Source organism: Tinamus guttatus, unplaced genomic scaffold (assembly GCF_059628265.1).
Source record: "Tinamus guttatus ecotype Peru unplaced genomic scaffold, ASM5962826v1 Tinamus_guttatus_pri_ptg000566l, whole genome shotgun sequence".
Classification (NCBI taxonomy): Eukaryota; Metazoa; Chordata; class Aves; order Tinamiformes; family Tinamidae; genus Tinamus; species Tinamus guttatus.
In genome coordinates, this window is record NW_028289100.1 from 653,460 (window position 1) to 723,319 (window position 69,860).

The following is a 69,860-nucleotide window of genomic DNA, read 5'->3' on the forward strand; positions in this document are numbered from 1 at the left end:
AGGCTGAAAAAAAAAAAAAAAAGGACACAGCAAAACAGCAATCAGCACAACTGTAATGTCTGCATTTATTAATTACACTGTCTTTAATTAGCAGGCAAAGGGGCACCCAGCAGTCTTCCACTCAGCCCTCCTTTTCCCCCACGCTTTTCCTCCCTTCTCCCGCTATCCCACATCATCATCATCCCTTTCCTGTCAATTTTTTCAGCACTACCTCGTTCTGTTCTTCCGAAAGATTTCCCAGCGGGCAGTGGTTTATTTCTGTCATCAAATCTCTGCTGAGATCTTGGGAAACGAAATATTTAGCCGGATAGCAGCACCCCACGCCTCGCGTTAGCGGCTCGCGGGCTGCCTGGAGGTGGCATGAGGCTGTGATTTGAAAGCGAGTGAAGTGCTGAGGCCACGCGCGCTCCTTTGTGCGCCCGCGCTAATGCAGCGTCTGCCAGGGCTGCCCCTTGACAGCAAATCGACTCGCGCTAATAGTGTGCGGGAGGGTGGCGAAATTGGGGGTGATGCAGCAAATAAAGCATATTGACCGGGCGACTGCAGCGCCTCCGTGGCCTTTAATCTATTATTGCCCTCGATGGGGATGTTTTAATGCAACTTTGCTGTCGATCGCATTTATAGTCACACACTCTGCCTGCTGGGCAGCGCTGTGAAAATGGCAGACCCTGGAACATGCTGTTGCTTGGAGCTCATAGTTATCGATCGCGCCTGGCTCGGGAGCCTGAGTTATAATTATTTCATTAAACCGTTTAATGGTTATCAAATATGAACCCTTCTTCCATTCCACTTAGGAAGTGCGGCAGGCTCTGGACTTTATTGTTAATCCATGTTGATCGCATCTTTCTCAAGTTGTCTGGTGCTTCCAAGTGGTCGCGTCCAAGGTGCTCTGTGCATCGATGCTCTGGATGGTCACGGGGAGGCGGGAGCATACGTGAGTGACTGCAGAAACGAGGGGATTTGGGGAACCTGCTCTTGGCCACTGAATCTGAAGGTGCGCGAGCAGCTCCGGGCACTGCCAGGCACCATCCCCGTGGGCTTTGGGCTCGTTTTTCCGTTAAGGTGGGTTAAGTCTACTTAACTCCATTTCAGTTGCCCTCCTGAGAAGTTGGAGAGTAAGCCAAGGTGTAATTCCTACTCAAGCTCCTCCCTTGGAAAGCTCCATAGCAGCCCAAGAAGCCACAAAATCCCAGGGATGCTCACTGGCTACCCGGACTGCTCTTCTCTGTCCCCTCACATCTCTCAGAAATGCCACCGAGCTCCCAGTTGCAAGAGGAAAGGAGAGCACAATCTGCTCCAGGGGGGCAGGAGGCTGTGAGGCAGCTTTTCTGCACGCATTTGTATTCCAGGGCCACTGAAAGCGTGTAGTTGTTGGCACCTTTTCATCAAAACCCTGGATGCTCGGGAAAAGCTGTATCTTAATTTGAGCAGGCTGATTCCCCCTTTCCCCGGGCAGGCGATACAGTTCCTGCAGAGTCCTCTATCAGTATTCCGCGCTGCCTCCTGGCAGCTGCTCATTTTATGTTGCCTCAACCTGTGCTGACCTCATTTTCTATCACAGAGCAGTGAAGGATTTGGTAAAAATTAGTTATATTAGTAGCTCCCGATACAGTGAGTTTATTTGTGATATGACAAATATTTCAGCCATTAGGATCTTTCCATCTCTTAGCAGCTTAAATGCACTCACTTATATTCCAAATCACTGCTTAATTTAAAAGCCTATTTGTCTAGATTGCAGGCGTGGAAAGCCCTGCCGAGCGCTCGCCCTCCCCGGCAGAGCCGGAGCCGCGCGTGCCGTGCGCGCCAATCGCGCCGTGCCCGCCGCGAGCACCCCCGGCCCACGGCCCCCGTGTCCCCAGCCCGTCCCGCCGGGACACGGCCCTGCTCGTGGGCAGGGAGGGCCCCGAGAGGCGCGCGGGGGTTTCGGATCCTGCGCCGGCCTCAGAGGGGAGGATGATGCTCGTGGCCGCGGTCCCTGGGGCCGGCACAGAAGCAATTGCTTCTCCGCCGGTAATTTTCCCGAACAGCCTTTGTGACTGTGGAGAAGTAAGAGAAGGAATTTAAAAGTGAAATGCTGTCCGCACGCAATTATTGCTTTTGCCGGCGTTGGCTGGGATGTCTGGCATCTTCTCTGGAGGCAATTTATCTCTAAGAAATGTATGCTGTTTTTATAGTAGGCTTTGGCCAAGATTCGGACTAACAACACTTGTCCTGAAGTGTCTTTTGAAAGACAACACAGCTCGGCCTTGACACATTCTCCTGCATCTTTCACAATTAAGGAATTGCAATGGAGACATATTTAATTGCTAGGACAAGCCTTGTGAACAGAGCAAACTGTAATTCTTGCTTAGTTTAACTATCCAGCTTGCAAGACTCTAGGAGCTCAAATGCTGATGGAAGTGTATCGATTTTCCCCTATATAGAAGCTTCCAAAAAAAATCTCCACAAAAAAACCCAGCCCGCCTCCTGCGATGCGAGTCCCATGGTTCCAATTAAAATCACCTGTTAACGTAAAAAGGTCTCTTTTCAAAAAGGGTTTAAAAGATTTTCATTTAATTGATTCAATGTAAAATGCTCTTTACAATTACCACTATAAACTATACGTTTCCCACTGAGTAAGACCCAATTTGAGATGTTTATCAAGACTTTGCACTCTTTCTACTCTCCATACTGAGTTCTTAAATTCCTTATTGACAGCTTGCATCTGTCAGCAATGGATATTTTTAGTTTGTTGCAAGAAAGCTTTTAAAAGGTTATAATGGCTTGATTTTGTCTCTGAGGTCTCAAGCGATAAATCAGCTCTGAATGGTCTCATAAGCGTGGACAGTGCTGGGCGCCCTTTATTTTCGAGCAGCAGAAGGGCACAACTTAAAAAATTATTTTTTCCTCCCTCTAGGTATCCCCAAGAAGGTAGGTTGTTTAGTGCAAAGATCACACTTCTGAGATTTCCTTTTTTTTTACAATAAACTTCCTCAAAACTGGTAAGTCACCCCTGCGGCCCGCTCGCTGGCTGTGTCTCACCACGCGTGCACATGGGGGACATTTATGCACTTGATTTTTTTGCAGAGTTTCTCCCTGCTCCTTCGTGGGTCTCCTGGAAGGGGGAAAAGCCTCATCCTCGGGGTTTGGACCTGGCGCTTTGTAGCACCGGGTGCTGCGAACTGGCTCGGATCCCGACGCTCGTATTTTATTGTAAAAACCCGAAGCCATCGCCTCCCACGGGGAAACTGAGGCACAGTGGGGCATAGGAGGACCTTGCCAAGCCAGGTCGGCCAAAACCCCGGGATCAAAGCGGACTGATATTTCTGCTGCTTCTGCAGAAACAAAAAGCCGTGTTTGTTTGCGCTGCTTGGCAGCAAGGCTGCGGTTTCTCCTTAATGAATCTGCTCGGAGCCGCTCGGCGAAACGCGCTGAGACGCGGCCGCTCCGCAGCCCGCATCTGCCGCTAATAGGAACGCCTCGGAAATTACCCCAATTAGAGTTCCGCGGCACAGAGTTTGTTTCCACACTTGCAATCTCGCGGCGAGGTGAGCGCGCCGGAGACGCGCTAATTACAGACCAGGACAGGTTAAAGTGTCCAACACAAAGGTGATAAATATGGGTGTAATTATGGGTTATTGTAGGAGCTTAATTAGGAGAGAGGTAATTAGCCTATTTTTCCCTATCTTCATTTAGCGGCTAACAATCAAATGGAAAATATTTTAATTTAAAAGGCCTTCTTGGTATAGGGTTACTAGAAGAGACTTAATTGCTCATTGATAAATATGAGGTGGAGAAATCACATCTATTGTGTCAGAAGTAATAAAAAACGAGGATGTTAGCCAAAAAAATAACACCTGGCAGGTTTAACCCTGGAGTTCAGGGTCCAGCCTGCAGAAGAGCCTGGGAGTCCTGAGGCTGCAATTCCCCCTTCTGGGAGACCTCTGAGGGAGCAGGGGAAAAACTTTGCAGGTCCCTGTGCTCCCAGTGGGCCACGGAGGGACACGGGAGCAGCACTTGTTAATTAAGGTGTCCAAAGTCCAATTAAGTCCTTTTTTTGGTTGCATGTGAAACTCCGATGCAGCCAGAGCCTCCTTACTGGCCATGGTGGATTAGGCTGCTCATTTGCTGGGTTTGAAAAAAGCCCTTTTCCCGTGCACAAGCTAGACAGATGAGACTCTAAGATTCCTCTCTTTCTTGTTCACTTAGGGGTGAAAAATTGCCAGCAAGAATTCAATTAGCATCATATCTGCTTAACCCGGCCGGCTCCGAGGGCCTTCCCCTGCCCGTGCTTCCACTGCAGCGTCTTCACAATAGCAGCATCTGCTTTATTAGGAGCTGCCTAATTGCTTGTGCCGCGCGGTTATTGTGTGCAGACAGGGTCTGCCAGGGCAAGGGGACGGCGGAGGGGCAGGGGCTGCCACAAGGGCCGTTTGCTCTGCAGGCTTCGCTGCAGAACAAGGGGCCGGGGCTGACCTATTGCACTGACTGCTGCGCAGGAAGGTCCCTAACTTCTGGGCCGCACTTTCTAGCAGGCACTGATGGAAAAGTGGCCTCTGGAGGAAGTTTTTGCACTGGAAAATGGGACATTCGGCAATATTGGGAAGGCCTTTGGATGGTGTGGGCTGGGTTTGTGTGTGATATGAAAAAAAAGTATTCTCATATATTTTACTTAGCCTTCACCAGCTTTGCCAAACGGACCTCACCCCGTAATTTCTCTCTTCCTTTCTAACCACCACAGAGCCGCCCTGGGTTGGCACCGCAGAGCTCCCGTCGTGCTGGGCCGGGGGAGAGCAGGCGCCTCCGCACCGACCCGATCCAGGTCACGTCTGTCCGTGCGCCGTGTTATTCCATACGGCGCAAAGCTCGCTCCGGACTGTGGAATAACACGTTGCCCTCCTCGTTCTTGTCACTGCCGCAAAAGGGAGACGCGGTCCTGGCCCTCCTGCCCCCGTGGTCACCGCTGTCACCATGCGAGGCTGCGAGGGCCTCCAGCCTTCGTAAGTGTCGCTCTGGAAAAACCCAGTGTCAGGTTGGGAAGGAATTTGCAGCAGCACAAAGGCAAAGCGGCTCCGGCTGAGAAATAATGTGTGTTTCTTATGGAAGCCCGTGGCTCCAGGAAGCCCAGTTCCTTACAGATTTATATCCGTAAGATTTACATCCGTCTCCCTTAGTCCTCTTCGTGGCAACAGCCTCACTGCTTTCCTGCATCCTTCGTGACCCGGCAATATCTCCTCCTCCTCCATGTGCGAGGAGCTAAATCGTGCGGCTCCGCGAAGCACCGAGCACCCTCCAGAGCCCTCGCTCAGGGTCCTGCAGCTCTGCCCCCGTGTCTGAGCCCGGGTGCTCATTGCGCCGACTGCGCCGCTCGCCGACCTGTCACCTAAAGGGTCTGGGATTTGGCCGGAGCAACTTATTAGGGAGCATCAATAAAACTTGTTACCCTAATTGGAACAAATACTTCAGCAAAAATCAAGGCTTCGGGCATTAGCGCACGCAGGAGAGGAAGGGCACCCAAGTAACTCAGCTTCCAGTGCTTTAGGTAAGGTTTAGCAACAACCTTACCACGATGACAGCTAAATTAGAGAAGATGGCTTTCCGTAATTTCTCCAAACAATCACTTAATGGGAGCGGTATAATTCCACGAAATAGGTGAATGGAGTACTGATCCATTTTATGGAGCCATCAATAAACTAAACCTTGCCTGCTTTTAAGATTTAACTGGGAAAAAAAAGAAAAAAAAAGGAAAAAAAAAGCCCACAGCCAGGGAAGAGAGGAAGAAAGAGTATTTATCTTTACACATAAAATTTGTGTGCTAGTAAAGTGCAGGCAGTGACAGGAATTTCAATTATTTAATCAAAAAGAAAATGAAAGTGGCTTTAAGTGTTGTGATTTGAGCCAGTGAAATCTAATGTGGGCTCACATTGAATATGAGGAAAATGGGAAGAAAATTAAAGCTGCTCCTACTTAAATCATGTGGTTACAAATGGTAAATTAGTTTCTCGATGTTTTCATTTAAGTGTTTAAGTGGAAGGTTTTATTCTTAATGTAGTGTTGTGACACAGAATAAAAACCTTATCTGTCTCTATAGCTTTTTTTTTTCTCTTTCCCCCTCCATGCTGCTGCCTTCCAAGGCGAAAGGGGAAAAAGCTGCAGCAATATTAGGCTGCTTTTGTTGAAATTGGGAGGCAATATGCTTTCACCACAAGCTCATTAAGGTAATAGATGAATAATGTCTATTAAAAATGCACTAGGCTAAATGAATTTAATGTGTGTTGGGAGGGAAATTGCATTTGCCAGAGGATGCAAACTGGAAAATTCTCCTTTTTATATTTATTTTGAAACCCAAGTATTGATCTCAGTTGGACAGAGCTGTGCACACAGGCACACACATCTCTCTCTTATATGGGACTCTATAGAAAAGATGCAAAAGCTTAAAATATTCTAGAATATTCCCTTTTCTTTCAGGACTTTTTTTTAACGATATGTTGTTTCCCATAATTGCACTGATGTTTTCCTCCCTTGAAGATGATGGCTCTTGACCTGTTGGACTTCTAGGATTAATTTTCTATGTAAAATAACAAATGGGAAACTAATTTGCCAAGGCGGCTGCAGGCTGCTGGATGCCCCCTAAAATCCCCGGAAAACAGGAGTGCATTTGGGAGAGAAAACCTGTTTTCCTTGCATTGGAGCATCTCGTGATTACAGGGCATCCATCACACCAACCTCAGCCTTGCAGAACCTGCTGCATGAGTGTGGAATAAGACCCACCATAGCTAAAATACAAAAAATACCAAGTAAATCAGGAACACAAGCATCAAGTTCCTGTCTCTCATACCTGTGGAATCATGACACGTTTCTAAAGCAGTACAATTTTTGCTGTGCCATGCTGAGGACTGGCACAGAGCAGCTCATGACAGCAATGTGGGGAGCTCAGAATGAGCTGATAGAAAGACCCAAAGTTCGTCGGCTAAGGCTAAATTAAGAGAATACATTACATTTTTTAAGTAGGGGAAAACCATGCAAATCTCTGCTACCTTATTAAGAGGCACTCACCTGCACCACTGCTTATTTCGGGTGATCTAGAGCATTTTATTATTTCTGGTTAAAAGTCATATCGACAAAAGTGAAAAATTGGTTTTAACATTAGACAATATTAAGTTGCATCAAATATTGCCATTGAATGGCTTGTCCTAGGAAATGCACAAAATACCATTTCAAATGTAATCCCCAGTTTGAAGGCTTTATTTGAAGATGCATTTGCTAGATGCTGACTAGAGTCTACCTTTTTTTTCCTCCGGACCTGTCATCCACTTCTGGAGTGCTTAAAATAAAGTGCACAGATACCGAGTAAGCTGAAACAGTCAAGAAGCAATATAACACAAAAATGTTTTGAGTAAAGTGTGTTACTCAGATCTTTCTAAAGTACATTTCTGCCTTTATTCTGAAGGCCACAGCACAGGCAACTCGGACTAATGCAAGTAATGGAACCAATCTCTCCCTTTGATCATCAAAAAGGTTATCGTTTTTGTAAACTAGGTCCAACTAGTTTTGCGCTGTGGTTGGAGCAAACATGAAAGAAAAAGGTTTAATTATCTTTAAATAAAGAATCATTCCTTTTCTTTTAAGAAAAGGCTCAGTTGATACAGCCTCAGCTTGTGGCCATCATGTTGCCTGCAAAACATATAGCATGAGATATGTGTAATGTGTGGCATTTGTATACGTCCCATATTTCTAGGTTATACATGTAACCTAGAAGGCAAAACAGAGTGGATACATTAAAGCTTGTCCTCTGTGATGTACAAATTCAGTTGCTCAGTGGAGCTCAGTCTTTTAAATGAAAGTGGAGATGAACTGACAGGAGTTTGGTGCAAAGTTTGCAAACGTTCAGATACTTTCAAGGGAGCTAGTGAAAATGGAAATACAGAATGGTACAAGTGCTTGTCAGAGACGAAAGCATCAAAGAAAACTGCTAATTCACCCTCATATAATAGACATCCTACAATGGATAAGACATGAGGTTAGAAAACTGGTGTATTTATTGCACATTTAAAATGTTGGTCATTTTTAGTTTGATATGGGACTTATTGGATGAGAGTTGGGCTTTGTGATACAGGAGGTCAGGCTGGGTGCCCTTGAAGTGCATCATTTGTGAGCTTTTTATTTATAAGGCTTCAAAATGAGACACTTTAAAGTTGAAAAGTCAAGATGGGAACTGAGAGAATTGAAGTATTTGCGTCATTTAGCTTTATATGCTCTATTAGTTTAATGTAAGTTACTGCTGCCTTACGCCGATACGAGAGCAGAATCAGGGTTATGTATTCAAAGTATTTCTTGAGGCAGAAAAGGCATGTGAGGTTTTCAGAAGGAACACGGGGCTAGAGAAAGCACATTGAAACGAATCGGAAGAAAGACACAGCAAATATTAGGAATACGACGAGAGCAAAACAAAGGTTGAATGGAGGAGAAAGGGAAAACGAGGTTTATCCCACCCAGAAGGTTAAAAGTGAAGGCACACCAGGTTTACACATCGCAAATTTTGAGGAATAAGTTGCAAAACACTGAGTCAGAACACTGGTTCGCGCAGATGATTTTTGCACAGCTGGAATGAACGAAATGAATGGGCATTAATGTGCTAAAGGCAACGGCAAAGCAGTGGCTAGGGCATCACGAATGGATTTTTTGAGAGCAAAGGATTAGCCGAGATCCCAAAGTACAGATGGTCTTGGATGAAATAATCACCTAGGCCTCAAGGGAGGAAGCGGGGCCCGTAGTTGGCCGCATTGTAGAAGCAGAAGCAAGATATAACCAAGTGAAGACTAATTGATCAGCAGGTCCCAAGGAAACAGCTCAGCTGCTCAGAGTCCAGGTTGTTAAAAAAAGAAAAAGAAAAAGTGAATAATCTTGCTGTGTTTTGGAGCAGCAAAAATTACCCTGCTGAAAAATCCAATGTTGAATACAAAGTTTAGATAATTAACAAGATTCTAGGTCTTTGTTAATGGGAATTACTTTGGGTTGGGGGAATTCTCTTTATAAATGCATCTGCCTTCAGAAACTGGCCAGGAGTATCAGAAAATGTGGCTAAATTTTAGACAAATTTCTGGATTTAGATCTCTGAGGCGGTGCAGACACAGGAACTGTTCAAGTTATAGACTAAGCTGTTACTCTTTAAAAGGTTTCTCCCCTCTACGGATGCCACCTGCCCCCTCCTCCCCCAAGCTCTCCCAGCCGGTGGCAGTGGTAGGAGCCTCCCAAGTGCCACCCTTTCTGTGCTGCCTCTTAATGAGTTTGTCCTGCAGCAGCCAACATTAACATGTCCCCTGTGGCATACTAGGACACTTGGAGATGCCTCCAGTGCAGAGCTAGGTGGCACTGAATGGGGTTCCCACCACTGCCCTCAGCTCTTGCCTCTGCACTGCTGCTCGGGGACCTCCTCAGCCGTCCTGAACATCAGCAAAGCTGCAAGAAGGCAGCGGAGCCGGTGCTCAAAGAGCTGCAGAGAGGTGACCTGGACAAAGACAAAGGGATGGGGAAAGTATCCGCTCCCAGGCTGCTGCAGGGAAAGGCAGGAGCGTCTTCCACCCTTGTGCAGGCAGCAGCACCCCAAGCTCCGGGGTTCGTGCGCCCTTTTACCTGAAGCATCACACATGGAGCCGTCTCCATTAAGCCATGCTTTGTGTTCAAAAGACCTCTCTGTATGTTATGTGTGTGGCTACTCAAACAGAGCTCTTCAGACCTCTTCCCTGCAGCCAGGCTCCCATTTTGATCATATTAAGGCTGTCTGGTTTTAATTTAACCCTTCCTTTTTGAGTGGATTTGTCTTGAAAAGCATGAAAAGGCTGGGCTCCCAGGCTACCTTACCTCTTCAAGAGCCAAGGGAAGGTAAGTGCCTGTGTTTTTAAGCTGCACCAAATTTGTCCCTAATGCAACACACTGAAATAAAGCTCCCGGCATCAATGTAGCTGCACCGACATCTCAAGCAGCCTCCTAGGTTTTGTCATAAATAAATTTTTGCTTTCCCGTGAAAAAAGTTCCCTGCAATACCTTCGAATAATCTCAAGTGTACAGGCAATGGCAACTGGAGTTTATGCAAGTGAAGCACATGGGTATTGCCACTGGCTGAACCAAATCACCCACGTATTTGACAGCAAACAGGACAGGGTTTGGGCATGAAAAGCGCACTGGCATCGCCAGTTTTGCTTCTCTGGATGGCCAGCCAGGCCCGAGACAAAATAAGGAGCTAATGTGTGATGGTGACACTGCTGTGATAGCTCAAAAAGGGGAAAACAGCAAGCGGGGGGTTGGTGGGGCAGAAAGCCCTGGAAGGGCTAATTCCCCAGTCCCTGGGAAGGTGGAGGGCAGCACGGGGTCCTGGCTTATATATATATATATACACATGTATTTCTTGATATATAGTGTACTATGTACCCCAGGGGTGGGTGAAGCCGCAGCCCCTGGAGAAGCAATCCCGGCTGAGGACATGGCCAGGAAAGCGCCCGCCCTGCAACGCGGGGCGCTGCGGGCTCCTCTGCTCCGAGGAGGAAGTTTTGGGGCAGGAAGGGCCATTTCAGGAGGGGCCGCTGGAAAATACGATTTGTTATTATTAATATTGTTTTTATTCCCCCCCTCCGCCGGCAAAAAGCGCCGCTGGCTGCGCATACGTGCGCGCTTCGCACACGCGCTTAATTACGCGCTAACGAGAGGAGCAGGTAACAGCAGCAAACTCGGGCGCCTCCACTTCCACATTCATTAAAACGGGACGATTGCCATTTCTATTCTTTTCGAGTTTTTTTTTCCCCCCATCTATTTACCATTTACCAGCTCATCCATATGGAAGGCATGGCTTACACTTCCTGGAGAACTGTACTTTTAGGACTAATTGATTCTGGTAATTAATTTGTTCTACCTGCTGGATCAGATGGAAACGCTGTCCGTGCGCCCAAGGATTAGCACTTGCCTTTCTAACATCTTTCCTAATTATCTAATAGCATGGGTTGCGAGATTTCTGGCTCTATTAGAACACTTTTACTATTAACGGTAGTGATTGGAATTGTGATGACAACTCGATTTCAACAAATTAGAGCTTAAAATCAGGAGATGAAGGAGAAGAGCCTTCTTTTAATTTCCCCGAGTTTAACATCAATAATTAGAGCAATTTTCCGAGATGCGAACCGAAATTATCTCGGCTATGATGTGGTATATCACCCTCATTTTAGCAAATTGACTCCGGGGAAATGAATGTTACGGATTAGGAGGAAAAAAAAAAAGACAAATTGAAAAAAAGAAAAGATCCCCCCCCACACCAAAAAGAAAAAAAAAAAAAAAAAAAGGTGTTTGAGCAAAAGTGAGCGGGGCACGGACGGAGCAAGACCCCGGCGGGGCAGTACCCGGAGCCGAGGGGCCGAGCTGCCTGCGGGACTGCTGCAGGGGTGCGAGTGTGTGAAGTGCGACAGGTCGGGAAAGCGCGCGGTCATTATTTGTACATAAATCGAGGGCTATTTTAAACACGTATGTTTACATATATGTTATGTTTACGTATATACACGCGTGTTCGGGGCGATGCCAGGAGGACGAGACCCCGCGGGGGCCGCGGCCCGGGGCGCTGCGGGCCCGGGGCGGCAGCGCGGAGCCCCCGCGCCCCCTCCGCGGGTTTGGGTGGCCCGCGGGGCCGGCGCCCCCGCCCGCCCGGCGGCGATTGGCTCGCTGGAGAGCCCCTTTCCCGCGGCGCCTCAAAGGCGCGCAGCGCCCGCGCAGCGCCCGGCTCTTCCCGGCGGCGGGGAAGGCGCTCGCCCCGCGCCCGGGGGCAGCGGCAGCACCACTTTTATTAACAACACATTTTTTTTTCATTTTTTGTTTATTTTTATTTATTTCATTTTTGTTTAATTTTATTTATTTCATTTATTTAGTTTTTATTTATTGCATTTATTCTATTTTTTCATTATTTATTTTATTTATTTTTATTTTATTTTATTTACTTATTTCATTTTTTGTCGTCTCTTTCATTCTTTTTTTTTTTTTTTTTTGCTTTCTTTCTGCGGGAGGCGCCGCCGGCCGCAGCCCCCTCGCCCACCGCGGCGGCCGGCGGCGAGGGCGGGGGGTCCGCGCTCGCCATGAACCTCAACTTCGCGCCGCCCGTGCACCCGGCGCCGCGTCCCACCTCCTTCTTCATCGAGGACATCCTGCTGCACAAGCCCAAGCCCCTGCGGGAGGTGCCCGCCGAGCCCTTCGGCGCCTCGCTGGCCTCCCGGGTGCCGCTGCTGGACTATGGGTACCCCCTGGTGCCCGCGCCCACCCTCCTGGCTCCGCACCCGCACCCCGCGCTGCACAAGCCGGAGCACCCGCACCCCTATTTCCTCACGGCCTCGGGTAAGAGCGCGCCCTCGCCGCGGCCCCCTCGGGGAAAAGCGAATTTCGGGTTTGTTTTGCTACCGCTTTTATTTTTATTTGCATTTTCGTTTTTGTTTTTATTACGGAGACCAGGGTAACTTTTCTTCTTTTCTCTCGCGCCGCTTTCCGACCCCCGGCGCTTCCTCCGCGCTGGTGCCCGAGCGCGCAAGGAAAGCGGCTCTGCGCGGTGTCCCGCCGGGCAGCCAAAGTTGCGCGCGGAGGAGGAGGAGGGTGGCGGGGCTGCCCGCGCCCTGCCCGCTCCCCTCGCGGCCTCTTCCGCGGCTCCCCCGTTTTTTTCCGCGTTTATTTCGTTTTCGTGGAATCGCGGTCCGGGCGGCTGCGGCGGCCCCGCGCACAGAGATGCCCGAAGCGGACGGGCAAACGGCTGTAACGCAACCTCCGCCGCAGGGGTGCCCGTGCCGGCGCTGTTCCCGCACCCCGCGCACGCCGAGCTGCCCGGCAAGCACTGCCGCCGCCGCAAGGCCCGCACCGTCTTCTCCGACTCGCAGCTCTCCGGCCTCGAGAAGCGCTTCGAGATGCAGCGCTACCTCTCCACGCCCGAGCGGGTGGAGCTGGCCACGGCGCTCAGCCTCTCCGAGACGCAGGTACCGGCCCGCGGCCGGCCCGGCGCCGCAGCCCCCGCGCCCCCGGCTTCTGCTCTGTCCTGTCCTGTCCTGTCCTATCCTATGCCATCCCGTTCCATTCCACTCCATTCCATTGTATCCCAGTCTATGCTATCCTAGTCTATCCCATTCCGTTCCATTCTATCGTATCCAAGTTTATCCTATCCTATTTTATTCCATTCTATTATGACCTATTTTATTCCATTCTATTATGTCCTATTTTATTTTATTCTATCCTATTCAAGTCTATCCTATCCTATTTTGTTCCATTCCATTCTATCTTATCCTATTTTGCTTCATTCTATCCTATCTTACTCCGTCCTATCCTACGCCGTCTTATTCCATTCCATCCTATTCTCTCCTCTCCTATTCTATTTTATCCTACTCTATTCCATCCCGTTCTTTTCCCCTCGCTTCTCCCAGGTGAAAACCTGGTTCCAGAACCGGCGCATGAAGCACAAAAAGCAGCTGAGGAAGAGCCAGGAGGAGCCGAAGCAGCCGGGCGGCGAGGAGAGCGGCGGGCAGAGCTCCCCGGAGCCCGAGCTGCCCGAGGGGGCGGCCGAGCCCCGGCAGGGCCCCCCCGGCGCCTTCCTGCTGCAGGAGCCCGAGGACGAGGTGGACGTGCTGGACGAGGGGGACCTGGGCAGCGGCCCCCACCGCCTCTAGGAGCGCGGGGGGCGGCAGCCGCGCGCGGCCCCGGACCCACGAGCGGCTCCGGTCCCGCTGCCGCCGCGCGGGCGGGACGCGGGGACACGGTCCGCGCACGATCCTGCGGGCGGGCAGCGGCCTCGGCTCGGCCTGGGGGAGAGCCAGCATTAATTTAATAATAATAATAATACGTTAAAGGGGGTGGTGGTGAAGAGGGCGAACTCCCGCTAAGCCTCCCCTTCGCACTCGGAACAGTTGACTTTTCTCCGCGCCCCGCGCTTCCCGCGGTGCCAATAAACGTGTCCCCGTGCCCGTGTGTTGTGGTTACTGAGCGCGGCAGCGGCCCGGCCCGATGCCACCGCGGGTGGCACCGTGAGCCCTGCAGGGACCGGGGAAGGGACAAGCGGCGTCTCCGCCGCTCGGGAAGCACCCGCAGCTCCGGCGTGGCGCCAGGTGGGAAGCGCCTCCGGGCTGATTCCCTTCCTCATTAAAGACACCCCCCACCCTGGCCCCTTCCACCTTCTTTCGCGCTACCCTCGGCGAGCAGGGCTGCTCCTTCCCCGGGTCACAGCGAGGGACACCCGCTCGTTTCTTCTTCTTCTCCTCCCGCCAGGGAAATGGGTCCCCTTCCCAGGTGAATTCCGCAGGTTTTGTCTATGTGCGGTTTTCTGTTTGTTTTCTTTTATTTATTTTTTCCCTTTCTGGGGAAGCTCCTCAACCCTCAGGCAGCTCTGGCACTTGCAGCAAAAGAAATCCTCGGGGGTTGCGCCTGCTTAAGCGGCACCTTTGCAGTCCTGTGACTTGCCGGAGTCTCGCCAGGTTATTTATTTTATTTTTCCGTTTACTTCTAAAGGGAGGTGGATTTGATTGCTCAGAGTCGTTAGCACTTGTTCTTTCCAAGGCGTTTTGGGCTACTGGGAACGTGGCTTGTGAGGGAAAACGTGTACCTGCTCGCTGTCCACACGCCAGACGATGAAAGTGGGTAACTAGGAGCATTTTGTGGGGCTGTGGTTCTTGTAAAATAATAAAGATCATAAATTAGGGGGGGAAAAATTCCTTTATCCAGAAAAGGACTAGTTGTCTTCTCCATAGTGTTTATGGAAAAGGAAAAAAAAAATGTTTGTCACCAATTTTGGCTGCAACACGACGCTAAAAATTGTAGCTCAGAGGGAAGCGAAATCGATTCCCCCCGAGGCTGTGCTGCGGCTTGGTGCTGCACCGGGAATCTTGCTTTGTGCGTCCCAGGATGGAGATGCTCCCCTGGCCCTGGCTGCTTCCTCCTCCCCTTGCCCACCCCGATTTTTGTTCGTTTTTGCTACATGTTGCTTGTCCGTACATTTAAGTAGGAACTATTAAAGGTGATTGACGAGCAAATTTCTCCAGGACAATTTATTTGTGGCTGGTCTGTGATGCTGCTCTGTGCAGCGAGCGGCGCTGGCTGCAGCGGAGGGGATCACTGCACATGATTCCCCACAGGGCCCCTGCTGCTGTGTGACGGTCCTGGGCAGCAAAGGATGGAGAGGAGAAAATCCCCTCTCTTTGGAGAGGCAGAGTATTGCAAGCAAGAGTGGAGGTGCAATATTAAACAAACAAAATAGACCCGAGGGAAAGGGTTATTAAATATCCAGTTGTTAAATAAATTTATCCATGCTTCCTTTTTCTTGGGGGAAGAACTTTTAATTCTCTTTATTACGATTATTCTCATTTTGGAAAACAGAGGCAAGGAAACATGCTCTGAGGCGCAGGGCATGTGCGGAAGCAAGGCAGAAGGATGCTCCAGGGTGCTGAGGAGGCAGTGCAGGCAGACGTTGCAGGGCACACGCGTGCCCATGCGCCGAGGCAGCTGCGCTGGTCCCCGTTCCCATGTTTGTGCAGCCCCTGTGCCCTGCGGGTGACTGGCAGCCACCGTGCTGGTCCCCCTGCGCTGCTGGGCTTGGCTTTCCGAACGTGCTTGGAGGGCTCGGGGTGGCAGCGCAAGCAAGGGGGTTCCCTTTGCTCTGATAGCCCCCCAAACTAGTGCTTGCTCCGCAATAGCAAAACTGGGGGCATTTACGTGCCTGGTACTTGTGGTCAAGCCCCAAGCTCCCTGGCACCACAGGGGTGAGGGGCCACAGCTCCTCTGGAGCAGCGAGGCACCGGGAGCATCTCGCTTCCCTTTCTGCAGCCAGTGTTACCCCACCAGGAGGGATAACCAAATCCTTAAGGAAGGGCCAGAAAGCAGTTGAAATGACCATCCCATGTAAAAGCAGAGCCGCTGCTGCCAGCAGCCCCCCGCAGAATGCAAAGCTGCTGCCGCGAGGCTCCGCGGCAGCGCGTCCCGCACTGCGGGCTGCTCCCGCGAGCAAGGGCTGAGCGGGACCGAGGAGCAGGAGGCTGCGGCTCCTGCGCCTTTCTGGAGGCAGCTACCCGAGTTTGAGAGTGGAGAGGGTCAGGGAAGGTGCTTGGTTCGTTTGGTTTTCATATTTCTGCCAGAACGAGGCAAATGGCTATTCATTCCATGGCCCTGCCTTACTCCAGGGGATCTGCAGACTCCTGCTCTTCCTTTGCTGGTCTCCCCAAGCTTGAAGAGGGGTTGTGCTCTTTGGAACTGCCCTTTCCCCCCTTTTTTATTATTATTCATGTTTGGTTGGGAAAGGTAGAGTAGAAATGGTAAGAAATAATTAGTTTTGGTGGCTATTCTATTTCTCAGGGTGTCACTGAAGTTTTAGCTTTTATTACAGATTTTTCTCTGTGCTTTCTGAAATGAAATCATGTTTTTTAATTTCCATTTCAGTGGTAAATATTGGTTGTTGTTTTTATTAGAGGAAATAAAAAAAAGTCTGTAACACCTTCCTGTGGATTTTTTTTCTTTTGCTTGGACTATTTTATCCTCTGTCCTCCTTGACATTTCTAAATTATGAGGCAGAAAAGAGGTTCCAGCCCAAGATTTTTCTTTCTATGGCCAGAGCTAGGCAAAAGCAGTTCAGGTGTACAGGCTCACACTGTATGCACAGTGGAAGGGAGGACCATTTGTAAAGTAGAGCCACTGGACAGACATGTGGTATCAGCCTCGAGAGTGTTGTGAACACTTGGTGAAGGTGTAAGACATGGCCAGCCCCAGCAAGTGATGCAGTCACTTGAGCTATGTGAGATGCTTTTGCTACCTCCTCCCGTGGGTTCTTGGCTTTGCTAGCAAGTTAAATGAAGAGTACGGGCTGTGCAGGTGGCACTCGTAGGATCCTGACTACAGTATCACGAGCACTGTAGCCTCCTGAAATGACAATGTTGTTCAACCTCCCTAGTCCCTAGCCAACCTCCCTACACAACAACATCACCCTGATTAACTGCAGGCTCCTGCCTGGGGGCTCTGGCTAGGCTTACCAAGGGGCTTATTTCTGCTTTGGATTAATCTGGTTTCTAAGTGGTTTAAACTAAACCATAATAAGCTTGGGTGAAACCTTATTTCTTCCATTGCCTGTTGAAGTTGTAACAAAGCTTATCTGTTAGCCCTATGTGGGAATGGTGTGACTGGAGGGGCTGGTCAGAGGTCCTAGGGAGGGTTACTTGCCCCTAGTTCTGAGGAACTAGCTCTGAAGTCTCTGTTATGCTATAAAGTGAGAATGAGAATGGACTTAGTTATGGGGGATGCTCTCCAGATTTGGCATCCCTGCAGAAAGGCCAATATGCAAAGATGAGCACGGCACTTAGTGAGAAAGGCTTGACCAGCTGAAGGACAGAGTGGTGCAAGCAGTAGCTACAGAGGGGTCTATACTCATGCAGCCGTAGCAATGTGCTGTATCTAGTGACGAAGGCAAGACGATATAAAGCAAGTGTAAAAGAGATGAGTGATCCCAGTGGACTGCAGTGCTAGTGTTCAGCTAGTTTTTCAAGGAAGATGCTGAGCTTAACTTGTGGTAATGAGTTAACTCATGATGCCACAGGTTCCTGAGATGCTCAGAGCACAGGCAAGCAGCTGAATTCTGTCCTTGCTTTCTTGAGATGTTGTTGCAACTATTCCAATTTCTTCCCTAAGGAAAGGCTCTATTCTCCATGCTATGTGCTGGCTTTGCTGTGGCTGCAGCAGAGGACACAAGCGCTGAAGTGATCCCGGTGACACAAACCCAGCCCGTGGCATCACCTGCAGCTGCCTGCCCTGCACTCGCGATTATGCAAAGCTCTCGCTGAGCTGCTGGGCGCTTCTTGAGCGTCTGCCCTATCCAGGTTTTTGGCTCTGTCACTGCTGTTCAAAGCAGGCTCTTGTGCAAGGCAGGCTGCTTGCTCACCCCTGCAGCTGTCACCAGTGGAAGTTGTTCCCATTTACCCATCACCGCGAATGTGCATCTAGAGCTACTTCTGCCACAGAAGCGGTGGGACTGGAAGCAGCCACCTGCGTTGGTTCTTCTGTCTGAGGCTTATTCTCAAACAGCGTGTACTTAGGTCCGAGCATCAAGGAGGGGCAAAGGCCGTTTTTGTGCCGTTATTACTTACGGCAGATTTGGTGGTTCTTGGCTCTGGCACTTGCCTGGTGACTGTAGGACAGGAGGCAGTTGTTTGTGCTCAAGGAGATGGTTCCACCTCTTCAGGAGGAAAAGGAATGAGGGAATCGAGCATCACCTTTCATTACAACCTTCCCGTTAGGCTGATGTCTCTCCAAGAGATGCTGAATGCTTCCATGGCGTGGTGTGGCACCATCCTGGAGGGGCAGATGAGCTGGATGAAGGCCTGGCAGTGGGACCTGCGCCCATGGCACCCATTGCTCTGCCCTGCACGTGGCTGTGCAGCAGCAATGGCACTAGAGCAGGCAGGTTCTACTCCAGCTAAATGTCTCCGGAATACTTAATGCAAAACTCAAGGCCTAGTTCTTATTTAAATTCCTTGTCTTCCTAATTTGAAAGACATTAAGTTTTGGCCTTTGCTTTTAAGCAGATGGATGCTCATCATTTACTTGTATGGGCCCTTTTCGTGCCACCCTATCTGTTCGGTGCAGGAAGAATTTGCATTAGTATTGAGGTAGATCAAAAGATTTTCTTGGCACATATGCTGCAAATAATGTCTTTTCCTGGGGGAAAAAACACAGTCTTTTCCAAATGGTTTCTGAGATGATCATGATCAGTGTAATTTTTTTTAATCTGCCTTCTTCCTCTCCCTTCCCAAAGCAGCATCACATAAATGATACACGGCTTGCTAACAGAAGCATAACATGAGCAGAGATGTTTTCAATGTTTTATTTTAAGAAAATGCACTCCCCCCCAAAAGATCATTCTAATTCCTGGGAGCTCTAAAAGGTAGTAGATGACAGACAGGGGAAGGTGATCAATTAAGACATTAAGCATTTGGACCACACGGGCGCATCTGCATGTCAGCCAAATAATAAGGCCATCAGCTCATTTTCAGGGGCTGTTGCCTACTTCAACTCAATCCTCAGATCAAAGGGAAAATGTCTGCTTGCATTTTCTAATCAGAAAAGGGATGCTAATTTAGGTTCCTTAATGTGTGGTGGTAAGAGACTTCTTCAATTAACTGAATTCTATAGCTCTGAAAATAAAAAAAAAAGGGGATACAAAGGGAGTCAGGCTGGAAAGGCAAAAGTTCTCGTTAAATCAAAGGTCCAATATTCAAAACCTCCAGCATCTGGGGCTAAACACTAAACATGGAGATCATCAAAGGGGATTTAATGGGTTAAATTGAGAATATAATCTAATTAAAATATTAGATACGAGTAAATAGCTCTTTGATATTCATCTGAAGGTTTCATTAAAATAGGCACTTGAGGTTTGTATTAAGGGGGGATTATCACTTTTAAGCAGAGATGACAAGTTGAGGTTCCCTAATCAGAAATGCTTCAAAGTGTTACCATTTGGTTTAAAAATAAAGCTGGAAAGGCAGAAACTGGCGGGAAACGTTTCCATGCCACAACTGGGGGCCAAATGTGTAGATCCCACACGGGAGGAGAGAGCAGGCAAAGGCCAAGGACTGTGCTGGGAAGGAAGCAGCCGAGTGAGGAGATCCCTGCTTCTCATGTGGGCCAAGAGGACTTGAAACGAAGATGTGACTTCAATGCACAACTACTGGAACTTGGCACACCCCACCAATGAAAGGTTAACCCAGAAACGGGCTACATCTTAGTATTTTTATCTTTAACGAAAGGTTCTGTGGAGAAAAAAAAAAAAAAAAAAAGCCATTACCAAGATACTAACTTTAATTCCCTACCTTAGCTTCCCACTGTTGGCCTTCTTCAGGGAGACTTGCGCCTGTCTTGCCCAAAGACTAATTGTCTGCCCCTCACTCTAAAGGAGAACTGTTAAATTGGCTAAAGCAATTAAACGTAATAATAGACTATTAAAAGAAAAAAAATGCACATTTTACATGGCCCATTTCCTAAGAGATTTTGGTGGTGGTATCTTCCGATTTCCCTTGCTGTGTTTTCTAATCACATTCCACATGCTGATTTAATTCATAAATTACTAAGTTAAAGAAACAGAACTATCATAAGAAACCCATCTGTTTGTTGTTTTATAGATTTAATCTGTTATAAACTGTTTCCTCTCAAACATGTAGCTCTCAATTACCCTCAGCTACTTAATGTATTTTTTCAACAGCTTCTGGCTAATAACAGATTGTCTCCACGAACAGCCAGTACTTGCTTTGCATTTGCTTGTCCTAGATGAAGTTTCAAAATTTTGTCCTTAGAGTGAAAATGATTCACTAACAGATAACATAGCAACAGTTGAATAATTAGAATTTTATCATTACCAGGTCATATAATTTGCTGCCTGCTTTTCATTCCTTATGAGCAGTGGATTATCTGGGGCTGTGTTTCTGGCTAGTCTGCCAAAGTCTCCTCTGCACTTGAAAGAGAAACATGGTTGGTATTTTATTTTTAATGTTTCATATATATGTTTGCTTGTTTGGCACGGTAAAGAATGATCTGGCTGTGAGAAGCCAATAACTGATTAATCTGAAAGATGCAACTGCTAGGTGAGATTTAAAGAGTAGGGGGGAGGGCAAAAAAGAAACACAGATCATCATATTTAATGTTACACATGCAACTGTTTATTTTTTTAAAAAAATGGTCTTCTAGTTTTGATTCTAAAACCAAAAAATTATGAAAACACAGACCACCTTATATCTCTGTGGGATGATGGATTACCAAGTGGTAGTAACAGCTCATAATTAAACCATTTGGATAATATCTGCCTTGAAGAATTCCCTAATCATTTAAAATTACCTATAAGATATGCAGGGTTCTGAAAGCAGCTACAACTTGCTTTTCCTTCTCATGCCTGTGTTGTAAAGTTTCCAAGGATGCAATCTGAGGTAAATAGTTTCTTCTTAAAATCTGTGACGGAACTTTTTCGTCTTTCACCTCTTCCTCTGGTTGCCTTGTCACAAAAGTTTTTGGTCGAGGAATCTTCTTAGCATATTCCAGAGCCTAAGAATATGAATATGAAGATAACTGCAACCTAAAAGAACAACTGGACTTAAAAGAAGAAATAGACTCTTCTTACCTTCTGCCTTGACACTGAAGTTGTAACCTTGGGTTTTGCAGGCAACCTCTGAACAGAAGTCATGTTTTTCATGTTGTGTTCTTTAATTTGCTTTGCATATTCCTTTTGTTGCCTTAACTTTTCTTTCTGACGAAAGGAAACAAATGTATCATTAATCAAACCTCTCAGTGGATACATCAATGAAACACTCTTTCACAGGAGTCTTCCATTTACACCCCTGTTGCTGTTTAACCTGTCTGTTATTGATCATTCCTCAGAAGAACCCATCAGGAAATGCTGATAAATAGCACATTTTTTAGTTACTCCTCATTTTAAGAGCTCTTTCTTGGACTCTATCTTCGATAGAGATCGATGTAAATGCAACAGATGGCATCTTTTATTCTCGGGGGGCTGCAACTATACAGCTGTCCTTCCTTCTATTTAAATCTTCCTCTAGGAACTCGCGATAGACTGTGAGTCAAGGACACAAGGTCCAAAGGCCTCTCAGCAATGATTTCATGGCCTTACTCCTCCACCTGCAGTCCCTTGGCACGACTGAAAAGCACACCACAGCATGGGGACCACCTACTTTCTCTTTGACTGCTTCATAGTCAGGTCCAAGGCCTCCGAGTCTCACGTTGAGATTGCTGTAGTAGGCTTTGAACGATACAGCTGGAAAACAAACAGCAGTAACAGGTTTTCCTCTCTATATATATGCTTTTCAGAGAGCATAATTAGCACAAGTCTTGTAGTGGACACTCAAAATAAGAGCAGGATTCAAGGAGTAATTTCAACCTTAGGTCTGTCTATGGTTTGAACTCAGGAACAGAAAGGGAAGGAAATCTGCCCTGCAGTTACTATCATAATGCAACTAATTCTTCTTAGAGCTATTCAAGCAGCAATACACAAACTGTCTCCTAGATGAAGCACATGAGTAATTATTCCAGCTTAGCTTGTCTGCCCTGAGACATGGAGCAACTTCTTAAACATTTAATTTGTCATGGACACACAGGGATCTCTCTATGCTCATCCACTGCATCTGTGTTAAGTGGGTACAGTATGAAATCTGGATACATAGAAAAGACGAAGAATCCGGTTTTAATAAGGACCACATTGGGATTGTCAGCAGACTTGTAATAATGTTTATGCTATTAGCTTTATACGTCTTCTAAGTTTGCTGCTGTTCAGTTTGATTCCCTTGGAAACCAAGAGATTTGAGTTGGCTAGCAAATGAGCGTGACCAGGATAATGGTTTGCTCAGGTCTGAGGCCTGGCTACCTGCTGCTTTACACAAACGGCTTTATTTTAAATCACTTTATCGCTGGAATAACTTAAAGGACAAACGCTGCTCTGTGTTGTGAGCTAATCGAGTCTGAAAGTGATGTGGGAATCATCGTGTTGGTTGGTACTCTGCAAAAATAAAATAGTCCTCGGTCACCTTTTTTTCTTTATTTTCTGTGAAGACCTTTGGGTTATAGAAAAACAAACAAACCCCAGCCTAACCAGAGGAGGAAACAAATGTAAAGCTTTGTTCCCATCTATGCCTGTTTTCTTACCTTCCTGTGGACTGGAGGCTGTTTTTGCTTTTCCATTTGCACTAGGTAGCCTTCGGAGTTGCTTCGGCTTATTTTGGCTTGACTTCCTTGGCCCCTCTCCGCACTCGGCTCTGAGCCGCTTCCCGGCTGTGGCATTATCGGTGGGAGCAGGTTGAAGCAGAGCCTGTCAGCTAAGGGAGGATGTGTCCATTGAGTTGATCCTTGGTGGTGGTGCTCCATGGCACGTTGGGAAGCTGGGCAAAAGGCTGCTGGTGAACTGTGAGCAGAAGAGGAGGGAGGCCTCAAAGAAGAAAGAAGGTATAAAACAGTGCTTCATTTCTTAATAGCGGATAGATGATAGACACCTCAGCAAGAAATCTGTACATAGAATCAGTCTTGTTTAGAGAATTTATTAGGAGCATGAAGATGGAAACATGGGAATTTCACAATGTCTGACTTTGTTTGCACCCAAGTGCATGGAGGCTGTCTAAATCAAATAGAAAAAACTGTTGGAATTTTTCAGCTTCATGCAAAGCTAGTTTAAGTCAATGCAAACTGCCTTTAAAAGGCTGTGGGTCCGACTTGGTAAAAGTTGAAAAGATTATTATTTTTTGCCTATTTAATATAAAACTTTCATTTTCATCAGAGCAATCTGATATTAGATGTTCATGCTCTTTTCATGTCAATAGTGCCTAAAGTCTTTTCTGAGAAATTCAGCACAAGAACTTTTGACTTAAATGGGTAATACAATGTGCCCAGAATGACCTTAATGGCAAATGCTGATGACTTTCAAAACCTGAGTTTAACTCTCTGCAGGTAGCACGAGACTTAGCTTATGCCCATGGCTTTTGTTTTTGGGCTGCACTTTTAGCCTTTCGGAGAGAAACTTTAAATCACAGAAAACTGTGCTTGCAAGAGTACATGGCATATGGAAATGTTCTTTTCCAACAATACATTTTAAAAATCAATAGTTATAATGAATCTGTAAGTTAGAAATAATATATAATAATATATAGAATATATAATATTATAATATTCTATAAATTCTATATAATAATATATAGAATAGCTATATCACATAAGACCTTAATATTTTGTACTTAGTGTTTTTGTCCTTCTTTTTTATCTGGGGATCACAGTGTTAAGAAAATATTGTGATTATCCTTAAACTTGAGCTGAACTGATATACTGTAAAAGTGAAGTATATTTAGGAATCATCACTTTGTAACTAATATATCAGGTGTTGCCCCTCTGGAGGAAAGCCATGGCTTTCCTTCTAGGTAATATACAAATCCATTCCCAATCCATTTAATCTTTGTCAGCACTGAAATCCTCTATTTCACCCTCATGTCTCACTAGGGTTCTTTTGTTAGCAACACTTGCAATCACTACCTAGCATACACACTCAGAATAACTGCTTAATGGTAGGTATTAAATCCACATATAGAGAAGAATGTTTTGGTGAAAGCTTTAGCACTGGGTAATCCTGACTCCTGGTGCCAAGAGGATGATTTGTTAGCTCGACCTCTGCAGCAATGATTAGAGTTCTGGCATATTGTGCTACTGGTGGAAAGTAAGAACTGCTGCCAAACTGGGACTAGGCCAAAGTCTCCCCATTTAGATGGAACAACCATGCAAAATATAAAGGAAATCTCTTGCAACGAATAGCAGCATCAAATCTTGTTCACTCTTTTAGCAAGCGCAGCTTCCAGTCTTAAGTGAACTGCAGGTAATTTAAGCAGTTTACCTGAATTATTTCAGGTAAATTTGATACAAAGATAACAATTAGATTTGCTAATTACAGTTCTAGCTGGCTTCAAGTTCTGGTTCCGAAATGCTTTGTTTTTTGCAGTGATGATACCTGGTGTCCTCTATTACTAACCACGGCGTTGGTCTGAAAGGTAAGCATAAACCAGCTCTGTAGGCTGGAGCTCACCACAAATCTTAGTACCTGTAAAATTCTGTTTTATGGTAACCTCCAGGTTACCATACATTATATACATTACCATACATTACAAAATTCCAGGTGCACTGGAATTTTGGGGGACAAGGAATATATAATAAGGCTATAGGAATATAATAAGGCTTATAATACTCATGAATCATTAAAATAGCCATATACTAGTTTGCATTTTAACTTCTTGTAACCAAATCATGTCCTAAATACATGTCATTCTTTAAGATCAGAATTTCTTGGGATTAGGAGATCTACTTTGTTTTAAAAGCATTCAATATGAATAGCAGTGTAGGTTTTAAATTTTTATGGGTTATCTGAGTGATTATCTAAGGATTTGCATTCAGTAACCAATATTTCAAAGATGCCTCACAGACTGAAATATTCAAATTGATATGTTTTTTACATATATATTTCAGCAATTATGTTTTATCAAAAAGGAACCTTGAGCTGCTGTGACTTCAGATACCATTTGTCTTCAGGATCCATTTTCATGTTCTGAAACGGTAGGACATTCTGAACTGGTTCTTCATCAACAGCTTGAGTATCTTCAACCTTTTTTTTTTTTTAAAAAAAAAAGAATATTTATGGCCACAAATTAAGATAGCCTGGACAGATAAAAGTATTTCTAAGTCTTGAGGGAAGAAGAAAAGAATTTGTATCCCAGTAAAGCTGAAATGGTAAAGTTAGGCAATAAATTATGGATAACAGGAAAATGAATTGCTAAATAAAGATCAAATTTAAAGAAAAAAGGTAGAAAAAGTATTAGTATTGTGGCAGTAGGGGGTATTTCTTCTGCGTTTAAAGGGAATAAAGAAAAGAAAATTGCAGGAAGTATGCAGCACAGAAATGCACTCGTAACAGGCACTCTCAAATGCCTGGGCTTCTCCATGTGTATGAGGGTCTGGAGATGCAACCCCTGCCAAAAGGGCAAGCAGGGAATTGCCATTTGTCCAGGAAGTCACCCGTGTACCAAGGCATTGCTGGCTGCCATACACCATAGCAGGGTCTTGAATAACAGTCGTGGGGAAGAAAAAGATGGCAAAATGCAGTAATACTGGTAGAAAAGTATAGGGAGGAGCCACAGAAATTAAACATTGAATGCGTACAGCCGGACAATGGTATAAGTTTGGGTAAAACAGCAATATCACAGAGAAGAACATTTTTATATGGTCACAGTCATGGTGGCAAAATGGCTGGAAATCAAACTTGAGTGATTTTTCAAGGGTGGCTGATGGTGCCACATATTTTGAAGCCAAGAAATACCCTTGTAAATATGATAAAATGAAAATATTCCTTTGAGACTTGAATGTTTCTATTTCTTTAACCTATGCAATTTCTTTATTTTTTTTTTCCTTCCCCATTTGTCAACACAGTAGTATTCACACTGGGAAGGTACTTGTGACCCAAAGAATTATTAACTGAAAATCATCATGGTGAAATGGGCATGAAGGAAGGTTAGTACTTTTGGAGAGCGAGCCTGACATCTCTGGGGGTGACACACCAGAAGAACTAGGATGATGTAGGGAGAGGTTATTGCAGACGTTTCAAGTGAGTCACATTGCCAAATTTCAAATCACTAGATGATGCTGCAGCTTCTGTTGGCCTTCAGAAAACTTAACAATTTTCAAGTTTCTACACAGGTTTCCTGAACTGTAGGTGGACACAGCTTTGCAGTCGGGAGGATGTTTTTGGTGGAACCAACTGGCTCACTGTATTCATGGTTTACTGGGCAGGTAAAGCATACTTCTACATTATCTCTTTGAAAGAGGAACAGGACACAACCTCTGCCAGCATTTTTTGTGAACTATTCTATTAATACCAATCAAATTGAGAAAATGATCAAATGAAATTGCATTTTGAGCATCATAAGCTGTGTAATGCCTATTCTGTTAAATTGAGGCCCATAATTGCTTCTCTACTGAAAAGATACAACAAAGACAGCAATCATGGCATGTCATTATCCCAGACTAGAAAACCGGCCTTTGCAGTGGGGACTTCAAAGGCTCGTGGTTCTCGAATTGCATTTGGCTGCTATTGTGGAAGCGCTGGCAATCTTGATGAGGTGTTTACACTGAGGGAAGGCGCAGTGCACAGAGAGTCTGAGTGCCTTGGTCTAGAGCCATTAAAAAATTGTACATTATGTTCCTTGCTTTGAAGTAAGGGGCTTGTAGGTAGGAAAGCAACTCATATTGAGTACAGCTGAGCTAGATTGGGCTGCTACTTCTCTCTCTCTCACTCATGGGGTTCTTAAAGAATCAGGCAACGCTGCAAAGAAGTTGATGTTTTAAAAATGCTATATATATGTGTGTGTATATATTAGTAAACATGGAGATCAACGTACATTTAAGGTATATTTGGGTACATACAGATTACTATCTTTATGCACAGAGGTAGTTGTAAATCCTGCAAAAACAAACCTTACACAAACATTATACCCAATGTTACGTTAATTAACTGAAGTTATATGTAAAGTGCTTTAAGGTAAAAGCTATTTCATAACCACAACACCTGTCTGCTAACTGTGATCCTATCAATAATGCTCCAATATTCTGCAAAGCTCAAAACAGTCCATTTTAGAGGAGGAAAAAGGCATTCGGAAAGTGTTCCACATGTCTGACTTGCTTTTCTGCTTGCCTGCATTTTTGCTACATTTTTTTCAGGCGAGATAACTGGACTAACACAGAGAACTTAACTGCTGAACTGAGAATCATGAGCAGTGAGTCAAGGGTTGGATTTATATGTGTCTGTTATTGTCTAAAGATAGTTTTTAAAGTGCTTTCTCCCCTGAAGCCCTCGTGTGCCACTATCTTTCACAGAAGCACCATGTTACCCTCACTAGTGCTTGCTGTCTGCGGCTCTGTGAACCTGGTGCATCCTAAGGCTTTGGACACCACTTTGCTTCAGGTGAAAAGGGGGAATAACTGAACTCACTGTGATAAGGGAGCTATATATGATGCCAGAGGCCTTTTATAAAATTCCCCCATCCGTTATATCCACAGCAGAGATACTTGTTGCTATTAGACACTTGGCAGAGGGTCTACACAATGAAGTTCTGATCCCTGGCTTCCACGCTTACATATGAAACATCTTCAGAATTCCCCAAATAGTAAACATAATCATATCAACATAGCTTTAATTAGCATCAATCTACACTAATTATTTTCACCATCAACTAAATTATAACTGAAATAAACAAGAGCTCTTAATAGCTCTGCTAGAAAAGAGCTTGTCCACTGTTGCACTCATTGTAATGTTGTCTGCAGATGCCCTCTAGTGTTGTGTCAACTGTTCATTAGCCTCCAAGAATATGGCACTCGAAACTCTCTGCAGTTTTGTAAATTAAGTATTTTCTGTGCTACAACTCAGTGTAAAAATTCAATTACTTCCACCTTCCCCCATTATGCATAATGTTTAGCAGCTAAAAGCAATAAAATCATGTACAAACTGTTTTTGGAACTTGAATCACCTTTTAACTTAAATCTTAAAATAAATTCAGCTTAAGATTTGCCCTCCCAGTGCAACTACTATGCATTACTACCATTTATTGGTGGACTTCAAATATGAATTTTGGCCTGGCTGCTGCAATAACTGATCATTCGCCAGTTGGAAATAATTTAAATCACTGCAGGATAGATGGTAAATCTAGTTACCTGTCATGCAAACCTGAAAGCTCATACAGACATTCTGTTTTAACTATAGGCAGTACATCAGTTGCTATTAATTAGAGGATTTGTAGAAATGTCCTACCTGTTCTTGAAGACCTTCCCCTTGCTTTTTACAGTGTATTTGAAGATAGGAATTTCCCATGCGCGTACCTAAACCTAAGGTCCGTTTATTTTTTGCCACAAAATCCTTTTTTACTCTTCCTGGTTTACCTTGAATCCGAGGAGGAAAAGCACTGCGGAACGTGCTGGGGCTATCTTTGACACGACAGTCCTTTTCTGATTCCTTCCCTTTAACATGTAACCTAAAAGGTTTCCTGCTGACCATGGCATTTGGTTCATGGAAGTTTAATACTTCTGTATCAAAGTCAGGGGATGTATCTTGTGATTCTGCCATCTGTTGAGTCTCTTCTTTTGGGCAGTCATTGGAAAGGAGGTAAAATGAGTCTTGTGAAAGTTCCACGCTGTCTCTTAAAGGCACTTGATGTGCTTTTTGCACTGCAGAAAATTCTGCTACGCCTTTCATGTTCTTCCAGTTAGGGTTGTATCTTAGGTTGAAATATTTGTCCACGGACTGGTGCTTCCTAGTTTAAAAAAAAAAAAAAAAAAGGCTCAAGAGTACTTATGTATTAATTGCTTAAATTAGAGTTTCTCCACTGTAAAATTTAGCCTATGATAACCAGCTTGCAAACATGCTCAACTGAACAGACAACTTTTCAAGACTTTCTTAATTCCTAATGCAACAGGAGGAAGATCAACTGCCCAAGACAGAAGCATACAGTTTCTCTCCCAGGAGATGGAAAGCTAGAGGAAGGGATAAGGGGAAAAAGCTTTTAAGACTCTTTTTGCTTAACTGGATCTGCAGTGTCTTAGACCCTGCTCTCTTAGAGAGCGACAAACGGTGAGCCTTTTTCTGTGACATTTAGAGACACTCGATTCCAATTTGCTCTTCAGCTCTAATTATACAAAATCATCTAGTGGATTCTCCAAACTGACATAGTTAACCATATTAACACTTCTAAAAACCATTTATTGATTCTTTCTAAATTAGTTATGTATTTGTCTATATGACAAGTGGCAGCCAAATAAGCTCTTTCTCTGTCAATACTTTCAATTTAGGTAAGCATCCGTGCCCTGGTGTCCTGTGTATTAGAGACCAGATGATTTACACTGGCGAAAACATTATTATTCATAGCTGCGATCCCACAGGTAAACAGAATTAGGTGACCATGTTTTTGGAATGAATACAGAAATATGTGATACAATTGTAATGATTCAAACAACAGAGTATAATTTTAGAGAGTTCTATTGTGCTGAAATGTGTGCACAGGAGCTCAATTGTATCGCACAGGCCGGGTCACCGTGCTGGAACAAAACGAGTGTGAAGAGCTCCTTCATCCCTACTCATCTGCAGACAAAAAGAGCACCTTCCATTCGTCCTCCTCCAACTTGATATGAAGGTTAGATGGACTCTGTGCTCGTCAACAAAAGTGTTACACGTTGACAACAGATGCAGCGTTTCCTCTTCAAATTCCGAGGTTAGTAATGGATGTAGAGAGGGGGTTTCATATGCATACGCCGTGATATTTGCTCTGGTTAATGGACTATATTTGAGTACTTACTAGGCTAAGTTCAAACAAAATAAAATCAAATTTCCATTTAATGAAGAGCCTCACATTCAGCATAGTATTCAGTCAAAAAATTACTAAAAATTAGAGCATGTTTCCAGTACAATTAACATCATTTTGTACTCACAATAAAATGTTCAATAACTGACCATTTTGCCTGTTGAGGAGGTGAATAAAAGCATGCTATTAATCATTTAGCCTTCATTTGTTTGCCATTTTATTTTAAGTAGACAATTAAATTGAAACTGCACATTATTATTACTTCAGGTTTAATTTAATCCTTTTAAACTTGAGAATTACTTCCAATTTATACAACATTAAACCTTTTATGCATATGACAGCAAATTAAATTTTATGTACCAAGTTAATGCTTTTTAAAGAATGTTTGACGGTTACCCTGAAATTTTTCATTTTAGATGTATGTAGTTACAGAACAAAACTGCCTTTTTTCAACTCGTCGATTTTGCACGGAAGTTTCTTGCACCGAGTGGTGCAGTGGCTTAGCACAGGTCCTTCTGCAAGGCATGATGACAGCACGTGTCAGTGCTGGTCACTGTTTTCTCTCATTTCCAGAGCCCTGGTGGGTGATGTGAGACCGTAGCCAGCCCACACTGCTAGATAGAGCAGTGCCTGATCCACAGCCTGCCCCAGGTGTTGAACTCCTCCTTGGACTGCAGAGGGTTCTCAGTCAAGCAGTGGGTATAAAAATGGATCTAGTTTAACAGGCCTTTACCAACGGGAGACTAGTCAAATGCTCCACCTCTAGCTTACTAGTGCTGCCTAAAAGTAGGGATTAACACAGACCAGCTCTCTGCTTCCCACATTATTGCTTTTCTGTTTGGGGGGGCATATTAAGGAGGCCCCTTCGTATGGGATGCCTAGGGCCAGGATGTGGGAACAGTTATAGGTAAGTGGGAGGTGTTCTCACACCTTTCCTTTCTACGATGGTTTTAGCATGAACAGCAAACAACTGGGGTAATGCTGGAGAAATGGATGTGATAATTACGAAGGAGGGTACAACAGAAAAAGTGCAATTGTGTCTAACTCCATCCCTGGGGGCCCTCAATAGTACTTTCACCGTATAAACTGGTTTTGGAGATGTATTGTATGCTTTGAGATATGCAGGCCTTTAAAGTGCCAGTACTATTTCACTTCTCTACTAAAATCCTATGCCTTACCTTTCATTACTACCGCCCTTTTGCATTCCAGTTGTGTATCGGTCCGTGTCACACGCGGCTCCTTCTTGCTCTTTTATGCTCCTCTCTTCCAAGCTATCTTCTAAGCTGTCATTCTCAAACTCCTCTGAAGACAGCCCTTCCAGCTCTTCATTTTCACGAATCCGCTGCTGGAGTTGTAGCTGATACTGTCTCTCTCGAGCAAGGCTTTCAAAATCAGACTCCTCAGAGTCATGCAGACCTGCAGCTAAGTCTCCTTCGCTGGCAGGTTGCTTCTTCAGATTTGCAGGATAAAAATGTGGTTGCACGAATACCCTTCCAGGAAGCTGACTTTTATTCATGTTGCAAGTGTGGGGAGAAATATATTCCCTATGTGAAGAATCTACGCAGTGTTTTGCACTGATGTGGTACAGCAGTCCTGTATTTGGAAAACAGGAGAGTAAACTAAGTTGTTCACTGTATGGTAATGATTATATTTGTTTAAAAGCTGGAATGCTTGATAATATCATTGGCTTAGGCTCAGAATTGGATCTTCTATAGTTTAAACAATTATTTATTCTCATTACTATGAATATTGTTTTTCCTTTCAGGCTGTAACTGTTCCTCCTGTGTCCTCACCTCACAATCACTGCCAGAAGAAGGAGCTCACTCTGCACCCAGGAAAGGAAAACCCAGGACGGGTTTGGAAGTTTTCCTCGGCAAAAAAAGGCGCCTTTTGGTTAGGTGGGAACTGCAGCGCTGCCAACAGCGGTGAGCCCTCATGATCAGCCTGGGGAGCCCGTTCTCCCACCGCAAGGTGCAGGGCTGCTCACGAGCCGCCCCCAAGGGTCCCCTCATTGCCCCGCCTCACCCCCAGGACCCCCTAAGGTCTCACCCTCACCCACCCCCCGCCATCGCCTCACCCCTAAGGGCCCCTTCGCCCCCTAAGGGCCCCTTCGCCCCCCAGGGCCGTCGCCTCCCGCTCCCCAGGGCCTGGCGTCCCCCCGGGCCCGTCCCCGTTACCGGCGGCGCCGTGCCCGGTCCCCCCCGCGTCGCCATGGCGGCGCCCCGACGCCGCTACCAACGGCCGGGGCGGAGCGCGGCGCCGCCCGCCCTCCTTCCCTTCCCTCCCCTCCTTCCCTCCTTCCTTCCCTCCGGGAACGAGGGCCAAGGAAGCGCCGCGGCGCTGCCGGGCGGGGAGGCCGCCCCGGGCCCGCGGCTGCAGCCTCGGGGCCGTTTCCGTGCCGTGAGCTGCTCCCGGGCTCTCCAACGCTCGCAGAAACGGCCGGTTTGGACAAAACACGAGCTGGGCGCCGGGGAAACGTGCCCGGGTATTGCCAGCTTTGTCCCGTGAAAGATACGAGGGTTAGGGACCTTCTCGTGCACTGCTGGGTACACGTTATTTACATGTTAAACAGGTAATTTCTACTGCATCTCGGAGGTGCTGCTGCATCATTTTGCATTTCACGTGATATTTTTAATAGTACAAAATATATTTGTTCTTAAATATCCGTCATCACTAAATAAACCTTACAAGCTGAATGTAGAAAGAGTTGTTTTACAGTTCCTTGTGCAGGTGTTAAATAATATGAGCTTTCTTGTTAAAGCAATGTGGAAAAAAGGCTGCAGCATTGTAACAGGCAAAGAAGCAAAGAACCCCTCTATTCCCACCCTCCCCAAAAGACTCTCATTCCCCATGGTTTGGCTCTGGAAACTGGGGAGTCTGTTCATCAAAGACAGAGCTTCCTCTCCACCTTTGCCGACCTCCTTTGCTGAAGTTCATGCACCAGGAGAGACTGTACAGATGTAGCAACCAGGTGCTTGGGCTCCAGAGCAGCTTCCTGACAAGTGTGGATGGAGTCTTGCACAGGAGGGAGTGATGCTACTGTTCCACAGGTGAGCAGTTAGGCAGGAGTCATGTAAAGGGGACGGACACTTCTAAGCCTCTCCCACATCAGGATCTTTTCCTAGTTGGTTAGATATACCTGGATACCCAGTTTTGGCCAGCAGAATGAGATGGTAGCAATCAGAATTGACTGCAGCTCCCAGGGTTTCCTGCTGAGTCTGTGCTGGTAAAGTAGGTGGCAGAAGCATTGGGTGAATAGCGTCATATCTTGTGATCTACAAGGCTTACTGTGTGTTCTGGAGCCAGCACCCTAATTGCTGGGATAGATCAGCTCTATTTCTGTCAGCTGGTAGCTAAATCCTTGGAAGATTACAGCTCTATCAGTGCATTCATTGCTAATAGGCTTGTAGGAGCACCTGTCCCATCTACCTACGTACTCTCTAAAAGGAAGTGGTCCAATTTGGATTGAGGATAACCATTTGCACTTCTGCTCCCAGAAGTCGTCCTGATGGCACAACATTGTATTATCAATACTAAAACCACAAAAAGTGGCTCTATGTGGTAGAGATTTGGCAGAGAGGCCACTGTACTAAACATCAGTTTCTTTTCCACATGCAAACAGTTTCTCAGCTATTGCAAAACTTTTGTCTGTTGGATTCTTCTGTGTTGTTTCCACGTATCTGTTTGTTATGGATTGCACATCAGACTTGTGATTGACAACTGAAAAATAAACACATTTATTACTGGTTTTGTAAAGAGTAATATATATGTGTATGTGAATGATGTGTTGTTAGGCCGATTACACAGTAGCCAAATGACGAGCTTGTATTAGAAGTGGTTTAAATATATTGTATTTCAAAATATTTGAAAACAAATAAAAGCTTTAAAAACACAGTAAGACTAAAGGCAGTGTGCTTTGGCAGCGGTCAGTAGCAGTGATTTAATGGGAATTAGTATAGGTTGTTGAAGCTTTTTTACCTTGTTTGTTCTTCTCGGGGCCTGAATTGTCTTCATTAGACCTGGATTTATAACTCTCCAGTGTCTGCTCGGAAGCATCATTCTCTGTGCAGTTAACATATATAATTAACATGATGAAATTTTTCCATGCTGCTTGCTCCCCCTCTGCCTTGAACATAAAAATCTTGAAAGACTGGTTAAAATGACCGTTCAATCATCCTGAAGCATCCAAGAGAGATGCTGCTTAAGACAACAAATCTGTCCCCTCCTCTCCTTTGAAATAAACTTATCCCCTGAAATAACCAGCATTCATACTTTTTTTCTGGCAGTGCCATCACTTACCTCTCTTCCACTGTCCGTGAGCTTTTTTGAGCTTCCTCATGAAAAGCAAGACTATGATAAGTAGCACGAAAATGAGAGCAGCCACCAGGACTGGCAGCAGAAGATTCTTCTCCTTTTTGATGCTTTCATTTTTCAGATCCTGCTCTGCAAAAGACAGACATAGACTGAGTCCTTGGTAATTAAAACCCATCTGTCCCGGGCCAGGCCAAATGTAAATGTTAGCAGTGCAGAAGTCCTTTCTTGTGATTTGTTTTAAGGAGATGAGATGTTTTGTTGTTGGTATGGATAAGAAACTTATTGAAAGCAGAGGATTTGTCCCCTGGCACATCCTGCAGGCTACTTAGCGTATTTCTAGATGTTAGGAGAGGTTTTGTTTCTTTAGTATCTTCCCAGTATAACTACCTGGCATTGCCCTAAAGACAGTGACTGGGTGTCAGTTTGAAGCTAGCTCAGCCCCGTGCCAGTTTGGAAGCTGTCACTGAAAGGTATTAATCAGGGCTTACTAAAGGTGAGGGTGGTCATCATGGTTGAGTTTTCAGTGGGTGATGAGGCTTCTGTCCGGTAGAGTTCTTGTGTGACTGTTCCATGGAAGGTTGTTTCAGTCCCTGTGGAAGCAAAAAGGATTACTATTTTTCTGAAGGGCAAAGGAATGAGTAAGAAATTTATATTTTCCAACACCTCTGAAGTCAGGGGCTCATTGTAATGCAGCAGAAATAGACTTTGAGATAGAATAGACCCTGTCTTAAAGCTCTGTGCTCACTTCCTTAATGTTATGTGTCTTTTAAATCAAAACACAAGCCAAGCTTCATGAGCATAAAATCCTCAGAGCCTTTTGCACCATGTTGAACTCTATGGTTTCAATTTACAGCCAAATTAAAATTAAGCTTAACTTAGACTGTTTGCTCCTTTTTCCCCTTTCTACTTGCTCCCTCTCCTTCAGCTTGCTTTGCTGGCTTGCAAAAACGCCAGTGTGATGATATCTTTCTGTCTAAAGCAAATTATTTCTATTCCTATTTCAGACTATCAGGTGTCTTCCTGGTGTGCAGCAGTTTAACCACCCCCAGTTTGACAAATGCTGTCACACGGACGCTACGATGCCACTTGTGCTGACATAACATACCATTGGGGACGTTGTAACTCCAAGTACCAGAGCCTTCTTCATCTCCTGCTGCAGCTGGTGTTATTTCTGACCCTGTGGAGACAGAGAAATGTTCTGATTTTCTTATGCACACAGATACTAACTATATCATGTGTAATTAACTTCAGTTTGTAATGACTTTGCATGCTGCGTCTACCAAAACTTTACATTATAAGAAATTTTCCTTCTTATCAGCCATGTACGCACATTAGCTGAAAACACTGCCAAAACATACAGACTCTCAACATCAAAAACTTGCTTATCAAAAGTACATTCATTTCTAAAACAGGCAGCTGACTTTTCACTCCTTGTTCTGTAACACAGTGCAGGTGCTTACCCAGTAGGTTCCCATTTGGATGTTTTTTGGTTAATTGATTTGGGAAACAGAGTTTTTTTCTTTTGTTTGCAAAAAAACCCCGTCTAGTTCACAAAATGTGCAGGGTGCTAACCCCATCTTGGTTGCACACTGCCACCTAGTGCAACCATTCGGGAGATCTGAGGCTTAGCCCAGCGCCTTGCAGTTGTAGCATGCGGTGGCCAGTTAGTCTACTCATAACAGAAATAATTCTTTTCCCTCTAAAGGGAGAAGAGCAGTCTGCTTTTGTGGTTACAATCTGAGGTGCTGTGAAATTAAAAGAAACTGGAAGTAAAAATCTCACCAGTAAATTGTGGGTAGCTGAGAGAAAAGGCTGTACTGCTGTTCAGATCCGACTTTGCTGTGCTCGCTGGGGAGAAAGGTGAAACAGCTCTGAACACTGTGCAAATGCTCTTCAGCGCGAACAGCAACGGTTCTTTTACTTCCAAGGTTTAGGTAAAGACACTCTAAGATATTCTCTGTGATACTTGTGTTTATCTGGTCTGTGTAGGAATTAAAGGCTGAGCAGTTAAAGCCTACCTTTCGAGGGCGCGTTCTCCGAGATGGTTGTCTCTGTGCCTACTGCAGTTGGAGCAGAATGTGTAGTTGTTACTGGAAAGAAAGAAAAAAAAAAACCAACAGTGCAACCTTCAGAACATGTTATAAGCATCTGTTGAATCAATATATCTAAGGAGAAATGAAGTAAGGATTACTAGGCCCATACTGAAGATAAGTAAATGGACAGAATTATTGGGCAAGAGGTGTCAAAATTAATTTACAATACTAAATCTGTACCAGCTTTCCACATGGGTGTGTCTAATACACTGTAGATGTGAGAATCTCACAGCTTTTTGTGCACATAGACACTTCAGATTTTCGTAGCAGCCGTGAACCAAGTCTCACTGCTAATCAGACTGGACTGGGCTGCTGTGGCTTCATTTAAGGTAATTTTAAGGTAGCTAAGAAGCAGAATAAAAGCCCCTAAATTTCATTTTGTTTTATCTTTTGGCACAGATAAAACTGATATTCAAAAGCAGCTTCCATACACAGGATAGTAGAGCACGGGCTTCTGCATCGCACGTGCACAACTGTAACCACTTTAGAGGGGGAAAGCGGAGTAGCCGGTGTAACTGTCGGTACCAGGCGCCGGGCCGCTCCCGAAGCGGAAGGTTGCAGCCAGCCCGTCCTCTCCCAGCGCTCGGTGGTGGGCGACGCAGGTGGCCGTGGCGCCGGGCCGGTGCGCGAGCACCGTGAGCGTGCTGCGCGTGCTCCATCTCCTCCCGTCCGCCTCCACCGTGTGCCGAGTGGCACCTGCGCAGCCGTGGGGAGAAAAGGGTTAAATGGCTTCCAGCCAAGGGCAATGGAATGAAAAACCTCCCTGGCGCAGCCTATATCACTTTGCTCTGTGCATGATTACCGAGCGCGAGCCGTTCTTTGTACCAATGGATTGCGCTGGAGCCCAAAGCCAGCAAGGGCATTTTTCCTTCCTCATTCACTTAACCCAAAGCCTCCACTCTATTTCATGGCCCACACTTAGATTTTTTTTTTCTCAAATTTTTGTCTTAACTGTCCATCAGGACACCGTAATCTGTACCGTCTATTTCTATTGTAGATGTTCTCTTGAAATCAACTAGTGCTTTCTCTTCACTTGTTACCCTCAGTAATATCTTTATGCCTTAAATAAGAGAAATTTCCTGATTCTAAATTAACTTTTATAGATAACTTGCTGTTTCACATAGGCCAGCATTTCTCTACACTCTTACCATCTTCAGTGGAGTCATAAAAAGACACTCGATAGGGTTTCAGGGTGTTTTTGCTAGAAAGGAAATAGTCTTTTAATTACCAGCAGCAGCTCAGTGATTACATCTAGTTTGCTCCTGCTGGGCCGTGGTGAAACTGAGGTGCTGCCACTAATTAAAATGTTTGAAATATTTTCTGATTGTTATAAATATTTGCAGTTAGTGATGAAAGCTGAGAATGTAGGAGATAGGAAGGGGTGTTACTTAATGATAGGCACCTGTGGAAAGCTTGAGAAACTCAGAATAAGGGCAGTTATTTTGTCTTTTCAAATAGACTAATTTGCATCTGCTACAAATGGGCCACATGGTGAATCAGCATATCTATGTATTAAATATTTCTCATCCCAAGCCATCCTGACATTAACTGCTCAAATAAGCCCAGCACAGGCTCTCTGCTGCTTAATTACTCTTCCCAGATGCTGGGAGGTCAAAGGTTAAGTAGTTCCCTTGGTATAAAGTGCTCTAGTAGGGGCCTGGTGCTGCTGCTAAAAGCCTGAGGTGCAAGGAGGAGAGAAAAAGTAAGTATAGAGTTTTGCTGAACTTTGGTGGAGAAGTGCACGGTTGGATTTACCTGCTTTGGGAAGTGCCTGTCGTCTCCGAGCTGTGTATTGTAACATTGCACAGATATTTTATCCTGAGCTCCTCTCAAGCTTAAGGAAGTCCCTCTTTACAAAAACAACATGACAAAGGTATCTAAAAGCTTAGAGTTGACACGCTGCTTTCCCAACTTTTGTCCACCTTTATGAGAAGGTTTTCCCAGAGCCCTATCGAGTCATGCACAACCTAGCTCCTCCAAAACAGGCATGTGAGTTGAGAGCCTGCTTTTTCAAAACCCATACAGGAATATGGGACATGCTTTTCTCTTGAAATCACAGATGCATGAAAACAGGAGGAATGAAGTAACTCAATTACTAGTTAACTTCCTTGTAGTATAGAGCTTTAGGTGGTTGCATTAATGCTTGTATAACAGGTATCTTGGATTTCACTTTTTAGTCTTGACTTCTAGCTATGTTCAGGCCAGCACACCTCCCTGTTGGATCCTAGTCACAACAGCCATCTTAGAAAAAAGATTAGTGGTTCAGCTATGGCTGTGTTAATCGGTGACAAAAAATACAAACAGGAGCTTGTTAACATGAGGAAGAAAATACAATTGTATGTGTGGGGTTTTTCCTCACCCATTAGTGAGGATGTATATTTTCTCTCCAGTGTGTTACAGTTAATAGGGTGGCCATTATTACAACTTGGTCTTCAGAAGAATTTTTTATGTTCCACGCAAGTTAAATTGAGCTACTTAATGGCTCTGTGTCCTTCTATCGGAGGTGGCCGGGGTGAATGCAGGGCTGCCAGGGAGCTGTGTTACCTGAGACCTGCTCTTGTGCCGCTGAGCTGCAGCAAATGAACGAGAGCAAGGCTGCTGTGTCCAAGCTTAGGAAGACAGTTGTAGTAACCCACACGTGGCCCTTTCACACTCACCGGGAAGCTCTATCCCGTTGTCCAAGAGCCAGCTAATGCGCGGCTGTGGTCTGCTTCCTTTGGTGTAGCAGGACAGCGTGATGCCTTTCTCTGTGTCTTGAGATACTTGCACTACTGGTTTGGAAGGAGCAGCTGTAGCAAGAAGGTTTACAGTCACTTGTATATTTTTCTACTTTTACTATTTTTTTTTTAATGAATACCATTGTATTATTTGGAAAGTCTGAGGTAAGGGTGCGTTTACATCATGTTAAGCACTGTACAGTTGCATGCAGTTTCTGACACTGTTACAGAAAATGCTAGTTTTCTGTTAGGTCTGTCTGTAAATTCAACTTCTTGACATGAACTCACCTAACACCTTGACGGTTTTGTTCTTGGTTTTGAAGGGGGTGCCATAGTAGAAGCATTTGTATACGCCTTCATCATGCACTGTTATGTTAGACAGTTGGATAGATAACTCTTTCTTTGAATAATGGACAAGTTTGAGCCTCTGATCTTTTAAACCTGTAAGGGAAGAAAAGAAACCCTGTATGAAATGTGTGTATGTTGGTGCATAAGAGCAAGACAGATAATCCAAGCATTAATGAGCGAGAAGGGTTTTGTTCGTTGCATAATTTTAATGCGTTAGCACTTGGCACAATGAGCGGTTTGAGCCCCAAGCATTTCTAGCTGATGCTGCACTAGTGTGGACAGCAGTAACCAGGAATGTACATGCTGCCAAATGGGGAAAATGGTGCTTCCCCCCTCCACACACACTTTAATTTTTATCCAAACCCTGGAAGGAAGTTTAGCTTGGCAAGTGGAAGATGTTTTTCCAGTTGTCAGGAAAGCAAAGTGGACTTCTTGGCTTTGACCTGCACTTTGTGATCTTGTGCAAGTTGTTTACTCTTTGCCTCTGTTTCTCCAAGTAAATGAACTCCTCTTGTTTCTCCTCTTAAATGAACTGAAACTGCAGTTGTTTATTGGAGAAGCAATGTGGCAAAGGTTCATGTTGGTGATTCAGAATAAAAAATGAAAATGTCCCTGTACGGCGTAAAGTTTGGTTCCCCTCTAAATGAGATTTCAAGATTTTTTTTTTTTTTAAGGAACATTTTGGTTCCCTTATGAAGGGAACCAGTTGCTTTTCAGGCCCTAATTGCGTTGGTTTTGTGTCATACATCTTTCTCAGTGTGTTAAAACTTTGGGTTGAATGCTCAGGCATTTTGACTGCTGCCATCTTGGTCATTTGGGTTAGGGTCTGCTCCCGCAGCTGCTAGTGGGTACATTCCTGCTCTAACTTTCTTGAACTGCTGTGTGAACTCAGGAAAATGTTAAAAGGCATCAGAGGGGCTACATCTATTCAAAAATTGTTGAATGCTTGAATGCTTGAAGCCCAATCGAGCACAGTTAAGTGTCTCAGTCCAAAATTATTTGCATGGAAAGAGAATGTTTGTGACTGTAGCCAAGGGTTTGTTGCCACTGTTGCTTGCTCCTACGGTGTAAATCCAGGGGATGTGCATATATGTAAAATGCAGAGATAACTAGGATGGAGAAAGGAATTAATCCTAGGGCTTACAGTTCTTGGTTGCATGATCTCCCTAATAGATTTGAATAGGAGGGGAAAAACAACTCCCCTAACCTGCTGTGATTAACCTGGCACTGTGTTGATTAGCTGTTGGTGGCTCAGCATTGAGGGGCTTGGGATCCCATTAGTATCTAATGGTTCATATACAGTGTACCGGGTACTGAATTCAGGATCCTGGACTCCCCAGGAAACAATTTCCTAACATACAGATGTATGAGTCATTTATGAGACTTTACATTTCTAATGATCATTCATCCCACTTGCTCTTGCAACCGAAGCAATAGGAGCAGCAGTTATTTATGACATTTTCCATTCAGAAACACTGGCAAAACCTACTGGAAATGCCGCTTGGCAGGACCTTGTGGTAGGGACTTCCTGAGAACAACCCCAGAGGACAGCCGGGTCCTGCAGAGTCTCAACGGCAGCCAGGTAGCCAGTAGCGTCCGGATGAATCTCCGGCGCTATTGGCGTTCTCCAGACTAAGGGCCCTTCCAAGGGCCAGGTGGATACGGACCCGAGAGACGGGGCAGTGGGGAGCCCCACACTGTGCGAGGGGAGCGCATGGGGCAGGCCCGGGGAACGGGGCAGGCCCGAGGAACGATGCAGGCCCGTGGAACGCGCCGCGTCGCACACTCACCGCGCCGGGCGTTGAGGAACAGGACGAAGCCCCGCGGGTCGAGCCACTGCCGCGCGGCGCCGCTCGCGCCGCCCAGCCTGCAGCGCAGCCGCAGGGCCTGGCCCTCCTGCAGCGTCACGGTGTCACCGGCCGCTCCTGGAAAACACCCTGCCGGCAAAGAAGGGGAAAGAGGCATCAACGTGTGACGTGACAGCAGTCCTGGGCGAGTAATGTGGCACCTCCTGCCTTTTCTGAACGTTTTTCTGTGTGACACACCTTGCCAATATGGTTGTATTGGCAGAACTTAGTCACTAGACTGGTGTAGCTCCCCAAAAAGATATTCTTCCCAATGAAGTATGTTGGCTTGCAGAGTTAATACTTGCAGTGCAGAAACCCTCTGTGGAAGCGATTGCCAGCGGCGTGACAGGAACCTAAAAGCCTGCTGCAATTATTTTACAGACAGGCCATAAAGTGTTTTATTTATTTATTTTTTCTCTAGACATTCTGCAATATGTAATACACTTTGTGAAAGTATTTTATGACCTAGAATGAATTGTCTTCTGGTGTAAAAGCCTGCCGTGGAGAAATTGCTAAGAGCAGTGCCGGGGTCAGACTTAAGTATATAGGCAGTAAGAGGATTTTATTTTTCATTCCTGTTTTGTGTGTTGCAGTTTTATTTTTCAGTTAGCTGTCTGCAGCAAGTTCCTGCAGGGTATGCGAGTCCTGTGGCTTGGGGAAATGAATCTTTTTGGCCTTAAGGAAAGTTTTAATTTTCTTTAAAATATTTTTAAAAATAACAGAAACAAAGATATTTTAGCATGTTCTTGCTGGGCCTGATCTTTTGCCACAAAAATCAGAGGGCGACTTGTCTCTATGTGGAAAAAATAGTTTATCCTGTGGAGCTGTTGATGTTCCTCCCCGCTGATGAGTACAGGGGGCATTTCTTGGCTGGGATAGCTTGCAGGGGAGTGGTAGTATAAGGAAAACCTCCTTGCATTAGTTCCATTTATAGAAACTTGTGTCACAAACTCCTGTTCTTAAAGTAGCTGCCAGGGCCTAGTCTGTGGTTTTCCTCAGGGCTTTTCTGCATTTTTACTGTTTCCTGTAAGCAGCAGCAGAGCGGAGTGTGTCAGGTTGCACCCTCAGAGGTGAGAAGCCCTCCTGGTGAAGGAAAGTGGGGGTTTTGCTTCCCCCGGAGCGGGTCGCACTCGTACTTTCCATGCGCGACCACGGCGCCGTTCAGGCCGTGACTCACGGGCCGAGTTTCCTTTCTCTTACGGGGGGTGGTCTGACGTGGCTGTGGCCTCGGAGCCGCTGCGGCCCGGGGCGCCCACACATCGGGGTGCGAGGTGCGCCAAGGACACTGGTGCCACAGCCAGAGCTCCTGCCTCCTGCAATGAACAGTTCACCACCAGGTCTTTGGAGAACAAGAGAAGGAACTTGACCATAAAAGACCCCTTCATTGCAGCACAGGGAAGGAAGAAATCGCAAGATTCAAATGCCTCATGCCCTTGCTTGTGTTTTAGCCTTCGGAAAACTCAGAGAAATTACTGTGTCATTTCACTGTTATATTTAAGCCTGTAGCCTAGAGAGACATCCTGTTCAATCGGTTATTTTTGACCTCTTGCTGCAGCGTGTGCGTGTTAATCGTAGCGGTCCCGAGCAAGCCGACCAAGAGCACCTAAGTACTGTCTGTAGGCACAAGTTCACAGGGCAGGAGCCGCTGGGAGTCCTGCGGGAAGAGGGGTTTTGCACCCAAAAGGAGCGAAGGCTGCTGAGCTGGAGCAAGTCTAACGAGCAGAGCAAAAACTAGTCCAGCTAGGACATAACTGACAGGTTCTTAAGGCCCGACTTCTGTTAAACACAATCAATAACAAGAAAATATTCCCAAGGCTGTTTTGGTATTCGTTGACAAGGGAGATAAATTGTTTTTTTGATCTGATTCATACATGCGTATCTCCTATAAAGATCAGGAATCCCTACCTGTAGGTAACTGTCCTGCTACTTCTGCTACTCAAGTCTTTTGATATTGGACTTGGTCAAATATCAGTTTCACAGTTGTGTATAGAAGAGGAGATTAACAGAACAGGTATAAGCTATATCTTCTAAAACAGGATATTGAGCATTTCAAGTGCTTTATATTTTCAAAGCACTTTGCAAACACTTTCTGAACTACCCAGACTTTTTGCATCAGCATCTATTTACAAAATGCACGAACAAAGTCCCACAAAGATATCCAAGCCACGACAAGTAGGCAGTAATCCCCTCTCCATACTCAAGGGAGAATCTTTTGATTTCCCGGAGTTTTTCCCCCTGGAGCACGCGAGGGGATGAGCTGGTCTCGCCGATGCTGTGTTTAGCTGGCGGTCAGCACCGCGACCCAGCTCAGAGAGGGAGAGGAGCAGCGGTCCCGCGCGCGGAGAGGCCCCGTGCCCGCGCAGCCGCTTACCTGGCGCGAGGAGCAGCAGCGCTGCCGCGTGTAGCACCCGCGCGAGGCTCATGCTGCGGCGCGGCGCCGGCTTCCTCCTCGCTCTGCGCGTGCACACGAGCAGCAGCTCCCTTTTCGGCGGCGGGGAGATTTACCATGACTTCACCACCAAGCTCTGTGCCTTTTATTTCTTTCTTTTTTTTTTTTTTTCCTACTATTACGCTCTCTTCTCCCTGCTTCTCACCTTTCTTGTGCCGTGGTGGTTGCTGAGAAATAACCGTTTTCACAGTTGCCCAAAGCAAAGCAGTGGGCGACAGGAGTGGGACATGTTGACCTTATGTCCCCTCCAACTCTGTCTTACTCAGTGCCCATGTGGGGGAGAGCTTTAGCAGAAAGCACTGTAAAAGGCCACCAAGTTTAATACACTCATTTGGTTTGCAAACTGGTAAAATTACAGCTGCAGGAAGAACCCAGAGCAAGAAAGCAGGTACATATTGTAAAGCTAGGCAGTTCTCTGGCTTAACTTTGTGCTGCCAGTTCTGCATACCCAACCTGTTAATAAAACAGCTTTTGGGGGATCAAGCCATAGAAATCACACGGGAAGCACCTACCTCAGGCAAAACATCCTTGTGCAGTACAGGGGAAGAAAAGCTCATGATGGTTTTGTGCCATCTGCTGTCAAATAAATGAACTTCACCTGTTAAATAAATGAACTTCACGCCCAGGGAAGGAAAGGCCGGGCGCACTCGGCATCTGCTAATCAACTCCCCAACCGTTTCTGTCAGACGTCTGAGAAATCCATTTAATGTGATAAGCAAATTAAAATGCAGTGGTTGTTTCAACAGTTGTTAGCATTTGAAATTGAGGTTAAAAACAACCCACCGATTCCCCCAAATAATAATAAAAAAATACAGATGTCACAGGTAATTACAGCTATTTTTGGCAATACAATTATTGTTTTTTTAACAGCAAACATTTTTTTTTCAAATAAATACAATCTGCTCACGCTAAAAAACATAATAATGGTACAACAGGTTTTAAATGAAAAGAAAAAAAAGTTTCCATTGTTAACATCAAGTTTTAAGAACTGTCCACAAACTCCAGAAAATACATTTTAATGGGAAATAATAGAAAGGAATATTTTACTCTTGGCATATTTTCAGCTTTATTACTTAATTGGAAAGAGAGAGGGAAAAAATAGGAACTGTGGTTTGGCTTCTGTACGGTAATGAGACTGTTGGGATATGATGCAGCTCACAGTGAAGACAAGGAACAGACTTAGACTCATTTTAGATAGATCAAGTCTAATGATCTCTGAAGCTATGCTAAATATACGCTAATGAGTATCAGTAGAATAAAAGTGAAGCAGCAATCCCTTTGCATTTTTAACATTCAAATTGAAAACTTCCAAGGAACATCTTTTTCCTTTTTTCCCCCTATGAGCCTCATGACCATGAGATTATTTAACACAAAACCCCCAAGGGAAATCAAAATACTCAAAATAAGATTTTCTTTCTGAGATTCTAGACACCTGAAAAATCTGAGATAAGATACTTGTCAAAATATTTTCCCAAACATCCAAAAATATACTTTTTTCTAATGAAGAGAGTATTCTAACATCTCTACCATCTCAAACAAAACACTTTTTTTCTCTCTAACGCATATTATATGCAAAGATCAGCTAGTATCGTATTCGAATTATGTGCTTTTGGGTTTCGTTCCCTCTCTGTTCCATGCTTCTGCCTACATAAATTCCTTGTAATGCTGCTTACCTGCAGCGGGACCTGAGCAGCCTCTACTTTGTTCCAGATGCAGTGTTCCCTACACCAAGTTACATCCTGCTGGCCCACGACATGATACACTAAGCTATCTAGAGAATTCTGCACTCATCAAAAAGCACATTAGTTTTGGTGTGATTGTCATGTATTTAGTTTTAAAGAAACTTTGCAACCTTGCAGTGAGGAAGCATGGAGGAAAACAGGCCAGAAATGCTCCTCAGGATGTCTGTACACAGCTGAGAAGAGTTTAAATTATAGCTCAAAGTGGAAATGACAGCAGGATAACTGCACAGGAGCAGCTTCTTCCTGTCATCTCTTAAGTTATCTCCCTGACTCTTCAGTATACGTCCCTGGTATAATAATGCACTTATGAATGGCCTACTACGTCTTACATAGTGGTCAGTGTATAAATAATGGCCTACTGCTATGCATTGTGTGGGTGTACCTATTGCACAGGCGAGCGCTCTTCTGCCTCCATGTGAGTCCAAAGGCTTGAGAGGTTCAAAGAAACTAACCCAAAATCAAACCTGGACTTGGCTATGAATAGCAAGCGTTTGTGAAAACTGGCCAGTAGAAGTTTCTGTGCCATCTAATCCTTTCAAATGAGGATACTAACACTTTCTGCAGAGGGAAAACTGGAAAAAACAGAGGCTTCCTAGGATGTCAAGATTTTTTTTTCTGTGGCACTTCTGAGTGATATTGTGTCTTCTGATGTGCAGACCTTAAGTGATGTGAGTTTGAGTGGCATCACCGCTAGCATCCCGGGTGTGCTCAGCAGGGTGGTCACGCGGACACCTAGTGCAGCGCTGAACTCGAGGAGCAGAATGGCCTGCCGCTCCCTAGAGAGCGATGCTGAGCTCGCCCTTTCCAGCCAGTGATGTTACACCCTGTGAAAGAGGCTGAGAATGTGGGGTTGCTTCTGAGGAAGGCGTCAGCACATGGACCTGAACAAGCCTGTTAATGCTCTGCAAAAAACAGCAGTAAAAAATACCGTTCTGAATGCTCTACTTTGACACAGTGCTAGTTGTTATTGACATGGTGCAGAAGGCAGTGAAAGTTACTGATCTTATCAGAGCTCCTTTCAAGGTGGAAAGTCTAGCTCAGCTACTGACCGAGCGGAGGTTCCCCGCAGTGCAAGCGCTCGGACCTCTATTCTAATGCTTCTTCCCCCAAATCAGGCTCTTTTGTGTTTGCCTAGGTGCCTATGAGAACTTTTGTGTGACTATGACTGCTTGAGAGAGATGCTACAAGAGCTTTTTTGTGTGATCCACTTAACATACGGTGACTATTTTTCCACTGTCAATAAACACAAGAAAGAAGAGCCGTTGTCCAGTGCTTAGAAAGGCCGTTGTTCGGCTTGGCCTCGTGGCTTTGCCTATTCTTGCAATAAGGTTTCTCTCCAGTTAAAGCCTCCAGTTGGTCCATGTGTGAGAGGGAGGATGGGGGGGTCCGTAAGCTGCCAAACACCGGTGTCCCCCAGCTCTTCACACGAGCAGAACCCCAGGTATGGAATCTGTGGGAAGAGAGACAGAAATCAAGCGGAAGGCCAAGAGCAGGGATCGGGGCCTGCTAGGAGGGAATTAGTGCTGTGCACTTGCAGGTGAGCACCTGCTCCCCTGCTGCCTGTGACACGTGAAGCCACCTTTGGGTCGTGACTTCTGAGAGGGGTGGAAGCCAGTAAGGGGCTGGATCGAGCGAAAGGAGCCAAGTGTCCTCTGCCTGGCTAAGGAGCTCGTAACCTGCTTTCCTTTCTAAAGCCAGGAGGCTGATTACCTTTCGCACCATCTGCACAAAGTCCTTGGAGTTCTGTGGCGAGAGCCCTTGGAGCTGGCAGGTACAAGCCTCCAGGGAGGACGCGTGGGCCACGATCAGGATGTTGTTCCCTGGAACGAGGCAAGGGACACGGCCAGCTTGAGGACTAATAATTCAGATGTGCCAAATAGGTTCAGCTTAGCATCTAACAACACGTGAAATTGTGTACGTGGGGGGAAAAAACACATTTTATTAACATGGAGCAGTCCTCAGGTAGGCGTATCGGAGCTGTGACACTTACCTTTGCCTTTACATTCACTGATGATTTCTTTTGTTACTTGGTAGCTCCTACTTATATACGTATCATAAGATTCTGAAACCACTAACTTGCTGACGGGAATATGAGGTCTGCAAGCACAAAAAGAACAAGTAAATTGAGAGGAAGTTTATTTGTAAGTTACTTAAGCCCTGCCTGCGACACAACTGAAAGTATGCGTTTCTTTAACTTGCTTAATGACTCAAATCTCCAGAGCCGCTTCTTGTGTCAGGACAACTTCTGCAAATTATTAGTGGAATTTTAAGGATAGTTTTTAAACATCAGTACTTAGATCTTTACTATTCCTGCAGTGAGATACTTTGGGTAGCTAGCAAAAGTGGTGGCAAGAATTTCTCTGCTGTGGACCTGTTATTGGAGGCAGCGTATCAGCTGCTTAGTGTGTGTGTAAGAAGTCACAGCTGTGCAGAGTGCTCAGCAGTGAGGTGTGTGCAGGACTGGAATGGTGTGGCCTTCTAGGTTTCCTCCTTTGTGAGAGCTCTTTGACTCTGGCGTGTATAAACGAGCCACAGATGGGAGAGCAGGAAGCTCACCTTGCCTGTTGTTTACCACGTGAGCATTCCTGCTGGTTCCGCAGCCCGTCTGGGCCCGGATGGCCCTTGAAAGCCTTGCTGCAATACGGGTGTATCGCTGGAGGGCACTGCGGCAGAGCAGCTCAGCACGGCGCTCGGACGAGGGATCCGAGTTTCCCTCCGGACTCAGACTCAAGGTTGTTGCCAGCAGGCTGGCAGGGAACGTGTATTTGTTTGCAGTGATACTGGCAACACTCAGGCTGGGTGTGTGGATGGATAAAAGGAAAGCAACAGAGCCTGGGAGCTACCAAAGGGCTGATCTCCTGTGCAACCCGCAGCCAAAACCCAACCCCACGTCCTCCCGCCACCTTCTGCTACCTGTAGGTTGTATCAACGCTTAGAGTAGCTGCAGCTAAATCCACAGGGGGTATCCAGGCAGGTAGTGTGTTACCAGAGACCCACTTGGTCCATTCGAACAAGCCCGGCTCTATGCGAATTTTCAGGTTGTTCTCTTGTTGCATACCTGAAAAACAGAGGAAAGAGACCAGATAGTGATGGAGGTGGCTGTGGAGGAAGCAGGCAAGGTTTAGCATCTTTAAAACTTCAGTTGATATTCCTCTATGTAGTTACTTGATTAATACTAGGAAAAGATGGAGTATTCGATGGCACTTATACAGGTGCTCCAGGTGCTTAACCATATATAATTGTGTGCGTGCGTGTGTGTATATATATATTTATATACATATATATATATGCATATATTTCCACTGGCGTGGAGATAACCGTCACCCTGAATGACCATTTGTGCTTGCTGGCTCCTACCTTTCAGGATATAGTGTGCAGTCTGCACGCAGCGGAGGGACGGGGAGCTGTAGATGTAGTCCACAACGGTGCTGGTCTCCAGCAAGGCTTCACCTGCAAGCGAGCAGGAAGAGCCGTGAGGAAAGGCCAGGCAAGCTCGGAATGTGCCAACCTCTCTGCAGCCGGGAAGGCAGCTCGGATGCCCTGGCCGTGTATTGGGAAGTGCAGGTGCCGTGATGTTTTATTTTGGTGGTGTGCTAGGCACTGTTGCATACGCAGCTGTGCAGTGGGGATATATTTGTCTACGTGCCTTGCTCTTTATGCATCTAGGTGCTTAATCACTCTGCGAGGGATGCACAGCATCTTTCTGAAGAGCAGCATCTACCCCGTGCTTTCCTCCGTGCAATATTACTATTTCTGTCTCTTAGAAAAACAAATAGTTCTTAATGCTGAGGAAAAATATGTGTAGATCTTGAATTTCATTTCATTTATAAGCCATAAATCAGAATAACTCAATTCCAGATCAACTTAATTCAACTAGCTTGGTTCTTGGCTAGTTAGATTACTATTTCATTGCATATGTGCTAGATCACTGAAAAGAATCAACTCTGCCATTAGAGTTATTAATATTCTTTCAATGTCAAAGGGAATCTAAGTATTGTACAGACTTTTAAGAGTTTTATTTTCTATATGTGAAGAGGCAGGATAATAATAATCTCCCTATACACATGCCAGCAGGGTCAGAGGACACCCGAAAATATAAGGGCAGGGGGAAGACTGTGTTTTGCTGCATAAAGCCAGACAAGCTGATTGAATATATTGGTGTTGCAAACTGCAGACAGAAAGTTAAGGTTCCCAAAATCAAAGAAAGGCCGTATTTTGCATGAGGTGACTGTCTCATTCGCTGTCGCATTTTTCAGTGACATTTTGGTTACAGCACCTTCTAGGGTGGCACATTTACAGGGCAGTAATGAATGGTTTAGCAGTTGTGCTGCTGAGGTCTGGGTTTTTTATACCATGCCCTAGGTTTTGTGGTTTTCCTTTTCCTCAGCTAGAGTGGCAGGATGAGATGAGTTTTTCTCTAAAAGAGCTTGCCAGTGAAGTTGAGACTTTGCAAAGAAGCCTGAATCCTCTTATTTCAGAGCACTTAGGTTTTTTCTGCCTCGCACTTTCTTTTGTTGCGTGTGGGAGGAAGATACCACAGTCTGGGGGGACCCGTTGTCTGCTGAGGACAACTTACCAACAAGTCTTGCTTGCGTGCAGCCCAGCACAGTGATTGGGGCATCTTTCTCATAGTCCCTGAATCCGCCGCTTCGTTGAGGTAAGCTGTGAGGCATGTTCAGGTTACTGCGCATATACCTCCCTGCGAGGGAAAGGCGAGAAGCCGTGGCTGGAATTACTAGACCAGAGGCAGACGGAGTCTAAACCTGGAGACTAGGAGCCTTGGGAGCGACTCACCTTTGGCATCAAAGCACTGCGACAACCAGTACTTCCCAAAAACCACGTCCATTCTCTCCCCGTGTCTGCACACAAACAGGCAGCGTTTCTGAGGGCCGGGCTGGCTGGCTATCCTCAAGGCCTGGAAGAAAAATCACTGCATGTTTGGCCATCGTGAGAGTGCAAGTGTTCTCCTGAGATCTAATTTACTAACGAAAGTCAGGACCAGCTATCTCCACTTGAACCCTGGGCAGATACAGGTTTTCTCTGCCATTCAGGAGGTTATGCTGGTATAAAGCTGCCTGAATGACAAGAGGATGGGGCCCTGATGCCCCTACCTCCTGTAAGAAGGTGTTTGAGGACAGAGGATCTCCTCTTTGTCTGTGTTTTATGATGCCATTGAAAAGCTTGTAGGGAATTTGAAGCTTCCAGTGCAAGCAGTGAGGTGAGACAGGAGGATAAGTTGTGAGGGACAAGACAGTTAGTGGAAACCTGCCATTAAAGCTGTGTGTGATGTGTGTTGAGAGGGGGCCCTACCTGCACGTTCTGGCAGATGATGGTGAGCGGCCCTGCGTCGCCAGGTCCTTGGTCTTCCTGCTGCCGTCTTTCCAAGGCTCCATCAGTGAAGGCTTGAAGGGATGGGGACAGTGCAGTATTCAGAATTGAGTATGAGCTGCCAAAAACAGGAAGAAGCTGGCTGTGGGAGTGCTCTAGACTGGCGCTCAGGCCTCAGTAAGGACAGTCCTGTAGTCTTTGGGTAGCTACTGTCTCTGGGCTGACTGTAGCATAAATGAGAAACCCGACAAATACATTGCCAGTCTGCAGAGTTACTTTTAAGGGACCGTTGTTAAGGTGAAATACAACTGGAACATCCTTTCTGACACTTGAGAGAGACAGGCTGCCGTGCAGAGAGAATCCGTGTGCAGAATCACTGTGTTTCAACTGAACTGCCTCTTTCAATTTTGGCCGGCATGGGGAAACAAAACTCTAACGCTTCACAATGTAGAAGGTAGAGTAGAAAGCTGAGCTACAGCCCTGCTCATCACTGTAGCGTTCTGGGGTTTCTGTGCACAAAAGAGCTTGCATCACCTGCTAGGGACATGGCATAGCTAGAACTGCAAATGCCCTTCCAGCTGGCAGAAAAAGGCCAACCCTGATCCAAAAGCTGCGTAATGATTAGCGTGTGCCAGGCCCGGGGAAATAGGCCCTGAGCAGGGAGCATGAACAAACACTTAATAAAGTGTAAGGGCTTAGCTTGGAGTGTGGGCAAAGCTAGATCATGCCCATGCACAGGTGCATTTTCACTGACACGAAAATTTGACTCTAGCAGCATAAGAAGAGAGAGCATCAGATTGCGCTGATAATAGAATAGCAGTCAGGGAGCCCCTCCAAATTTTAGATTTCAGGTGGTTCTGGGTCCACAGATTGAAAGACAGTCTATTTTCTTTTGCCATATGCTGTTAAGTGCATATAAGTGTATATATTGCGTGTTTGGGGTTTGTGGCTCCTGTGGGGAAACTGCATTCTTGGACCCTCTCTGGGTTCCCACTTCCTCTCTGGGCTCAGTGAGCTGAGGATAGAAGTTTTCTTCTTTTGACTTGGTAGCCCACTAATGCACAGAATTAGTAACAGCAAATACTATGCAAGTGGTTCTCTGGGGAGGTTTTCAGGCGGATTTTTAGGTGCAGATATTAACAAAGCTACTCAGCAGGGTTAAAGGCTTGATCAAACACCCCAGAATAACTCTTGTGTGGAATGGTCAAGTGAGCTGTGTTTCAGAGACGATCTGAGTAATCTGTGTTGTTCATCTGGAGAATGCCAGTTAGCGTTGAAACACGGCTTGTTGTTACTAAGCTAAAAAGGCTGATGGCTGCTGTTCCTTTCTTGTGTTGCAGGGATGGTAGAGGATGTGCCCGTGTATGCAGAGGCAGAACAAACCAGAGGGTCTGCCCATGGCTGGCGAACAGAAGCCTGGATCCCAGCTCTGCAGATGGGGTTGCAGCCCCTTCCCCTAGGCACTTCCAGCAGTCCTGGTGAGTACTGACCACCGTGCTCACCTTCACGTCTGAAACCAGGTACCGCCTCTGCACTGCTCTTCCACCATGAACACCTCCGTGTAGGCTGCAGTGGGGCACTGCGTGTCCTTAGCTTGCTCTATTGTTCTGACCGAACGGTATTCTGTAACCCAATGTGCCCTGTGGGAAGCTGTTTGTAAAGTGAGACTGTTTCCGGATATGTAATAATGTTTCTGATAAATGTTCCGTATTGCAAGCTCTGGTTCATGATTTATACCCTTCAGTGGCAATCAGGGAAAGGGCATTTCCTTTCTTTGCTTGCCTGGAGACAAAGAGGTGCTGCAGTTACAAAATGTTTCGCTTTACTTTTAGCTACTGCCGGGATAATAATTCTTTCACATGCGAGTGCTTAGGCTTCAAAACCTTTTCCAAAAAACAAGTAGAATGTAGTAGAGCAGACTGGGCCTGAGGGCATTTGGCTGGCAAATTTGGGGTGAAGGAAGGACAGTCTTGCTGCTTGGGCGATGGATTGTACATAGATGGGTCTGAACTAAGTCCTGCCTTTACACAAACTCTCTGATTAACTTTGCTCATGTGTCTTTTAATTTCTTTAAGCTCTGGTAGCTGGAGGTCTTTTCTTATAAGGGAAGAGGAATTAAGTGTGATGGTAACACACTTGGGGTAAATAGGTTTGTTCTGTTTGACTAGCATATGAAAGCCCTTGATTAGTGATGTTCACTTCTCAGAGGGCCATTGTGGGGGGTGAAAAAAAGAATAGATGACTGCAACAAGAGATATGGGTGGTAAACAAGTGATGTCTTGCTTTGCTTGTCTGTGCCTGATGGGCTTTGGGGTTCTGAAGGATTTGGAGCTGGTCAGGGCAGGCTTGCAGGAGGGCAGGGGTCCCTGGCAGTCGCACCTGGAAGCCACCCTGTAAGCTGAGATTCCCCTGTCATGCTCTGTCACGTGTATTAGGCCTCCAAAGTCACAGACAAAGTGCTCGCCTCTCCCTCAAGTGCTAGGCTGTAACTGTACTTAAATATGGCATGAAAATCAAGAAGCTTAAGTCGTAAGCTTCAGCAAAACTTAAGGCTTGCGTTCTCTTTGAAGCAAAAGCAAAAATTTACCTACCCGTGAAACACCCAGGTCCCACATTCATCCGCCTTCGTGATGTAGTTTTCAGGCAGCAGCCCAGAACAGCCAGTTGCAAGGGAAATGCCATAAATCCAGCCCTCACTTGTACTGGTTTGTTCCACTGGGGACATGAAAATAAAATCCCCCGGGACCAGCTCGAGTTCGTCATCGTTCTGGGGGGTGTAAGGGTAGATCACTTGCAGAGTCTGGTGGAGAAAAAGAAGCACAAATGAATGGAAGCCTTCTTAGTGCAAGGGAGCCTTGCGCAGCGTGGGGCAGGAGCGTTTCCAGAGCAGAGCTTTACCCTTTCCAAGGTAGCTCTCCTATCATGATAATTTAGGCTGAGCAAACCGTAAGCGTGTGCCTTAATTTAAGTATCCCATTAAAAATGTAACCGTATTGCCAAGGAGAACGTGTGGAAGATGGTTCTGGCGAGGTGGGCAGTGGCCACTGCTACTTGTGCTTGCAATACGAGAGGGGTTGCCTGCGCGCCGCTGCTTTGAATCAAGGCAGGGACACTGTTGTGGAATAACAGCTTGGAATATCTGATACGTTGCTTCCAAACCTGTACTGGAGAACACACCAAGTAACACAGGCCATGGGCAATACCAGGATGTGACCACCTTTTTTTTTTTTTCTGCGTATTTACTAAAATAAGGTTAGGTTAAGAGATGGGACCTAAGCGAACAAGAGCCATCAGTAAAATTAATTAATCCAGCAGGAAAAAGACCTGTTGCCTCAAGAAACAAGCGAAACCCCGCTGCAGCCTGGAGGCACCGCAGAGCGCCAGGGCAGCTAACACGGTCAGCGGTTCTGCTAGATCCTCCTCCTTTTCCTTTCCCCCCGCCGAAACCAACCGGAGCAGTTACCTCGTGATTGACAAAGCGGATATCCCGGGAGAATATCGCGGCCAGCCAGTCGCAGCCCAGCTTGACGTCGATGTTCTGCGCGAGCTTCTCCAGCGTGGGCAGGTGGCTCGTCTGGAAGTGGTACGCGAGGGTCACGTGCAACTGCTTCTTATGGGGCTCTACGTGGACGTCTGCAACAACAAGATGCTGGTTCACAACCGACTGCCGTGGGGTTCTGCATGGGGCACGTCCCTTTCCTTAGGCCTTGGCTGGAGTTGCAGGACTATTTGAATGGAAATTGGTAAGAGAGCGAGTCAAAGTGATTCTGCAGGGAGAGAACCTATATTAGAGAAAGATTTAAGAAAGCAGAAAAGTGGAAGCATCTGAAATGTTGGAACTGTTCCAGTAGAAGTGGAAATCATGGGATTCATTGTTTGTGTGTAATTTATTCTTGCTTATTCAACCAAAAATTGCAATTAAATTTGACTGATTATTCAGTCAAAATTGCAGCTATTCAGAGACTTGGCTCTAGCTGCCAGCCACGGGATAGCTTTTCAAAATCATCTATCTTGTTTTTCATTAGCAAGAAAAAAGAAAATGCTGTGGATTTCTGAAAAAGCCTTAATGCGATAACCTGACCAAGCTGTGGACTGCAATGCAGCAGTCAAGACCAAACTGTTCGGTCCCGGTTGGAACCATCTCAGGGGGAGAAGTTTGTCAGAAGCTGTTGATGCTTTTTCTGATCAGTGTTTTGGGTGAGAGCTGCCCTCTAACTGGTGTGGAGGATGCACAGACGTTGCTCCTGTTCTCGGGTGGCTGCAGCTCTTGGCCCTGGTATCTCGGGTTATCTCCTCACTGCTGGTTCTTGGTGTATTCCCTGTGCAGGAAAACAGGAGCAGATCCCATGGAGTGAATCTCTTGGTTCTGGGAGACTTGGAGCTGTTTGATAAGGTTCCCAGCTCTGCTGCCTGGACACTTTGGGTCCTCTCACAGAGCCGTGTTTACATCTCAGAAAATTCAGTGAAAAAACAGCTAGAGCCTTCGTACTGCAGAGGAGGGCTCTGACAGATAATGAGCTGAGCAGGAAATGCTAACCCTCACAGGCAGCGTCTCTGAAAGGTTAAGGAACCGCCAAATGTCAACTTCCCTTTCAGGAGATAACGCTCCGAGTAAGCGTGAGGTGATCTTTGCACTGAAGAAGCTCAGAAAACCCAAGCACGCACTGGGGTGTTCCCCTCTCCTGTTCCTAGCCCTCACACTGCTTTTAAAAGACCCATAAGCTTATATATGCAAGCATATATATGCATATATAAGCTTATATATGCAAGGCCTATCGCAGGCAAGGTGACAAGAAACCTAACCTTTGACTGGCTGCTGAGACATAAGTGTAGGGTTTAATAAAATGTAGCACTACAGACCCCCATACCTGAAATTAAATTAGGCAGCAGGGCAAAGACTGCTATGTGTTTTGCAGTGGTCTTTAAAAGGGCTTTTTTAGGATAAGTCACTTTGTTGGCATGAATGAAATATCTCGATTCATGGAGAAGGCAGCTGACTGTAAGAGTAATTATTTTTTGATGTGGCAGAGACAAACCAAACATGAGTAAAAAGGGCATCACCACACTGATGTTTACTCGGTATGTCATGACCATTGTGCTTCAGCCTGGCTCGGGAATACTTATTCTAGGAAGAAAATCATTCATTTTCTGTTCTCCTCGCTTTCTTAGAATGAGGTTGCCAGGAGAGCCACTTCTGGTGAGCTCATTTCTCGTGAGGAGCATCTCTTGGAGCCTTTCCATTTGCATGTCTTTGCAAGGGTGCGATACGATAGAGGAGCCTTGGCCAAACCGTGAATGTTTCGTGGTTACCTGCTTTGGAAGCAGCCTCTGCAGCAAAGTCTGCAGCGAACTTCTTGAGCACCTCGGCGCTTTCCTCCTTGACAAAAAGCCCGATGAAGTTGGAGGACGTGTAGAGCTCCAGAGGCAGAGGGGCAGGGAATTTGCATTTCCATCGCATTACAGTGGCCTGCAGGGCTTCGGTGAGAGCATCCACCTTGCTGTCCTCACACTGCCAAGAGGAGCAGGAGACAGAACATTGCTCAGTAGGGAAAACGAAGGCATGGGACGAACACTCTTCCTGTCACGGCATGTGAAAAAGCACAGGGGAGAAGTAGGTAACTCGGGCAGCCACCTGCCCATCCCGGTCCTAAAAGCAGGATCAGCTCCTCCTAGGTCATCTTCCTGCCCTCACCCTCCCACGCTGCCTGTTTCCATGCTCGGGAGCACTGGAGGTGATGAGATTTTGGTCTTGTGCTGCTCTTTGCTGAAAACCACTTGTTTAAAACCCAATTACCCCCTCAGCAAGGCCAGGCATGAGGCAGTGCTGGTCACAACCGCTCCAGCGCGTGTGACACGTGTGACGTACCCAGCCTGGACCCCGCGGGGCGGCTCACAAACACATTCATAGAGCAGCAGAAAGAGGAGCTGGGCTTTACCATAAAGAACTGGCAGAGGGTGATGTGCGGGAAAATGTTGTGAGCTTTGTTCTTGCCGCAGATCTGCTTGGACTGCTGCCAGAATTCGGAGAGCTTCTGCGCCAGGGGCCCGGTGGGGCGCAGGTAGAGGACGTACTCCCGAGGCAGGCTGTCGTCCAGGAAAGGGTCCCCCACGTGGGAGAAGAGCCTGAGAAAGAGGAAGGAGCGTCACAGGGAAACTCAGAGGCCTTTGGTAGCAAAATCAGCTTTCCCCGTCCTCATTCCCTTCTTTTATCATGTAGCAAAATATCAGCTCCGGTGGGTCAGGAGGAGAGATGGCAGTGTCACCTGCAGCCTGTGTCACCTGCAGCCCATCACCATGTAGGAAGAATTGGTTTCAGGTTGCAGACTGACACCCTGAGGGTCTAACCTGGGGCACTGCTGCCTTTGTGACCTTCAGTGTACAAAAGTGGGGAGAGCGCTGGAAACTGCTCACCCCTTCTGCAAAGGCAGCTCTTGGTTTTCTCTTGAGGCAGTGGGGCAGACAGTGTAGTAATTTTTCTCTCTCCCCCCTTTTCTGGCTGTTACTTGTGGCCTCAGACTGTCCCAGACTGTGACCTCTTGCTTATTATTTGCAACGCTTGCGTAACAGGTCACTAATTTTGCTAGTGTTTTTCAGGGATTGCCCTCATTTAAACAAATAACGCAGCTTCTCTAACAACATTTCACATTCTAATGGCATTTCACATTCTAAAGACATAAAATTCGCTTTGTTTTTAACATGTATTACTTCATACCAACCAGTCACATGCTGCTTGAACACTTCTTCCACCTGTGGAGGCCAGAGCTTTTTGCCTGAGGAGGGGCAAAAGAGAGAGTATTTCAGTGTTACTGGGTTAGATGCATATATAGCTCTATCTGCTGCTTTAACCACACAAGACAGACATCTTTAACCTCGTATGAAGTGCTACCTTAATTCCTTCTGAACAGAGTTGTATATTACGAATGCTTACGGAAAAGTTAGAAATTTGGGGTGAAGCTCGACTTAAAGCAATTCCCGCCTGGTGTTTTTCCGAGCAGTGGAGCCCCTTATTTCAGAGCCCTAGTTAGCAGCATGCAGTGATGTTTCATGGGCTCCTTGCTGAGCATGGAGAGCTCTGCATGGAAAGCGCGGGTGAGCACAAGGCAGCTGCCACGAGGGGGCACAAAGCCCGGGCGCCGGCATCCCCTGCGCTGCGCTGCGCTGCGTGGAAAGCATCTTCCCCTTCATCCCTTCGAGGTGTCTGCACGGTTTCCTTGCACCCAGGAGGGCCGCAGTGTTCTGCAAGGCAACCGGGTGCAGGACAAGGCAGCGCAGAGCTGTTTAACTGGCAGAGCCTGCGCCTCTCGGTCCAGCAGCGCTTCCCAAAGGCGACGCAGCCGCGCCGACACGCAGCTGCTTGGCCTTGCAGCGCTGGGCGCTGCCAAAATGAGCAGGCTGCCCAGAATCCAAAAGGCATAAATATTTACGCAGCAAAAACTATGAATAACCCAGGCAGAAAGGGAGAGGAGCATTAGGGCCCTGGGGCAAGAGTCGGCCCCTCGGCTTGGCATCAGGTAGCAGAATTTTCCGTGAACCAGTAACTTCCTAGGGTGCCTTTGTGTCCTGCTCTGCGATGGCTTGGGAAGGCGCTGGGATAACCACGCGGGAATATGAAATGTTACCGCTTGCTGGTAGACACGTGTTGTTGACTCAGCTGTGTTTCAGTCTGCTCTTGCTTCCCCACCCGTTGAATATGCATATTTTTGTTCATTTTGAGAGTAAGAGGAAGGCAGAAAGATAATGCTGCAAAAAAGGGCTGTGTCGCAAATGTGTGATTATGAAAATGCTTCCTCCTGAAGCATCTCCTCTAGCCCTGCTTCACCCTGCCTCTTCTGTCAGCTGCCTTTGCCCAGGTCCCCTCCGCTCTCGCGCACTCTGTTGATGCTCGTTAAAATGCCATCGAAATGTGACTCTCACCCATAGCTCTTGCCACGGAAATGTGCTCTGTGTGTTGAACCCGAGGTAGTGAATTAAAAATGCCTTCCAAGCAAATGCCCTGGCTCTGAAATGTGCAATCGCTGCTGTTGCGGAACGGGGGCAGCGAAGTTGGCTCTCGCTGCTGTTTGCTCTCTGCAGACCCCAGAGCAGATCCGTGGAGCAGCCTTGCTCAGTCTAGCAGGGCAGGTGGTTCTGCCACCCACGCGCGTTGACTCGTCCACTTCATGAATTGATGTTTCCCTGGAACAAACAGCACAAGGGAGCTCTGCTGGAATCGACTGCAGCTCCCTCTCTGCTGTCTTTGCACTCCTGGGACCCCAAAAGGGCGTTAGGAAACGTCAGGCTGGGCTCCCTGCCCTGCATCAGCTCATGACTGATTTCAAAAGGTGCCTATCGCTTCCGTGGGGATTAGAAACTCCCTTTTCAATTAAATTTTCATTGGAAGAAGGAAATGCTGCATAATGCTAACAAAAGCCAAGGTATATTTTTATCATGGGACTTGAAGCTAAAAGACTCTTTTATTATTTTTTTTTAATTTAGTGTTGAGCACAGTGATGAAGACCGAGAGCCTCTAGTTAGCCCCAAAATGTGCCGACTCCCTCAAATGCCCCTCCTGTACATCGTGGTGGTCGCGAGCGCCGTGGGCAGCTCCTGCGAACCAGGTCACTCGGCTGCGTGCCCAGCTACGGCCCGGTGCCTCCGTTTCACTTGTGACAGCCACCAACTGTTGGCTGTACCATTGTGGCCAGCGGTTGAGAAATGATTTTGTGATACGGGAATGGAAAAAAACGGCTGAAAATAACTTATTTTCGAAGCTGCCATCACACATTTCTGGTCATGCATGATGGTATCTGTATTCAGACAGAAGGTGAAGGGCTTTGTGTGACGTTGCCAGTTCCTTGAGTAACCTACATCCTCCATCTCGCAACCGCTGCTGCCTCTGAGCTATAGTGCAGGTCATATATTTAATAGCGGTTAACTAAATACATAAGAGCAATTTGGAACAGAAAGCAGGGGAGATACTACACTGAACCACTGCTTGGGAGATACAGGATTTACTAAAAGCACTGCAGGAATTGCAGCTGCTATGAAAAAAAATGTGGTTTTTTTTGATTCTGCAGCCTCAAAGGGCTCCCTGTGCCATTCTTCAATGTCAAGTCCCAAGGAAAGTGTTCCCCCACTAAATGGCTAGTTAAACAGTACCAGAATATTGCGAGGGAGCCTCTCGGCTCAACATGTGAGGTATTACAGCAGAACTGCTGTTATTGCCCTGGAATACGTATTAATGAGTAAAGCGGTGCCCTTTTAACCCGAGCCCGCTTCATGCAAGGGCGCCCAGCACTGCGTGTCCCACACTTCGCTCATCACTGCTCAAGGATTTGGGGCTTCCTGGGGTTTTGGAGTATAAAAAGAGAAAGCAACAGGGGGATGCCAATTCATCTTGAGGAAGCATTTATCAATAAACACCAAGTAGACTGGCAAAATCCCATTTACTTCAGAGGAAACGATTGTAATGGGGAATGATGCATTAACTGTCAAGAGAGCCCACAGTCTCAGTAGAACCACACAGTAATCCTTCCTGCTTCCTCTCTAATTGCTCAGCTTTTCTATTCTAGTCCAATTCCCAAACCATAACTTGGGAGCTCAGTAGTACAGGAGGAGCAGGCAGCCTCCTTGGAAGGAGCCGGGCAGGGATGGTGCAGCCTGCAGGAGGAGGGAATGGTTATATGTGCCCTTGCATACGTGCCTCGGGCCCAGGCGAGCTCCTTAGCTAGGAGCAGAACTCCTTGGGGGGATGAACGCCTCATTTCAACAAGCTCTACGTCTTTGGCCTGTAAAATATTTAGTTGCATAAAGATATAAATAAAAATTTGTTGGAAACTGCATTAAACATGATGGAAGAACTTGGCTTTCATCATCGTTAGGTTTACTTTGAAGCTCCCTGACACGATAAGATAGAAATTATGGATCATACTTTATGTCAGATTAGGTTGCTGGAAAGTGGAATGCTGTGAAGTAGAGCATTTTTGTTAGGATTATAAAGTAGTCGCTTTTATTTTTGCTTGATTGTCTCTATATATTTAAATAGGTATATGGTATATCTATTTTAAGAAGCTTTTTCTTTTTTCACTTTATGTTGGCTTGTGGCATAAGAATAGACTCAAAACACTGATTCGCTCCAGGGAAAGGTAAGAGGAAAAGAGGCCTTTCCAGGTGCAGCTCCGGTGGCTGTTTGGAGCTTTCTTTTCAGCTGGGGTGCAGGTTGGAAGCCTACAGGTTCCCGACCCCTTCAGCTTCCACAGCAGACTCGGCACCTGTAGGGAAGGTCCCGAATTCAATTCCTGTCATATAGCGGTGTGTGGAGGCAAGCTGTTACATATTATTTGCAAACAGTCGATTTCCTAACTTTTTTGTGTGCCTCATTTCCAAATTACCCACCAAACAACCTTTAGAGATTCCTATCTTTTCAGTTTTCATCAGGTTATTTATCCAATTAAGAGTGCAGTAGCAGAGCTGTGTCTGTCTTAGGCTGTGTCTGCCTTAGTCTGCTAGGTAAACAATTGCACATCAAAGAACAATTTTGCAAGGAAAGTTTCTGTCCATATAATTGTTGGATTATTTGATATAGGGAAAAATAACCAAATTTGAAATAATTTCCTGATTGTCTCAAGAGTTGTTTATGTGCTGTACAAGCAAATTCAGTCATGGTGAGTTGTTCTTTCCAGGTGGTCCAAATGGGTTATTCAAATGTGTTGCTTTGAATACTGAATATTCAGAATTCACTTGGCCACCAAAACCCATGAAATACCGTTTCTGTTCTCATTTGGGTGACCTGACTTCTATAAATAGGCTGGGATGTGAAGATATCACTAGGGATCAAGTTCCTGATTAGGGTGGGGGTTGTGTGTTGCTTCTCTGCAGTTGGAAAAAGAAAAAATCCCCAGGTATTTTTGCAAGGAAGAAACTACCTGATTGCAACATTAGAGCATGGCAAGAGGAATAATTTTTCTTCCCTTCACTAAGCTCTGGTTCGAGCCCTCAGTCATTACCTTAGCTTTTCTCTGCCGTTCAACAGAGTGCCTCTAATTGCAGCTACATCCTCCACAAAACAGTTCGTTGCTCTGTGCCGAGACCCGCTGCAGAACGTGCAGTCGGGTCCAACATCCTCAATTTAGGTCGGCCCTGCTATAACAGCTCACAGCTACGTCATGACTCGGGTCCTTCTGCGGTGCCAAGCTTGGAGAGGCGCAGGGAACGGCATGAGTGCACAGGGGCTGCGGAGACCGCGAGGTTTCAAACTGCGCCGTATCCCGTAGGTCACACAAATATTTATAGAAGGTGCCTGACAGCACGATAAGGCTCGGTCGTCCTCTTCCTGCCCCTTCCCAAGCTGTGCTGCTCGCTCCCAATTACCGAATACCAAAGGCGAGTAATAGGAAAGAACGAGAAATGGGAAGCGCTGCTAGAAATAGGCCTGAGCAGTGTACCGTTGCGTATTGCTAGTTTCCATAATTAAATATATTGTTTTTTCAGAGGACAGTCCAGCTGGCACACTGCAGTGTGGCCACATGAGGATGAGAACTATTTTTATGTGCAAGGAGTGAGGGCCTGAGTGTGTGTCTATGTTTTATGCGTTCTTTCTTTCTTTCTTAGTTATGTAAGATTTTGAAGGCAGATTTTCCCTTTCTTTAGCACACGTGCACTAAGTCATTCGTTAATCTTCTGCTTAGCCAGCTTGTTAAAGGAAAAAAGAGGGAAGTACAGCCTCATAAAAAGCATCCAGGATAAAGAGAAGAATGTAACAGCCATTTAACATTTTCAGACATACACAGTTTAAATGAGAAAGAGGATATTACTTCCTCTAAAACAGTAATAATCCACCGTTTACAGCATGGTCTGAGGTGTCCTAACTCCTGAGTTCCCGGTTGCTAGAGGCTCCCCCAGGTCCCTGTGTGCTGGAGGATGAATGGCACTCAGGTACTTGGGCTGATTGGGTCACACATCATCAAAATTCCTCTGTCCTCCTTCTGTCACTGTAACTCTAAAATGAAAATAAAGCTCCCTTTGTTTAGCTAGGCTGTAAGGCCTTTGAGATAGGGGCTCTCCAGGTATTTACATGACTTGATAGGTCTCTGAGTAGCTTGGGACCTTTACTGGCTCTTACAAAAATACATGAACATTACCATTATTTGCTTTCAGTCACTGCAGTGCCCAGCTGCCAAGTAGTTAAAAAAAAAAAAAAAAGTTGATTTTTTTTTCTTAAAATCATTATATTTTTTTTCTTCACTTTTTTTTTTAATCTTTTTATATTTGTTGTCTGGCTTCTTATTTCACTTCCTTAAGCCTTTTTACATACACGTGAACCTCGAAGTGTAGTGGCACTGGAACGAAGAGTAGCAATCTCTGAAATAACGTGACTTGTGAGAGGGCAATTTAAGCTCCTCAGCCAAGTCATAAGAGAAGGCAGCACCTGCAGGGTGACCAGGATTTTGTTATTCAAATGTTTAGTGCAGTGCAGGAGACCGAGAGCTTTTATTCCAGGACTGCTAATGATTTTTGAGCTAACCCGGAAGACGGTGTCTGTGTAGGGAGCCAAGTTAGAGGTTTAAGCACGCTCAAATGTACCATCTGGAGTTGCAGCGATAGCCAGCAAAGGAAGCAGTTGTCATGCTGATTGGGAGTAAATAAGCTCCCTCAGAGCGTTGAAGATGCTTTCTTCCTTCTGAGGGTTGCTCTGGCTTTACAGCAATGACGTGGGGTGGAACGGAGCAGGGCGGCAGCCCCGTTCGCTGCCCGGGGCCGCCGGTGCTCGCGCCCTTTGCTCCCCGTCACGGGAGCGAGGAGATGGGCCAGGTGGTTGGAGGTGGCACGTGGTGCCCTGTGCGTGCCGTGGAGCACGTGGATCCCCATCGTCCCTCTGCCGCTCCGTGGGCACCTGCCCCTCCATCTGTCATCTCTCCCCTCAGGCGAGAGCTCTGTGGCTCGAGCGCCCGTCTCGCCGTCAGGTGTATCCGTGCTCCCTAGCGCGGCTCCCGCTGGAATCACGAGCACGCCACGCGGCTAAGAAGCACTCGTGGTGGTGCAGCACATTGCATATACTCTGAATGCAAATAGGGGAGCGGGGATGTGGACAGGGAAGCGAGCAATGGAGCAGGAGCAAGTCAAGGAAGAGGGGAAGGTTTGTTGGGGATGCTCTGCCGCCTCGGAGGCTCCTCAGAGACGTGCGCTTGTTTTTATGTCCCTGCTTCCTTAAGCCAGCCCCAATTCACCCTTCCAGAGAGAGAATTTTTCTTATTCTTAGGCAGATCTTTAGGAAGAAGAGGAAAAAATGCCACAATAGCACTTTAAAGTGCCAGTGTTAACATTTTCCAGCTTCTTGGGGTTTCAAAACAGGAAGTTTGGAGGCGGTGCAGTTGCACAATTAGCCAGAACGCTGCTGCTCGATGCAGTTGGTCACCCTGGGCCGTCACCCAAGCCACCCGCTCCGTGACTTCCCGGGATGAAGGAGCACGTTTGGATGCACTGCTCCCGCCATCAGCGGTGGTTTCAGCTCCTTTGGGCTGCCCACGGAGCGGTGACTCGTGCTGCGTGGAGCTCTAGCAATGCAGTAAGCCACGTGTGTGAAACTTGGGCTCAGCTGCATGAGCCAGGAATGAGAAAACTGCCAGCGCTCCCAAAGGGTGTTCACAGGTGGAGGTGGCATAGCCAAACCATTCACTGGTTGAGTTCATTCCCATCTGGTAGCTTTAAAGGAATACATCACAACTGAGTGTATCCGTGAGCTTTACAGGGAGCTTCCCAGCGAGGTTTCCTGAGCCTCACTCCAGCAATATCTGGAAGTTGGTGTTAAAGGCAGCGGTTAATATCAAAGCAATGACATTTTGAGATTAGTCTGAACAGCGATGTGCTGGAGACGGAAGAGTTAAGACACCCATATCTGACAGCCAGCTTAATTTGGTATTCCTTGCACTGGTCAGTCTTTGCATTATTTCCTGCGCTTCAGAGAACCTGCGTATATTCACTCTAATACCTTTTTATCATCTCAAAGAGTTGTTTTTCTCTTCCTTATTGGCAATGTCTGTTTATCAGGAGGGAACTTATATACTTTATATGCAAATGGACTCACCACTTTGCTGAAAAGGCAAACCCCAGAGACAGAAAATGAGAAGTGGGTGCCCAGCAAGAAGCTAACCATGATCTCACACCTAAAATAGACTCACACAAAGCAACCAGAAGGAAGTCTAAGAAATTAAGGAAGGTGGAAGGAAGAAGGGTGGGGTGCCCAGATAGTTGGGTTAAAGGCAAAGAGAGAGGCTCAAAATAGCCTTCTGCTCCAGATAGCTGTTTAGGAAAATGTTTAAGCCTTGTTGTTTACAATGCTACTAGTATTTAAAAATACGTATATTCCCTGTGTGCTGTTTCTTGCCATCTAGGTAGGTTCTTGTTACATCAGCATGGTTGGGCGAGAAGCCCGCAGTGCTCTAGGCAGTGAGGGAGGGCAGGGTTAATGAATGAAGGGATGAGGCACCTTTCTCACTTACTCGGGCCTCAAATAATGCCCCGAGACTGCACTCACATCTGCGAGCTCCAGTTTGGGGCAAGACAAGAGGTTTCTTACCTCAGAGGTTTTGAGCTCTGTGGTTTAACACCAAGTTATAGGTGATGTCAGAGTTTCCATTAGACAAAAGGTTAGATGGCAAGCTCTGGTCTGAGTTTCGGTGGGGTAACTGTGTCTGGGCTCCGTCAAACCCTTCTGCAGTCCTGAACTGCTCTCTGCCTTTGCTACTGTTTGCACTGCTGTGTGCAGAATCAATAAGTGCTTTACGAGAAGGAAGATGGAAAATTGAACCGGGAAGAGCTTAGTGAGACCTGGCTTCGGTATTGATCCCTATGCCAGGGTGTGCTTATGCATATGCTTAGCTTCAAGCATGTTCTTAGAGCCTTTAGTGAGGTATAAGCACATGTATACGTGTATAAGGTGTAAGTGAGGTGTACGCAGCTCGCGGCAGCGTTTTCCCATGGGAAGGCTCCCATCCCATTGCCAGGCCTGCGTAGGAGGCCGCGGCTGGGCTGCTGGCTTTGAAGCCCTTGTTGTCCCCACGGATCTTTCCAGGCAAGTCTCGTTAGACAGGCACACGCCATCCCCGTCACCTCCTTTTCACAGTGTGCATCTCGCCCGCTGGCAGTGTGAGCACTGATGTGGGGGTGTACTGCTAAAATTATCCACCATGCAAGTGTTTTACAACCGATCCCCGTCTTACCTATTTTCCTGCGCCCTGCGTGCTGGGACCGTGCTGCTGTGCACATGGAAGTGAGATAAGTCACCCCAGCCACAGGCCTTCTCCGTTCTCTGGAGGGCTCTGCTTCTGCTAACCTCTCACTGCTCCTGCCTCGCAGGATTGCACAGACACCCCGGCCAGCACAGATAAGAAAGCGCCGTGAAGTGTTAGTTACTGTGCGGGTGCAGGAGCCTTCTCCTCCGCGTGCCGGCTCCCTTTCATTGGGGGCAATAGATAATTTCCAACTGCAGCTAAAATGAGCCCTTTCCGTGCACTCCTATTTGCTTCCTGTGCGGGTGATGGTTGAACACGTGTATCTCTGCAAAGCTTGGTGGTGGACATTCAGTCTAGGGTACAAATAAATGGCATGGAGTGAGGCTGATGTGACTGTAAGGGCAAATTCTGCTGGGAGGTGACAGTGCTCAGTGTCATTTTCTGTTAATCAGAATGTGTCCTTTCCTACGCTGAGGTTCTGGGATGTTTGCAAACGGTGAGCACAGTTCTGCATGGATTGCTGTGTGCACAGACTGAGCTCCGTCCTGTGACAAAAATAAACATTCAGTGTGTTGAACTGCATCAAGAGCATGAAATTTTTCAAAAAAGCTCAGCATTAGCCTAATTTTTCTCCCAGTGGTATTGAACGAGGCAGAATTAGGCTAGAGCTGCACTTCTGAAAGCTGCCAACCTATCTTCTTCTCGCTGTAGTTGTCTAAAAATAAGGAGTCCAATTAAATCTACAGCAGTACAAAGTATGAGGCAATGTATAATTAATTAAAGAAATCAAAGGCTGTCTTACAGCATTGATCAGCATTTAGCAATGCTGCCACTAGCTCTTGTTGCTTTTCATTCTTCCTTTTTAATCAGCGATTATTGTTGTATCTCCTTACATTACAATCGCATATTGCGGTAGTATTTCAGTGCGACTGCTGCTTCTTGGGAGCACTGAGCTCAGCAACGGGAGGAAAATGAGATGGGCCGCTAAAAGCTGGCAGGAAATAATCTGTTATGAACTGGAGCCCCGGCCCTGACGTGGGCATCGCTGATAGCAGTGAGGGATAAGGATGAGATCACGTCAAGGCCTCTGTCCAGCAGCCATAAGGCATAAGAGGAGCTGTACGTCCGAGTGATGCACCCTGCTGCGGGCGCTCCTGTCCTCTGCTTTTTGTACCCATTCGCTGTCTCTTTTTGGCATGCCGTGTCCTTCCCTGCTGTATATTTAGATTATAATTCCCCGTGGCACTGTGAAGTCCTGTGATGCGCGGCGGCGGCAGGGCGTACCTTGGGATCCCTCAGCAGCTCCGCTCGCAGTGACAGGACGATACTTGGCAATTAGGGCTTTGGGAAAGCAGAGAGGCAGCTGTGAGAGGAGCTATTCATAGTGCGGTCTCTAGGCTGTCAGGAGGGCTGAGGGGGAAGTTCTGCTAACTCAAGCTATATGAGCATCTTTTGCATATGACTCAGAGTTTCTTCATCCTCAACTAAATCCCCCCCTATAAGAAGCCTATTAGAAATGATTAAGAGCAGATGACCCATCTCTAGGTTCTGCGAGGTGACGGATGAAAGGCACCTAAGTGACAGTCTTGGCCATTTCCAAGTGGGTGTTGCTGGTGGCTAAAAGGCAACACAATGAATCAGCTCCCTGCTGCCTTTAACGCAAAGGTTGCAAATACTGCTTGCAGGGGAGATGGAATTTGCTTCCAAAGCAGGCAAACAATAACCTTTCAATGGATTCCATCACTTCCCTAACAAACAAAACAGGATTCCCTTTCAGGCTGATCCGCGTGCCAAGCTCTGTGGCTACACTACAATAGCAGTATTGTTCTTGCATGCTGCAGGCGAAAATGCATTTTGGTAACTGCTGCTCTTTAACACTGACAGTTATTCTAGGAGCCATTAACTGCTGGCCAGGGGTGGATAAGCCTCCCAGAGTCGCTTCTCCCGCCCAGCACTGAATGGAATAGAAAGTAGCATAAACTCGGGACTCGCTGTTAGATAACATGTAAATTATGGTGACTCAGAGTGGAAAATCGTAGATAAAAATTACACAAAGACTTAGTTAACCACCATCTTGTGATTTTTTTTTTTTCCCTCCCTTCATACGAATGTGTGAGAGGCGCTCACACGCCCTTCAGAATAATGCTACTATTTGTCCGCTTTCATCCTTCCCCCTCGCCCCCAGCTTTCCTGGAAGATAGGAGGTACAAAATAACAGTGTACGTGTCTATTGGTATTCTGTGCACATTCCTCGTGCAGGGATGAATGAGCCCCGAACCGCTCTGAATCACTGGTTCAGGGTGACACATCTGCTCCTTTGCTGCGCTCGCAGGAAAAAGCCCGCTGTGTTTTGCTGGAGTGGGCAGGTTGCTCACCAGCTATTGCCATTTTACAGACCGGGAAGCAGCCGTGGGGAAAAGGCGACCTGCCCGGGGCCCACGTAAGGTGCGAGTCACCGTCCACGCGTCCCCGTGTCTCCGCTTGCTCCACGAGCAGTCTAAAATAACGGGGCTTCTTGTGCAGGTGCCTGAGCTCACCGGGACGGACCCCACACGGTGGCGAGATGGGCGATAGGTTTAGGGTGATGCTCTTCCACTCTTCCCCTTTCCAAGTAAACTACTACAACCGCACAAGCCTCCATGACCGTGTTGGAAAGAAAGCAAGAAGAGGCAGAGTATTTGGCTCTCCACGGCAGGAAATATTGAGAACAGTATTTTTTTTTTTCAGTTTGTGCATGTGGTATTTTTGTAATTCAAGCTCAAGTCACAGCCAAACTCTGAAAACAAACCAAAAAGAAGAGCCAAACGTGCTAACATGATCTGGAGACTAATTCCAGCAGCAACTGACAGTTTGAGGATGGGAGAGGTTCTTCTTTCTCCTGCATCAGTAAAACTCTCATGCAAATACCCTAAACTATGCTAAGGAGACGTGTCAGGTAGGGGGGATAAAGCCGCTCTGCAGCAGCCCCAAAAAGGGGTGGCTTTGAGAGAGCCCTTTGGCGTGCGGGCCATCGATACGTGCATGAATATTGCTCACAAACTGCGACCTTGGGGCAGGGGAGGCCGCTGCTCCTGCCCGAATCTGCATTATTAATGCCAACGTCAGCACAGCGAGCTGTGAGGAGCCCCAGTTTTCTTATGCTACGATATATAAAGGCCTGTGAGGACAGATAAGGCCTTGCCCTGCTGTGTGTTGTGTCTAAGCTAGAGCTGGGGTGTGCGTGGCCCTCGGCGCGTGCTCCTTCTCGCGCCGCATCTGAGGCGGCTGCTGCTGTGTTTTTCGGTACTGTTTGAACCCCTCTGATCAGGTCATTTCTGGGAAGCGCTGCTTTTCGTTTTCTAGCATTGCTGTTGGCCTCGTTCTCTCTGAAACTAAACCTCGTTCGTACCAAGTGCAATGGCTAAACTCCTTTCTTTGGGGTTAAAAGCCAAAGTGGCAAATTCTCTGCTGAGAGCTTTTCCTAACCAACAATTTTTAATAAGGGGAAATGAAAGGTCAAGGAGCATGGCAAAAGAGAAAATTTCTGTATTGAGTTTATGTAGTTTACTGTGTCCTGCAGCCGCCACATTTGTACCCGAGTCCTTCAGAAGTTTGCCCCTGAGGTTGGCTTTCATTCAGGAACAGTGCTGTAATAGGGGCGTGAGGACTATTTTTGAGTTTGGGTTATATTAAGATGAGGTTTCATGAAAAAGCTGTTAGGATCACATGAAAACGATAGGTTTGAATTCTTAAATAAAGAGCATAAAAGCCAAGAGACCCAAATGCCATCTCAAAAGTGAGAAGTCCATCTTATCAGGTCTGTCATCGTGTCACTGACAGGAAAGTAAGAAACCGCTTTTGTGTTGTTGAAAACTGACATTTCCAACAACATGAAGCAGCTTGAGAAAACTCTACAATTAAAATAAAGTCTTACACCCCCCAGGAGTGT

The 69,860-nt window shown here is 46.3% G+C and overlaps 3 protein-coding genes across 3 annotated transcripts; 1 reads left to right on the forward strand and 2 right to left on the reverse strand.

Annotated features, from left to right (window-relative positions):
• Nucleotides 1–11,990: 11,990 nt before the first annotated feature.
• BSX (brain specific homeobox) lies at nucleotides 11,991–13,655 on the forward strand. The gene is made up of 3 exons (XM_088534553.1): nucleotides 11,991–12,345; nucleotides 12,775–12,971; nucleotides 13,413–13,655. Exons 1-3 carry the CDS (start codon nucleotides 12,090–12,092, stop codon nucleotides 13,653–13,655), a joined length of 696 nt encoding a protein of 231 aa, XP_088390679.1. The 5' UTR covers nucleotides 11,991–12,089.
• Nucleotides 13,656–33,474: 19,819 nt separating this feature from the next.
• CRTAM (cytotoxic and regulatory T cell molecule) lies at nucleotides 33,475–43,627 on the reverse strand. Its single transcript, XM_088534550.1, has 12 exons — nucleotides 43,576–43,627; nucleotides 41,148–41,294; nucleotides 39,298–39,450; nucleotides 38,950–39,081; nucleotides 36,818–36,988; nucleotides 36,218–36,289; nucleotides 35,982–36,047; nucleotides 35,305–35,376; nucleotides 34,688–34,789; nucleotides 34,185–34,328; nucleotides 33,864–33,947; nucleotides 33,475–33,605 (listed from the first exon to the last, which is right to left on the reverse strand). Exons 1-12 carry the CDS (start codon nucleotides 43,625–43,627, stop codon nucleotides 33,475–33,477), a joined length of 1,326 nt encoding a protein of 441 aa, XP_088390676.1.
• A 2,865-nt stretch (nucleotides 43,628–46,492) lies between these two features.
• Nucleotides 46,493–57,529, reverse strand: UBASH3B (ubiquitin associated and SH3 domain containing B; the record flags this gene model as incomplete). The annotated part of the gene is made up of 13 exons (XM_088534565.1): nucleotides 46,493–46,845; nucleotides 47,106–47,215; nucleotides 47,386–47,492; nucleotides 48,309–48,453; nucleotides 48,753–48,845; nucleotides 49,972–50,094; nucleotides 50,190–50,310; nucleotides 50,706–50,841; nucleotides 53,315–53,523; nucleotides 54,187–54,356; nucleotides 56,034–56,232; nucleotides 56,660–56,846; nucleotides 57,440–57,529. Coding segments are annotated over 13 exons (1,828 nt in total), but the record flags the coding sequence as incomplete, so codon positions are not given.
• Nucleotides 57,530–69,860: the final 12,331 nt, after the last annotated feature.

What these genes read in the sequence shown, in the direction of transcription:
- CRTAM (XM_088534550.1), bottom strand. Translation starts at nt 43,627, where the DNA reads ATGAGCCTCGCGCGGGTGCTACACGCGGCAGCGCTGCTGCTCCTCGCG. An exon ending in GAGTTACAACGTCCCCAATG is followed by an intron (nt 34,790 to 35,304) that starts GTATGTTATGTC and finishes TTGCTTCCACAG; the next exon opens with GGACTGAAACAACCTTCCAT. An exon ending in CCCCGAGAAGAACAAACAAG is followed by an intron (nt 33,606 to 33,863) that starts GTAAAAAAGCTT and finishes TTTATTTTTCAG; the next exon opens with TTGTCAATCACAAGTCTGAT.
- BSX (XM_088534553.1), top strand. Translation starts at nt 12,090, where the DNA reads ATGAACCTCAACTTCGCGCCGCCCGTGCACCCGGCGCCGCGTCCCACC. An exon ending in CTATTTCCTCACGGCCTCGG is followed by an intron (nt 12,346 to 12,774) that starts GTAAGAGCGCGC and finishes CCTCCGCCGCAG; the next exon opens with GGGTGCCCGTGCCGGCGCTG. An exon ending in TCAGCCTCTCCGAGACGCAG is followed by an intron (nt 12,972 to 13,412) that starts GTACCGGCCCGC and finishes CGCTTCTCCCAG; the next exon opens with GTGAAAACCTGGTTCCAGAA.